Below are 72,089 nucleotides of genomic sequence, written 5' to 3' on the forward strand. Positions count from 1 at the left end.
GACATTTGAGGCAGCTAGAACACGTGCCCTGATAAGGTGGGAGGATGACCCAACATCATCCTATTTCTTCACTGCCCTACACCTGCATGGATGGGTGTGTGTGTCATCATTTATTCATGAGAGGGCTTCTCACCAGGTTTCAATAAAAATCGCTTTGACTGCAAAGACTGCTGATGGCTAATCAGAGCACACACCTTACTTTGTGCTGCCTTGTCTATTCCAGCTCCCCAAATACTGCTGTTACTGGTGCAGCTCATTCAGAGAGCACCCTGGGACCCAAAGTGCTGAACAAGGGTCTTGTTATTAGCAGGGCAAACCACAGGCTCATTCCCACAAGCTTGTGCTGATTCTTGCCTTAATCCACCAAAACCTGTAAGCATGTCCTTATTTTGAAGAGCATAAAGTACTCTGGAGTTTCTGTCAGACTACTCACATGGTTCCTGTTTAACTTGGCTTTAAATGTTTTGCTGAATCAGGGTCAGAAGACACTTGTAGGGACACTGAACCCTTAATGGCCAATGTTTTTCCATTCCTGGTAAGCTGTTCCAGATCAAATCAAATCAAAATTTGATTTGACAAAATTGACAAAATCAAATATTACACATTTAAACAAGAGCAGCCTCATTGTTCAATAGTTCAAGGTGACCTGCAGGTGGATCACCCATGTGAGAAGTGTGTCAGTTTATACTGGACAGATAATAGTGATACCTTCTAAGAATGAGACTTTTCATCTTCAGATTACAGCCAAATTACCAGAGGAGCAAAAATAAAGGTTGAGCCACCATCCTTATCATCCTTGTCCAGCTGAAAAGATTTCTTCATCCTCTAAAGGTCTCATGCAAGAGACTTTTATGATGGGCTAATTTAAATTTCTTATGCTTTAGCTAAGACTAGTTCATCTAGTGACATTTAAATTTCATTTGCTTGCAGTAATCTTTTTTTTTTGTGCAGAATGTCGCAGATAATAGAAATAGCAGATTATGTAAATAGCATTTTATAAACAGCAGCTTTTTTCAAGCCATTGTTCTGAACATCCTACACAAATTGCCTTTGTACATGTCCCTCATTTTAAATACGCGTGTCTGTGACCAGACACTTTGCTTCAACAAACTTTTATAAGTTTCACTCGTTCTTAATGTACAAAGAGCACATTAGTTAAATTAAAATTTCTGTTGAAAGCCAGTTATTTCGTCGAACAATAGCAAAAAACATTTCTGTGCAAAGGGCAAAAGGCATAACCCAACCATCTGCTACAGTCAGCAGCAACAACACTGCCAAGTTTAAGGTCTCACAGTACTTGAAGTGAGATTGCCAAACAATTCACAGAAAACCATACACCTGCCTTTATTTTTCATCATGATACTTGGAAGCCTTTTCTAATAATAGAAATGAGGGCTTCAGCCGTACATTTAAGCTGAATATTCATACAAATCCTAGTGCCTAAACTCTGCATCTTTTCACGTGTCTCTGATTCACGCAAGGACAGTGCTGTCACCAGTAAGCAGTGCTGCTCAGCAGGGACTTTGTTGGGGTGGCATAAGCACTTGCTGCTGCCAAGCACGGGGCTTTGCAGGTCCTCCTTGAAAGAGGAGCCCAAGGAGGAATTGCTAAGTATGGTTTCTGTCTAAATACTGAGATTTGAAGCGTGAAGCTTAAAAAAAAAAAATTTAAAAAATTAAAAAAAAAAAAAAAAAAAAAAAAGAGAGAGAGAAAGCAAAGGAGAGAATGGATTTGCTGAAAAAAAGATGGTACAAGATGAAGGCCAAACATAAATCCTAGTGCTAAACATCAGAGGGAAAATATGAAGAGAAGCAGCATTTCCAGTTGTATTACTGAGGATAGATAAGGGACTGAATGAAGCCTGCTTCTCCAGTGGTGGTGAGGGTGTCTCAGGCTGATGTGTCCTGTGTGAATGCCTGATGTCACCTCCCAGCAGCACAGGTCACCCCAGCCCTGCCAGGCAGGAGCACTGCCTTAGCCAGGAGCTGCACCCACAGCTTGTGCCAGTGGCTGGGGCTTCTGCAAAACTCTCCCTTCTCTGAAGTGCACCTCTCTGTATTCCCCTTCTGGATTTGTGAGTGGTTTTCAGAAATACCAAGATTCGAACAGGACCCAGTAGAAAAGAATTTTTATGTGAGTGGGATTCTGCTGGCCTTTTTTGGGGTCACTTAATTATGTTCAGCTTGACTTATTTTTCTGGATTAGGTTTTTCAGTGTCTCACCCAGAGGGAATCAAATGAAAAATAGTTGAAAAGTGCAGAGAAGTGGATGAAAAGTGTTGTGGAAACTTGTCATAAATGATACAAAGTATCATATACATTTATGTGTTGTATGATGCAACAAATTATGCAATACATGATTTATATTTATCATATAAATTGTGTATTGGATAAATAAATGGTAAGAAAAAGACAAAGTTGCATGAAGGGTGGACATGCAATTAACAGTGAAGTCACTTAAACCCACTGATCACTGATGAATATACAAGAATATGCAGAAACAACCAAAACTTTTAATTGTGTAATGATTATCAGTAACGATTATTGAGGCATCTCTAAGGCATTTATTATCATCAGACTGTTTAATTTATTAATTACTACTATCTTAAAAATTGCTATAATTTAAGTACATGTTTATCCCTTTTTTCAAGATATTATCTGTTATGTGCTTTCATTACAGCTAAAATATAAACGAATGATTTCCAGGACATGTACTAAACAGTGCATAACTGCTCAAATAAATTAGTTTATATTTATGTGTGAGGTAACAATCACATAACCCCTTAATGGCAGATGCAAGACAATTAATTTAACTACGTCCAAAACCATAAAGCTGTGTAATATACAGCTAGAAGACTGACCAATTAAGGGGTCATTGGATATTTTGGGAGGAGGGCAGGGAAAAAAAAAAAAAAAAAACAACCCTGTTGTAATCTATAAACTGTGACTCTCCACTTTAAATGGATCTGACAAGCGTGACCAAAGAAGAAAGTGTGAACACGGAGAGAGAGGGATGGAAAGCATTAGTTTGAGAGGCATTTAATTTTCTCTGAGTTCCATCGAGATAAGGATGTGGGTAGAGTGCACTCCATAGAAGAGAGCAGCTCAACAGCAGCACTAGAAGCTGCCTCCATTACCGCATTTAGCACAAAAACTGGCTTTCTACCATCGTGCCTGCGAGCCTGCAGAAAGTTCTGGTCAAGTCGTGGGGCAGCCAAAGCTCTCAGCACAAATCTCATGAGCTATTTGGAGGCTGCAGTTATTGCAGCAGAAGCGCAGAGGACGCTGCCAGTCCCACAGTCTGCCCCTCGCGCGTGGGATGAACACACAGAGGGGAATTTGCTCTACACAGAAGTTGGTTTTGGCTTCTGTCTCTCCAGGCAGGGAGAACAGATTGTCTTCTTGCCTCAGGGGGTTTAAGTGGGCTGATAGAGGCTGGAGTAGAGGTATTTTTTGATGGCACATCTGGTCAAAGAGGGTCAGAAAGGACTCGCAAAAAGGCGCTGCCTGATAGAGAGGGTTGTCTTCTCTCTCTCTCATCCATCAGCAGAAGACACAAGGATGTTTTATTTACTGTCTAGCTCTCAGCTGGACAAATGTGTCTTGAGGGACTGAAAAGAGTGAAGAATTCTGAGATGAAGGAGCTTGCAGGGATGATAGCCGGTGGCAAAGGAAAAAAAAAAAAAACAATTTTTACGAAATTGGAGGATGTAATAGCAAGGCTCATATGGTGCAATTTGTGCTTTTGTGCTGCTCACTGTGTGGACCTCCCCCAGATCACTGACAGGATCGATCACTGACAGGACAATTGATCATTGTCCATCCTGTTTTAGAGAAGAACCTGGAAACAGGTGCTTGTGTATTGCTTTGGGCATTTTAGGATGACTGTGTTGAAGCCACCAACTAATGTCCATTACAGCCAAAAGACGGCTTTGACTTTGAGGTACTTTCAAAAATTAGATATTTTTGTAATATCTGGCTCCTAGTTCAGGTCTCATAGGTCCCTACTTTCCTAACATCAGTCCAAGAAGATATTGATCATACAGTTTCAGAAAAAAGTGTTCAGAGGTCATTATGAAGTCTTTATAATAATTATTATAATTATTATAAAGAATTACATAATTATTATTATAAAGAATTCTTTATTATTATTATTTATTCTTTATTTATTTATAATATCTTTATTATTATCATTATAAATAATTCTTTATTATTATTAAATATTCAGTTAGTTAAACCATTTAAATATTTTAATAATAAAGTTATAATAATAAAAAATAAATAATAGTATATAATAATCAAATTATAATAATGAAATAAACCATTTCCACTATCATGCTGTTTCTTATTGCCATTTTCAGAAAAATACGAAACAAAGTTCACAATCTTTTTAAAAGTAAGCAGAAATACTTATTCATAATTTATTTTAAAAACTTTTCAAAACCTGGGTAGGCTGAGATGAGCTATTTTATGTAAATTGCATGATATTTTCTCTCTTTTGATAGAATTTGGAAGAAAAGGGCTGAAGATGAAAGCTGTATTCAATACCAGAAGCATTTTGTGGTACTGAATAATGATATTCTATATTCAGTGTTAACTTTGGAGAGGCTATCTGCATTCCACACACATTCCTGAGATTTTGTTAGATAAATAATTGCATATATATATATATATATATGCACGCCTTTTAAAGGTCTTTTGCAGCCAAATCCTCTATAGCTCCATTCAAACACATCTTCAAAATTTGCTTTTTTCCTTCTTTGAGGTTAAGTACAAAACTGGACCCTGCTTGTCAGAAAAACTGCAGAAAATCTCTTTCCTAGCTTACCTCAAAACTTCTTTAATCTTCCTCTCCCCAGTTTTTTCTCAATTCTCTTTCATAGGGTATTTTTTTTCATCTTCTCATCATGATAGGAATACAAAAGTCAGTTTGGGGATCTAAATTAGAATTTGGTAGTCTAGGTGTCTCACCAAGAGAAAAAGCAGAGAACTCCAGAGAATAATTCAGTTCTCTAAATAGGGCTGTAAATCAGTTGGTTAACCTAATTAGTCAGCCCTAATCTAACCTGGTTCTGTAAGTGTTCTACCCTGGTGACTCCCTGGCTTCTGGAGGAATTAAAAATTTGATGGATACTTATGGAACAAACTTTCAACTACAGTATCCCTTTTGATGCTCCTGATTTAAAGTTTGCAGGCAGGTTTTTATTCACGTCCTGTGCACAACAGGGAAAAATATGTTATAAATATATGAAAAATTATATAAATATATGAAAAATATGTTAAAAATATATGAAAAATAACTGGGAGCATTATGAAATGTAGGACTCAAAACCTGTGGATCAGAACTAAAATGAGTAAAATCTTTAAATATTATCATTAGTTAATTTTCTGTTGTCTGCCTTATTTTATTCATTTTTGTCTTCACCAAAATAAATTGTTTTCTATTTCCTAAGTTCCTGTATTATTATTAAAAGGAAAACTGAGATCTGAACTGGAGTATCAGAGTAGTTTCAAAGTAGAATTGATTATTAGTGAAATAATTGTCTTGATAACTTGCAACCATTCTGTCTGTAGTCTATGTATATTGCTAGCATCATTAAGCTTGGTTGACAATTTATAGATTTTCAATTTATAGAGAGATGTGGTGATGAAGTAATTTAACTGCTTGACTTACTAGAACATATAAAAATTTTAAAATTTCAGCAAGCAATTTCGGCACTTAATCAGTTATTTTTTCTTTAAGCTACAGTGTCTCTTTTTGAATGACAATTCTAGAGTAAAGGTATCAAATAATGGAAAATCCACTACAACACCTGCATTGGCCTCATCACTGCTTCTTTCTTATCACAGCGATTTTCTGAAGTGGAATGTGTCTTGTCCCTCTGAAACTATAATTTAATGATTACTGGGAAAACCTACGTTGGCTTTCAAGTGATTTTATATGCTTTATTTCCAAAATTTACTTAAATGACCACACTTATGTAGTGTATAATTCCAACCAATTCCCAACCACTGCTGTTCTAGTTAATTCTAATCCTATTTAAGTGAACCTGTCATTCCTACACTGTATTATTGTAAGAGATCACCAGCATAAGTCTGGTGGCAGTCCTGTCAGTTCCCAAGGCAGAGTGGTGTCACAAGTTTCAATAAACGAAGATTAAAGAAAGAATTTGCTTGATAGTTTGGGGACGACATTAATGAGCTTATCAAACCTATAACAAATCTTTGAAAATTAAGAATTCTTTCAGAGTAGTAGATATTGAGTGCAGCTGCATGAGCTTGGAGCCTGCTGTCCTGTTTGCACTGTGGAGCATCCCACACTTCACCTGGGATGAGGGACACTGCCCCTGGGATGAGGGACAGTGCTCCTGGGATGAGGGACAGTGCCCCTGGGATGAGGGACACTGCCCTGGGATGAGGGACACAGCCCCTGGGATGAGGGACAGTGCCCCTGGGATGAGGGACACTGCCCTGGGATGAGGGACACTGCCCCTGGGATGAGGGACAGTGCCCCTGGGATGAGGGACACTGCCCTGGGATGAGGGACAGTGCCCCTGGGATGAGGGACAGTGCCCCTGGGATGAGGGACACTGCCCTGGGATGAGGGACACTGCCCCTGGGATGAGGGACAGTGCCCCTGGGATGAGGGACAGTGCCCCTGGGATGAGGGACACTTCACCTGGGATGAGGGACACTGCCCCTGGGATGAGGGACACTACACCTGGGATGAGGGACAGTGCCCCTGGGATGAGGGACACTGCACCTGGGATGAGGGACAGTGCCCCTGGGATGAGGGACAGTGCCCCTGGGATGAGGGACACAGCACCTAGGATGAGGGACACTGCACCTGGGATGAGGGACACTACACCTAGGATGAGGGACACTGCCCTGGGATGAGGGACACTGCCCCTGGGATGAGGGACACTACACCTGGGATGAGGGACACTGCCCTGGGATGAGGGACACTGCCCCTGGGATGAGGGACAGTGCCCCTGGGATGAGGGACACTGCCCCTGGGATGAGGGACACAGCACCTGGGATGAGGGACACTGCCCCTGGGATGAGGGACACTGCCCCTGGGATGAGGGACACAGCACCTAGGATGAGGGACACTGCCCCTGGGATGAGGGACACTGTCCCTGGGATGAGGGACACAGCCCCTGGGATGAGGGACACTGTCCCTGGGATGAGGGACACTGCCCCTGGGATGAGGGACACTGCCCCTGGGATGAGGGACACAGCACCTAGGATGAGGGACACTGCCCCTGGGATGAGGGACACAGCCCCTGGGATGAGGGACAGTGCTCCTGGGATGAGGGACACTGCACCTGGGATGAGGGACAGTGCCCCTGGGATGAGGGACACTGCCCCTGGGATGAGGGACAGTGCCCCTGGGATGAGGGACAGTGCTCCTGGGATGAGGGACACTGCCCCTGGGATGAGGGACACTGCACCTGGGATGAGGGACAGTGCCCCTGGGATGAGGGACAGTGTCCCCCTGCCCTGATGGGCTGAGGTTTTTCCGCAGGATATAAAAGCACAGTGTAAGTGCCAGCTACAGCTGACACCCCTGTGGCTCCCAGAGCCATGTCCCATGTGGCCCAGGAGCAGCCCAGGGGTGCAGATGTCACCTCCACAAAGCCATTAGCTGCAGTGAGTGCTGAAGGCACCACAGTGTGCCAAGTATGCAAAAGCAGCTGTCAGCCTTGAAGGCTATAAGGTATAATTGCCAAGTTTGCTCATTCTTTTTATTCTAGGAGTGCTAAACTCTCTATTCTTTCAAATAACCACTGGAGCAGTGACACAGGGGCACTGTCTTGTGAACCAAAACAGCACTTTCTATGTGCAGTACATCCTAGTTCTGGATCTCAAGGTCTATTGTTTCCACTTTACGTTTCACTAAAAATACATTTACTGCTAGTTGTAAATGCACAAGGCAAAGTGAACTGCTATCTCTACTGTTTTATCTCTATGGTTTGTCATGCTGTCTATAAAAGCTGTTTGCTTGTATGGTCCCTGTCACACAATGTTGTCAGCAGAAAAATATTGAGGACAGAATTTTTTTTACTATCGGCAACTATGACACAGTATAATTCAGGAGTCACAATAAAACTTCACGGCTGTTCTCTGAAATGTGGTTTATTGCTGTCTAAAGAATGTCAGCTTTCTTCTGTCCCCTGAGCAAGCAGTGGGGGCTCTGAGTACTGCAAGAAATGGAGTATTTAAATTTAAAGACTATAGTGAGTAAGAGGGTATTACAGCACAGCTTGATAGAGCTCCATGCTAAAGGGAAGGGAGTATGTGGTTGTCCTGTGTGTATTCCTCACCAACACCCTTAGGCAGTGCCAACAGGGAGGAAAATGGGCACAGCTCTCTTCTGCTCACCCCTTTCAGAATAAGAAATGCAAAGGCAGTCCAGCAGGACCATGACAAAACCTCAGTGGTGGTTACAGAGTTCAGGACAGAAATCCTGTCTCCAGGCTTGTGCAATCTAACCTCATGGTGTCTGCTGGTGTGAATGTTTTATTACAGCTGGTAAAACTGCAATGGCTTCTTTTCCCCTCAGCCTCATTATTGTTTGGGAGATGTTGTGGGAGGAAATGTGAACAGAAGAATTCTGGTTTTCATGCTTCTCACTCGACACGAGTGCTGTTGCACCAGGTCTGGCTGGTGGAAAGATTGGCATTGCCTTTAAATGGATCTTTCTCTCTCTCATTCTCTGTCATCAGTGATTTCTGAATTGATTTGCCACAGAAGGTGGCAATCTAGGAAGCCTCCCTACTTTCTGATATCCTCTTCAGGATCATTCCTGAAGATTAGAGGATTCCTCTATTTGTCTTTTGTTATGATAATCTGCATATTAGATCAGATAGCTGCGTTTGCTGTGGTTTGATGACAGAAGGGAAGAGCAGCATCTGTTTTCTGCTGGGGATGTGCTGTGGAGTCTCCTGACATGCGGATCCCACCAGCAGCTCCACAGGGCTGTCCAGCAAATCCTCTCCAGCTCAACTGAGGAGCCTGGAGAACTCCCAAGAGGGAAGCCTGAGCCTGTTTTTCAGGGAATAGCATCTAGGGTTTCACTCTGCCGCAGAGCTGGGAGCTGGGGTGTGCCAGGAGCTCCTGGGCTCTCTGCTCTGGGTATAGCCAAGGAGCCTGTGATCAGATGAGTGATTGTCACTTCAAAGTCAAGGAGTTTTAGTGCTTTTGAGTGCTTATTTCTTTATCCATTTTTTTTTCTTTTAAACTTTGTTTTTAGATGATTAATTTATATTGCATAACATGACACATTCTCCTTTTTAGTGCAATGTTAGTCCATCTGATTATCAAGCTTACTGCTATGTGGGACTCCAGATCCCTGAGGGTCTTCATCTGCCAATAATCTTAATTGCAATTCAATGTAATTGACATCTTATCTATTTTCTCTACTTCTTTCCGCTTAAAAAAATTCAAAATGCTGGCAAGTTAACTCTAGTATTTGGTGAATGTGATAAGTAAGGAGGAATTGGCAGCCACTTGATTGTCAAACTTTTTTTTTTTAAATTAAAACTGCAGTTAAGCTTTTCATGAGGCACAAAAATAAAACATAACCATAACCAGACCTAGATTGGAACTTTTGGTTTTAGTAATTGAGCTGAATCAGCAGCTTTTGAGAGACGAGCCATGACAGGAATTCCTGTCCAAGGAACAGGATCAACCTCGTATCCTGTTCCTGGCATATGTCACCCTGGTAAACCTTCTTTCACAGTCCAATATTTCTCCTATTTCCAAACTCTGTAGTCTAGAAAGAAAAAATAATAATAATAATAATAATAATAAAAAGAATATAACTTTATTTTCCTGTGAATTTTAGTTGCTCTATCACTCAAATTAATGACATCTTGGTTGTGGCTAAGCCTCTGCTTGGTTGAACTTTTGTGCCAGTCATTTGGAGCAGCACGTTGGCTATGATTTAATACTCCTCTTTTCCTCACTGTGAATTCACACACAGTGACACTGAACACAGAGTCCCAAACCCATACACTCAGAAATTGTGTGATAGAGATGTGTACAAGGTCAAATAAAAGTACAGAGTGCTTCATGCCATACCTAATTAGACCAGAACTCCTTGCTCTGGAATACTGTGAATGTTTGACAAGGGTTCAGGATGAGCATGTGCTGGTCCATGGTAGAAAAGGACAGCAAGAGTTACTAGACATAGGGAAGTTGCCTTTAATGGACTAAAATTTCCATTCCCTAATGAAGTTTGGCAGGATATTCTGTTATATACTTTTTCCTAGTTTTTTTCTTTCAGGCATTCTTGCATGTTCCTCAAGCCCTGGTCATTCCCTGTGGAGTTAGGAAGAGTCCAGAAAAAAATAAGGGAGAAGGCTGGGAATGATCAGGGAAACAGTATTCTGTTAAACAGGGGTTTTTTATAAGAAGTCTTGGTAGATCACTGCACCAAATTAATTTTGAAGTTTTATTGGTAATTTTCACTGATATTACAGCACAACAGATAAAATCCCACTCATGAGTGAAGGAGAGGAATTCAAATGAGATCGGGACAGGGAAATAAAGAGGAAGCTGACTCAGAATCAGCCATATTCTGATGTTATCCTGAGAAGAGATGGGCTTTGCTCCTTTTCTGAGAGGAGAGAGCTGTTTTTCTTCATAAGGGCATCGAGAAGAGAAAAAAATAATTAATATTTTAGGAGGATGTTAAGGGAATTGTAGGGAACTGTAAATTTATGCCTAGGGGATGCTTAAGTTTAATCTATAAGGATGTTATTACTGCAGAAAGGTTGGGGTAAGAAAGGGATACTGCCTCGTGGTAGTTTGTGCAGTGGAGAGGAGTGTGTGTGTGCATTTACACATATTGCTTATTTACTGTGACAGCATATGCATATATATATATATATTTACATATATGCTTGTGTCTGCATTGTATTGCAGTTGATATAGAACATCAAATGCCATGAGGAAATATCCAAGGTGGGCTGGAGCTGAGGTGAAGGCAGCAGGCTTGAGATAGAGGCCAAGGCACGAGGAGGATCATGTCCCTTCCATCACACCGAGGCCTCTCTGATCTGTGGAAAAACAGAGACAGGACAAGCCTTCAGGGAGAAAAATTTAACATCCCTTCTTATAGTTCTAATTTTTAGTGATGACATTGCTTGGTATTATTGCAGGTAATGCCTGCTTTATATTTAAAAGATTTGTCCTGCAGTCTGATGGGGAGATGCTTTCAGTGCAGGGCTTGACAAGGCTGGCAAAATGAGAATAACCTGTCCTTGATAAGGGAGGGTCAGAGAGATAGGGCACAAGTCTTATAAAATGGAAAATTTTTGCTAGTTTCTACAGATGAAAAACACTGGCTCTGTAACCATAGAAACATGATGGGCCAAGGATGATGTTGAACTTCTGATGAATTTCTTTTCTTTAGAACAAAATGCTGTTTGGAGGAAGAGATATAGTGTAGATAAGGTGAAGTAATAACAGTATTTTGCTTTCTGTACTTCCTTCCCTCTTAGCTTTTGGAATGCTTTATATAGTTCCTATTATTCCACTTTACAGGCCAAGAAAGACATAGCCAGGAAAGCAAAGATCAGTTCCCTGAAGCCTCAGTGCAGAAATAGGGATAAATCCCATCTCCTCTCCGGTTAATCAGGGAGGAATTAATAGAAATAACAAAAAATGCTTGCAAACGGCTTTTTGAGGTAAAATTTACTTGAGATGTGACATGATCTCCTGCCAGAAAGACTCAGCCTTGTTATTTGGCTACAATTGGAGGTGTGCTATACAGCCCTGAACTGCCTGCTCTAATACAGCCAAACTCTGGGCAACTGCTCTGATTTCCTGCCTAAAGGCTTCACTTTCTACTTCTGTGACTTTTCTGCTTGTGGTATCCCACTTATCTGGATATATTTGGGCTAGTTTGATGTCTCCACCCTGCTTCAGTCACACCAATAATAACACAGAGATACAGCTTGAATCTTTCACTCTCTCCATGACAAAAAAAAAAAGGCATGCTATGAAATTCAAACATGCAATTTTCCCACACTCACTGAAGATATAATATAATATTTTGAAATTTTTGAATATGAAAAAGTTTTCAGTAGAAGTGACAACAGGAACACACTGAGTCTGAGCCAGATGGGGAAATTTGTAGAAAGCTGGACAGTCTTGCTAATTGTCACTTGTCCTGCACGTTGATGTGAAGCAAAAGTCTCACCAACATGAAAAAATAGATGTCAGCCTTGGTGAGCACTGGAGATCATATACTGCAATTGCTGAAAATTAATGGAACATAAATGTATTACTTGGAATTATTCACCAGGAATTTGGTTTATATCCAATTTCTAAAAATACCTGCAGTGCAAAGGCATTTTCTTTCTAAACCCACAGTAACTGCACCTAATCTGTGTAACAAATTTGTTCTGTGAAAGAAAATGTTGTTCAATGTCAACAACCCTCCTTCCAAAATGAAGGAATATATGTATATGCATAAATATATGGATCTTCTCCAAGCATCCACAGATATGACATAGGATGTGATAGCAATTAATGATATGGCAATTACAGAAGTAAACAAGAAGCTTAAACCCCACAGTAAGCAGCCTTTCAGCCAGTGAAGGAACTCATTTTTCATGCATTCAGGTTAAAAGGGAGACCTTTTCCTGTTGGAGTCATGCCTACTGGAATGAGCAACAGTGGCTAGTAATTTGTGCTCCTGACAAGTTGAAGAGTCCCTCAGCTCAGAGAGTTGCCCAAAACAAGCCCACCATGAGACAAGGGTCAGGTGCCAAAGGCAAGGCAACTTTCAGAGCCAAAACAGAAGCATATATATGAATTTTAGGTTCAGTAGCAGCTCACTTTGGATTATTTGATCTTAAGTACTGGATTGCACCTTATGGCCACTTCAAATACTGTCCTGAAGAGATGTGAGGTTTTGATCTCACACTTAACCCCTGTGGTTTTGTTACTGCTCTTGAGGTGTAATAGTTCTGAAATGATTAATAGCTAAAGAATCAAATAGAATTTCAAACACTTTTTTTCATATCCAGTCTTTCAGCAGAGATCAGTGGTGTCAGGCCTTTTGGATTATAAGTGGTACATTCTGGGTGTTTTTGGTCCTAGTTTCAAACAGCTGGATTCTACATCTGGGAAGAAACAGATTTATTATTTTTTTAAACTACGTATTCCTGTCACACTGTCTTTGAATGGCTAATGACAATAGGACTGAGAATTCATTTTCTGTTCTGATAGGTAAGTTATTAAATCAGCCTGGTTACTCCTCTTCATCCTCTGTTTGAGTGTCCAGTGGCCATGATGTTTGGCAATGAAATATGATTTTGGAGGACACATCTGATCTTGGAGTTTTCCTTTGTACAGTCATACATGTCAATCTTCACATAGCAAAGAGAATTGGTTCAAAGTACTGCATGTAGCAAAGAGGCTGATTCATTCTTCTGTGATAAAAGAGTTAAACATCTGTAAATAAAATGTTGTTTATTTTCTCTCAGGCACGAAAGTATCACTGTCTCTTCTTTATCAGGTCTGTGTGAACATTTATTTCCCAGTGCACATCAGATGTCCACTCTGACCCAGAATCTTGGCTCACAGGTGATATTGTTTGCTCCAGATAGTGAACCTTTTAAACTGCTTTCTAAGAGACTTTCCTTGATTTGTGTAATGCTTAGGGTTTTGGCACCAGTTCTTGAAAAAACAAGTTCCTTTTTTTTCTTTTTTTAACGAGGAATGCAGGTAGTTGTTGCCAAATTTCAAACAGAATATTGAAAAATAAACTGTCCATAAGAATATGAATGAGTTTTACCTAGAGCATCACATAAGACAATTTAAATTCTGAGCTTAACTGCAGAACTGGGCTTTGAATTTGCCAGAGGAAGGAATTCCCTTTCCTGTGAAGCCACTGGAAAGTTAAAAAAAGGAGCTGCTTTGGAAAAATAAGTGTCTTTCAATAATAAGAGTAACTGCCCCTTGAAAATGTAAATTAATGTCAGATAGCTGCTATGAGTTCAGAAATGATCAGAAACGAGATGTGTGTATGTCAGTGTGTATGTGTAGGAGGCAGGCAGAAAGGGGGAAATGAGGTGCAATTCACACTCAGAAATGTAGGTCTGGAGGGGGACAATTACACTAATGAGTCTGACTCTCCACCATATTTTTTCTTCATCTTACTGAGTGCAAGCACACACACACAAAAAATCTTAAACTCTATAACAAATGTATAGAGTATGCTTCTAGTATAAAAGGTAATAAAATATCAAAAATGTGCCAAGGAAAGAGTGCAGGGAAACTCAAGCAGGATTCCAGTGTCATGCTTTTCATCATCTCTGTTCACATTGTATATATACATCTGTTGGAAATATAAGTTTAAATATAGGGGGCTTTAAAAAAAGATCTGTGTTAAACTATAGATCAGTAAACACTTCTATACAATTTGTGCAGGTTGACATCCTGAAGATCAATATCTACAAAAAGCCATCCTTTGTTTAGAAGTTTATAGGATTATTCTCAGCCATGGCACTGATAATTTTCCACAGAAAATTTCTGCAGAAAGTCTTTTGGCCTGCTGACTTATTTTGTACGAATTTTCAGATGCCTGAAATCTCTGTTGGGTTGTGTCTCCTCATAGTTTGCAAACATACCAAGTATTATGTCTGGATTATTCAGTATCTGATGCATCATGCTTCCTCCAGTCCATCAGTGCTTTAATTTTCCAGTGCATTGGCTAGTTTCACATAATGTTTCCCAGTAATGGGAAAACCCATTAAATTTTTTTTTGTTTGTTTTTAGCAGACTCTTTTACCTGATTTCATCAGCCTTATTAATCCTGCCTACCTTATTAACCCAATCAGGATGTGGCCATTTTTTCCCTCCTCTTTTCTCTTTTCTCCTCTTAACTGTAAGTATTATTAAGGAGAGTGTATTATGTTGGTTCAGTTTTGCTCCGAAATTTTTGAGCTCCAGAAAGATTTATATAAAGTTAAAGTGTTATAACTCTCCTCTTGATTTCAGATCTTGGCATTTAGAATCAATTTGATGTTTAATGCTCTTAAAAAGAGCAGGATGGCTTTTCAAAAAGAACAGTATTATGAAGCAAGGCAATGGCTTCAAAGCTATTATGACAGCATCCATAATCCAAGGGCAATTTCAGTTTGCTTATATTGGAAGAGTTTTAGTACATTGGAAGTTGTAATAAGATTCTTTCATTTGTGAATAACCATATCCAGAGCTCCATGAAGATCTAATAATTTCTGCAGAGATGAGTAAGTAATAAACACAGCTGTGTTTAACCAGCTCCATGGGTTAAGCAAATGCATGAGAGGGATACTTTGATCCATCATAACAACTGGAGAAAGATACTGTCATCTTGGCCATATCTGTTCTCAAAATTAAACAAACTTCTGGCTTTGAGTGACTAAACAGTAGACTTTTAAGCTGGATATCCCACACTGCCCTAATATTCTACATGACAAAGATGCGACCAGGGCATTCAGCCTATTCTGAGATGAATCTCTAGTAAAAGCTTGATAAATCATCAACAGGACACGTGGCTTTTAATCCCTTCATTAGAAGCAGAGCACAACATTGGTAAAGGCCTAGGCATGTCACAAATAAATGAAATAAACTTTACCCCAATGAACAGATTTATGCTTCTAACTCTCTGATATGTGGTACACCTCCAAATCTAGATCTTCTGAAGATCAGTGAGGGAATTCATCTTTAGTGTCTTAGTCTATGGGTGCTTTAAATAACCATCTACCAGAGTATAAGCTTTTAAATTTAGAACCAATGAAGTCTTAAATTGTAAAGGCATTAGTGCTTTGTCTGGCATTCCTATTCCTACTCTGTTTGTCCTTTGTCTTGTTTTTGAGAAAAAGTACTGCCAGGATTTTCTTGCAAATTTTCTGGGATGTAAGCCTTTTCATCCCAAGAATGTCTTATGCAATTAAAATAATTTCTTTTCCAAGCTTAGGAAAACTTTTTTGTGTGTTTTTGAACATTTTTGGCTCAATAATGATCATATTTGTGTTTGTTAGTTTGTCTGCATCAATCAAGATATACTGTTCCAATTGAATTTGAATGATTTTACACACTAGTCAGCTTTTAAAACCTGTCCCATTCTCTTAAATTATGAAGCTAAATATAATTTCAAACTGGTAAACTGGATTTTCTGTTTTCATGTAAGAAATGGGATCAAAAAGGGTCAACACTCCTCTTCTGTGCTTAAATTCCAATAAATTGTTATTTTTTGGAGAATAAAGCGCATCATTCCCAAAATACCCAACCAGTTTCCCTGAATATCTTGTTTTCCGGTACACAGGTGTGTGACATCCATTTCTGAGCCAGGAATAATGAGAAAGCTCTGTCCTGCTCTCCTGTCTTTGACATTCCAAACAAAGGGAATGTTTGATGGGGACAGGCACCAGCTCTTTTTGTGACATAATGTACCCCGTGAGGGTGTACTGCCTGCTAATGAAGGGCAGAAAGGAAAAGGAGGCAAGAGAACAACAACAGTAAACGTTTTCGCTGGATTCAGAAGTGAAATCCCACAGCAGAAACGTGCAGAGATCAAGGATCTTACAATCATACAGACAGAAAATCTTGCTTTTGTAACTTTGGGTTGTTGCCTCTCCCATAATCAAACAGGCAGATGTGTAAAAGAGCCCTGGAGGAGTCTTACATAAAGGATAAATCTAAACCAATCTAGCAAGGCTTAATTATGAAAACAAGGAGAGAAATGATCTGAAAGTCTCGGTTTTCCCAAGAATTTATAGACAAAAGCTGGTTGGGTGGTCACTTGCACTCACAGCACTGGCAGCCATGGACTAACTTGTGGTCTCATGGAGATCCAGAATGCATTTCCATGCCTGACTCTTGTACCTCACAGTACAACCTTCAGTTATCTAACAGTTATCTCCCTTAAAGAGAAATCAATTTGATCCCCTATATACTACTTTCGGGTAAATTTGCAAGAAATATAGCAAAACATAGTGATAAAGGCCTTATAAATGGATTTAGAGATATGTAGATGAGATGGATTGGATTTAACTTCAGCTGATGCAATGAAAGATTTTCAAGGACTGAAATAATATTTGTTAAGCGATATCTGTGATCACCCATGCTGAGAGAAAAAGGATCAAGACATGACAGGGGAAATATTCAGTGAAGACTCTTACCATAATTGACTCTGACCAGTCAGTGAAGGTCATGCCCCATGTCTTTGCAGTGATGAGTAGGTGACATAAATCTTGGGAAACCAGACACCTTCCCAAAATGTAGCTTGGTACATTCAGGCTCAGATCTCATTTCAGGGTGAATATCATTTGGGAAAAAAAATCTTCTGAGCACAAACATCTCTTGCTAGCATTTCACAGGGGAACAAAGCCTTCCTTAGCTCAGTAATTTGGTAATTTCCTCCCTCTTATCTCCTTGCAAATTTTAGAAGAGCAAAAACTGTAAAAAAACCTGTAAAACTCCCCAAATGAAACTCCTTTGCTACTTGTTCCCTGGCTTGTGCAAATTTTGTGGTTTGCTAATCATTAGCAAAGGTTAAGTATGCTTTTGTTACTTAGCAACCATGATTGTTTTTGAAAAGTTTTCTTTCAAAATTTCTCATGTATTTATCCTTGTCTTTGCCTGCTCCTTTTCTCCTCCCTGTAATTCAAACTCAAGAAGATTCGAATGCAGCAAAACATCTGGACTCATGATCTTTGCTCCCACCTGCCTGCAATAAACACAAAAAATGAGAACTAAAAGGCAAACCAGCCATTTCTCTCCAATCTACACGGGGATCTTAGCTGGTTTTCAATTTGCACTGCGAGGGCTTTTAAAATTTATTTTCCTTTTCAGTGTTTTGGTTGTGGCGGAGCTTTGCGCTTTATAAGTTTCAACCTAAAAATGGAAGCCTAAATTTAGTTCTGAAAAGTGTGAATAATTTGGGTAGCAGTTAAAATATAAGCCCGGCTGTATTTAGATTATATTCACGTACGTTTTAACTTCAAATGAGTATTTAATCCAGCGCAGTATGAATATAAACTTGTAAGCCCAAAGGTTTACCTGATTTTCTCCAAGTATGTCAATTGTAGCACTAAAAGATGTTCTTTGTCTCTAAAACCTTTGCTTTGCTTCCACATTTTGTCATATTGACATCTTAGCTTAGCTAGAATCAAAGGGAACTTTCCTATTTGGTTTCCTGGGGTCAAAATTTCCCTCTGTAAGTGAAAAAAACAAAAACAATTGTAAAAAAAAGTAAGAGTCCTAGCCTGAAGATATGAAATGTTAAAGCAGGCAGCTATCACAGCTCTTGTTTCTCCCTGGGAGCAGAGCATTCATGTGAACTGAAACTGCTGAGCCCTTTGGCTGCTCAGGAGCTCCGGTCTTGGGAGCTGGTAGGGCACAAGTTACCTGGAATCCAGCAGAAAGGTGGATTCCACTCAGCAGGCAACAAAACCCTCCTCTTTCAGCTCTCTGCACATCCGTGGAAAGCTTTGGAGTTTGTATTGACAGGATGAGGAATGTCCAGAAGGTACAACTGGAAGGACAGGAGGAATTTTTGCCAAACTCCATTTCCCCATTTCTGGGAGAAGGTTTCTGTACATCATCTAGGAGCAAAACCAGAAACTGCCTGAGGCTGATGTCATGGGAAGCAATGGTGAAAATCAACAAAAGTTGGTGTGGGCCCTAATAATTCTGACTTCAACATTCCAGCCCTAGAGCCTTGAGCTCTCTGCTCTGACTTGGCTGAGAGCAAAGGTGTGTGATTGCTCTTCAGAGGGAATGGCTCCAGACAAAGCTCAGGGTACAAGCACAAAGAGGAAGCAACTCCAGCCTCTTCTAGAGGAGTGGATGGATGTGGGAGCCTCTTCACTTCATGGATGGTGTGGGAGCCTCTTCACTTCATGGATGAGATGTGCATCACCACCTGTGTGCTCTTGAAGGCCACTTGCTGTCCCACATCTCTTCTCCAAGCCTCAGGAGCTTCAGGCCGGTGTCCAGACTTCTCATTCCTCCATGAGTAGGACTTAACCTCCAGGAGAACAGATAAATGGCTGAGGAAAGTTTTTGCTTGTTTCCAGGAGCGTTCTGGAGGTGTGTCCCCAGATGGGAACAAACCTGCAGCATAAGGCACTCTGATTTGTCCATCAGTGTATTTATACCAGTATTAATTACATGGGTTTTGGGTTATTCAGCCTTATCAAACTGACTTCATCCATCTAGTGTGCTTGTGTTTTTCTCCTACACAAAAAATAACAACATTTTCTAGATTTGAACGCCAGATTAAGTGCATTTTCAAGACTTCCCCAATTTACTTTCAGAAACAGAAACTGACATTTCCTTAAAAAAAAAAATAATCTGGGGGGAAGAGAAAGAAAACCATCCCTGAGCTGACAGAATGCAGCAGTAGGAGGCAAGCATTCAGCTGGCAGTTACTTACTTCCTGGCATGCAATTTTAATTAAGGAGTCAGCATGTCTGCTACACAAGCCCACAGGAGGCAGTAACTAAAAATGACTGGGAAAACGTTCGTGGATAAAAAGGTAGGAGAATTAAATAACGACACTGTATTATAGAAAGCTAATTGAATATATTCATCCTTCCTTTTTTCTAGATAAGACCCATTACTGAAGGAAAAGCAAGCACAAATTGCTGGATCACACTATGCACAGTAATACCTATTTTGCAGTGTTTAGTCAGAGATTCACTATTGATCTAAGATAAATCAAAGACAAAATCTTTTTTTTTTTTTTTTTTCTGTTCAGAAGTTGTGTTCTGAGATACTAATTCGTATTTTTAAACTGGGCCAGAAATCTTTCTTCCCCTAGACCATATCTCCTATGATTACCTAGCTAAGTAAAACAGCAAGTAGATTGCTTTAAAACACTTTATAAATACTTTTTTTTCCCTGATATGATGATCTTTTCTTTTTCTCACAGAGCCAATCATTAGGACATAGAGGCTGATTCATATCCTGTACTCTCAACAGCCATTATTAATCATCTTTCCAAAGGAATGCTGTGAAATCCTGCATTGAAATTTCATTGTTGGCTCTTACCTTCGCTGCTAGTAAATATTCAAATGGAATGCTAAGGAATAATAAGGAGGAAGCTCATGCATCTGCCATGTTTTGTATCTGCACAGATCAAGCTGAAGGAGCTGGGTTTAAAAATAAATTGTGAAGGGAAAACAAATCAGTATGCTATGACTTAAAATTAGAGTTATGTGTTCTGCAGAGAAAAGAACTGGTCAGCTAATCTCAGCCTTTCTATCTTTTTGTCACTTGCACTTATTAAGGACTCTTCAGTGAGCAAGTTTAGAGTTTATGCTTCTGGCTAAATAAATTGTTGGAAGAGTATTACAGAATACAATGAAATCAGATGATAGAATCAAAAAAATATTTCAAACATTTATTTGTAAATTTTATAAATGTCCTTTGATGCGTTCATTACCATAGAATCACAGAATGGTTTGAATTGCAAGGAAATTAAAGGCCATGTAGTTTCAATCCCCCTGCTGTGGGCAGGGATGCCACCCACTAGATCAGGTTGCCCTGGTCTCCATCCAAACTGGTTTTGAATGTTTCCAGGGATGGGACATGCACAACTTCTCCTGGCAGCCTGGTGCAGTGTCTCATCACCCTTACAGTGAAAAATTCCTTCCTTATGTTCAATCTAAATCTACTTCCTTCAGGATAAAGCTGTTGCCCCTCGTCCTGTCTACAGGATCTACTACAGATCTTGGTAAAAAAAAGTTTCTCTCCATCTTTCACATAAGCCTATATAGAAATGCCACAACTTCTAAAATATAATGGATAGCAGGTTAGCCACCTTCTCAGCCTGTTCCTTCAGAACTCATGGATGCACCTCATGGTCCTGCATGCCTTCAGATTCCTTAGATGTTTTCAGATCTGATCTTATACAGTGAGATATATCTTCTTCATTCTCCTAGTCCCTGCTTTCACCTTCTGTGACTTGGGCAGCATTTGCCAGTGAAGGTTGAAGTAAAACTTTGAGTACTTCAGCCTTTTCTATACCCCAGGTAACCCAGTTTCCCATTTCCCCCTGGACAGGACCTGTATTTCCCCTAGCCTTCACTCAATCACCAAAGTGCCTGTAGAAGCTTTTCTCCTTGCCCTTGTCATCCATGATCTGTTTTAGTTCTGTCAGAGCTTTCACTTAATCTGGTCCCTAGCTGCTTGGACTGCCTCTATTCCTCACAGGCCCCCTGACCTTGCTTCAACCCTCCACAGGCTTCCTTTTGGGGTTTGGGTTTGAGCAGGAGATCATTGTTTGTCTGTGTAGGCTGCTGGAACTTCCTCTTTGATGGGATGCATCATTCCTCAATTTGCAGGAGGTGATCCTTGAATATCAGCCTGTTTTCTTGGACCCTTCCCCCCTCCAGGGTTTTATCCCATGGTACTCTACCAAGGAGATCCCTTAAGAGGCAAAAATCTGCTCTCCTTAAGCCCAGGGTAAGGAGTTTGCTGTGCAAACCCCCTGCTCTCCTGAGTACCCTGGGTTGGACCTCTGCTATTGGAGACCCTGATCTTCAGGCTGCCCTTGATCTTCACATCCTCCAGCAGCCTCTCCCTCCCTGCTGGTGAGAGAAAGGTCCAGGACAGCATCTCTCCTTGTAGGCTCCTCTACACTTGGAAAGGGATTGGGTAACCCCACTGTGTTGTCCCTTCAACAAACATCATTAAAGTGCCCCCATTAAATGTGAGGACCAGAGCTGTGAATATGGGGCCACTCCTGCCTGTCCATAGGAGCCCTCATCCACTCATTCCTGGCTGGGCAGCCTGCAGACATTACCTACACTGTCACCTGCCCCTGCTGTCCCTTTAATCCTCACCCACAAGCTCTCAAGCATCTCTTCCATTCCCAGGTGGATCTCAAGGCCCTCCAGCTGCTCACTGGACACCACCCACTCCTTACCCCCATCTGTCCTTCCTGAAGAGCTGGATCTTTCCATTCCAGCACTCCAGGCATAGGAGTCACCCCAGCATGTCTTCGTGGTGCCAGCAGTATTATACAGCCCTGCTATGGGTTAAAAACTCATTTCTCAGGGAATGTAACTTGAGATGAGACACTGACCAACCAGAAATGGCTTCAGGACTCCTGTTGGACTGCCTTTGTGGATCAGGATTGATGGAACAGTGTTCACAGCGAGCTGAGACCTTGATGTGAGGTGTATGGGGCCAAACACATCTCTGTCTGTTTCTCCACAGCCCTGCAGACCATATCTAAAAGATTATAGCATCATTAATTATGACTTTGATGTTAATATGATTCCTCATATGAAAAAAAAATATTAGAAAGTTGGTGGGATTTTATTCCTTTTCTTTTTTGCCTTAACCAAACCTACAGGAATAATTTTTCCTTTTCTTTTGCTGAGCAGAGGAGAAAATAGCCTTGATTTTTTTCCCCCTCATAACCTGAGAAATCCAGATGCTGACAGAATAGCCTGAAGATTTCTGTAATTTACACCAACTGACAATGATCACTTCAGGAGTCATACACTCCCTGAAAATTGCCATAGTTTACTGACTGCCAATTGCATCTTCTACCCATCTTAAGGCACAAAATGCACTAAAGGAATTGCCAAAAGGGATTAATAAAGACCCAGTAACAAGCTCTGTATCACTGTGGCATTCCTAGGAGAGTATTTAGAGAAAAAAAACGAGGAGAAGACAATAACCAGTAGGTCTAGAGCTACTATTTTGCTCCCAGACCACAGCAATATCCGATAGTATTGAGGGATCAGTGTCTGCAGAGCACAGCCATCCTCTGCACCTCCCAGCAGCTGTGGGGAGCCCTGACATCTGCCAGGTTTAATCAGCTGATGTTTCTTGCATGGTTTTTGATAAATATCCTGAGGCAGCGGTTGGGAGCAGGCTGTTTTACTGTTAAACTAAAACTTTTAGCTGTTTTACTGTTAAACATCTCGTCTGAAGCATCCTCTAGTGGGTGTCTCTCCCTTCCCTCTAGAAGCAGTCATTTCAGAGGGCAGAAGCTGTGCTTTGTAGGACAGATGCTAAGGCAAATGAATCTTCTTCTCAGGAGATTCTCCCATCTTCTTCTCTCTCCTCCCATCACAACTAGAAAGGAGCTCCAGGAAAAAAGGATTAATTGAAAGACCTCTACTGTAGGTGGAGGGCAAAGAATTTGATGCAGAGGAAAGTATCTCTCTATTTCAATACCAGGATTTTAAATTTCTCAGGTCCTACTTAAGCCTGTACTTTAACTTGGCAAACCTCAGGTTTTAATTTTGTTTGAGCAGCAACTTTGGATTTAAATTGGAATGATTTACTTTGTGCACATAAAGAAGGAGGCAATCTCCAAAGGATGCTACAAATATGCTTTAAATAAACTCAGTTAAAACCAATAACATGCATATAGCCTCTCTCTATCATTTTATATGAAGATATGAAAAAAGTTATTTAAATGAAATAAAGCTGCCTTTAGGCAGTTTTAATTTTCAACAGGGCTGATTTGACTGATCACTGTATTGCAGACAGCATGGTTCCTGGCTGCACGGCAGGGATAACATTTTTTTATGGATAAGCTGTTCTTGATTAATTTACTTGTGATAGAAAGCTCAGGTGGACTCCTGTGACATCAGAGTGGTTACACTGCAATGGTCTAAACGTATCTGTTCATTTATTATCTTTAATTGGTAGCAGCTCCTGGAGAATGTTTCCTCCTGCCCATGCCAAAGCTGAGTGGTCTCTCCAAGGCCACATTGGGAGTCCAGGGAAGGCTGGGAGCAGGAAGGCTCCCATCAAATGCACCACTGCTGGAGGACATTCAGGAGGACTTGGAGATGACTTCCCAATTGCCTGTGTACATTATTGCTCTTCTTTAAGGCCTATGGTAAGTGTAAATGAAATTGTAAGGAAAATACTCCTTGGCAAACATTAGCGGTCTTTTGGACTTTTCTGATGGAAAAGCAATACTGGCATTTAAATTTATAAAATTTAAATTGAATGTGCAAAAGCTATTTGTTTCTATTGCAATTCTGGTATCATTCTACCTCCAGTTTGACTCTGCCACAGCATCCTTTTCAAGGATATTCCATGATATTCCATAGACTTACTTCCCTGTTTATTTAAAATTTATCTCTCAAGCTCCCTACCATGAAATGTATTGATTTGGGGGTTATGTAGCAGAAATTCATATGTGCCTCTTGAGCTAGGTCATTAAATATTTAAATATCAGTTCAGGCTAATTTCAGTTTAGTGAATTGTTTATATGAAGCAGCTCAGAGGTTGGCCAAGCCAAAGCAAAACATCTAAAGACACATGAGGGATAGGAGTCAACAGAAAGAGAAAACAGGAAAACAATTGCCTCTGGCATCATTTTACAGTCTTTAGATAAGTTTTGTAAAAGTATTACCTCATTTTTCCTCTCATTTATGTAACTGCACTCTCTATGATAATGAAGTAAAACAGTAAACAACCCTAAAACCTCCTAAGTTAGATGGTCTTGGAGAATAAAAATATCGTCACTACTACTGAAAGAGAGTAATTTTTTACAGATATTTAGGCTTGTGATTTTTAAAGAACTGATCCTGTCAGGCAGCTGCATCCCCTACAGGACAGGTGGAATTTAAATAAATAAATATCATGGCCTTCAGAGTAAATCTATTCAGAACAGAGAGAAAGAAAATATGATGAAGAAATTAAGATACTCTTGGGTATATCCAGCAGATGTTATCTGTAAATTTTATCTATACAAATGCAGTACTAAAAGCTCAATGGACTTTATCTTGCTGGTATCATTGGCCACTACCCAGCAAAGCACTTACACACTGATGATTTTAAGGACAGGGTGTCCTGATTTCAAGTCAGAATACCCAGCAGCATAGTGGAACAAGGTAGTGATAAGCAGTTTGACAAACCTTGCAACAAATTCTATCCTGCTGCTCCTCAAAGACACTTGTATGCAACATATTATTTTACCAAATGTATTGAAGATACTCATAGATTATACTTTTTTCCCCCATTTTTTTTTCAGTGCTAAACAAACAGCAAAATTGTTGTGCTCTCTACGTTCTAACAGCTGGATAAATAATAATTCACTTTTGAATATGCATTTGATGAAAAGAACAGAATGAAAGGGCGTGCTCCTGTGCATTCCTGTAATGGCATTTTTTCACTGCCGTAATTTGACAGAATAGGATTCCTGGAGATGCTCTCTGTGAATATATCTTTAGTTTTTCCATCTTGTTATGAACGCATTATTAGATTTTCACATCTGTCATTTGCTTACTATAAATGCCAGCAGCTACAATTTTTTTCCCTTACCTTTTATGAAGTGAAAAGAAAATTTTTCTCATCCAGCTTCCACCCAAATGACTAGGATAACAACAAGGATGCACCCTACCACAACATTTTACTTAATTCCCAGCAAAACTCATGTTTTGGAGTATCTTTCCTCATGTGAACAGAGGCCAATGAAAGAGCCATGATCTTTCCAACCAGCATCCAGCCCATGGATGGTAAGAGTAATTGGTGAATCTTATAAAGGGCAGATTCATATGCCTAGACTCTTTGAGGGCAGACAAGACAAATTGTTGGATCAGATTGCTGAAGTCATCATTAGGCTTTAAGTTCTATAAGTCACATTAATAGTACTTTATTTATATTAATGCCATTAATATTTAATGGCTAACAAATAGCACAATCTTAAATTCCCAGGGAGCACTAATTCTTCTTTTGGTAAAAAGACACTGATTTGTCAAAAAAAAAGGGACTATTAAATTAAATTATGTTCATGAATAATCTGTATTTACTCACAAACATCTTAGTTTGCCCTGTGTGAGACCCTTTTAGATGTTTATTTTTACAATGGCCAGGTTCTCTCTGTGCTATGCCTTCAAGGGATGTTTCAAGAAGAGAATGTTTTAAATAAATCATAACTCTTTCTTTTGATCTCTGTGTGCTAGCACTCTTGTCTGTGTGGGGATTTACCCAGATGCCAGCTGGTAAAGGAAAAGCAATGTTGGCCAAACAGTTATTAGGGCTGCTGGAAATTTGGGATTTATTCTCCACATGGCGTTTTGGTACAATAGAATATTCCTATTGTTTTATGGACATCTGTCAGATCAGCCAAAACCTAACCCAGTCTCCTGAGGGCTCTCCAGACAATTGCCACCTCTTTGTGCACGTGCTCCAACATTTCTTTCTGGATAAAAAGAGAGTGACAAAACAGGAGAAGATTGTTTTTACAAAAAGTAGCTGGGAACTAAATGAGCTAGGGAAGAAAGCTACCCATTAGGGAAGCTGACAAAATTCCTTGCTTTAGATGCTAAAAAGGATTTGATGTTTTCTGTAACTGAGGTTTTCCCTAACTTATTTAGCTATAAACCACGAGGTCTAGGGATCATGTTTATTTTCACTGGGCTCTATTGTCTCAGGAAGAGGCTCTTCAATCTAGAGCTTTCTCAGCCTGGGAAACAATTAACTTTACTTGACTTTGCTGTTGGTACACTGGGAAATATGTGGTATTGTGACATCACCTTCAGCTTGAGTATGCACAGTTTTAACAGAAGAAAATTTCAGCACATTTTCTCTGGTTTTTAATAAAAATATTAATTATATCTTGCATAATATCTTGGATAATATTGAGCAAGTCCTTTTGAATGTCAGCAGTCTCTTAGAAGAATGTGAGGGCGTTTTTATTCCATACTGTTCAATAGCATTGGTTAAAAAGGCACATGAAAGTTGAGCTGCTGGTTAGAACCAAGTAGCAGAAAAATAGTGAAGAGAAGCCTGTGGCCCCTATTTCATGGTCCTCTCTTAGACATTACACTGAAATTCTATACACAAACTCTTTCCTAATGAGACCTGAGTGGTGCTACATCACTATTATGTTGGTGCATGAACATCAGTTATTATTTTTTCATAGATCCATGGAAAGCCTCTGATGCAAATATATTTATGGCTGAATATGTAATGTTGCATATTAGCTCCACTTAACTGTAATTAGCTGAGGCAATGCCAATTAAAACTGAAACTACAGAAAGTCTGTGTATGATTATTTAGTAATATCTAGGTTGTGTTTTTCTAACTGCTACCTGTAGTTTAGTTTGTGGCATAGGCCATTAATAAATTCAAGGCCAAATTATATTACCTTTCTTAAAATTAATAAGGAAATCAGTTGGAAGAATGGGAAATATCAGCAAGGCAAAGCTCAAGGACCCTAATAGTTTTACTGACCTTTATTCTTGAGATAGGTTAGTATTCATGATGGTGCTGTGATTGTTTTTAAATAATTTAGATGCCATTGTTTGCTTCTTGGAGGCACTTCAGCAAGGTTCTGTGAAGTCAGCAAAGCCTGGATCCAGACAGATGCTTCTCTGAAATGAAAGACTAAATTGCTACTCCATTACATCCTACAGAGATGCCTGTAAATTTATGCTCAGATGTTTAAAGAACTTCCAATGAGCTCCTGAATATTTAGTTCAATAATGTTGTACATCCCGAAAATCATGAAGTGCCTAAAAGCCCATTTACGTGTCTCTTCACTGAGAAGGTTTCTTCTATTTTTGTTTTAACAAGATTTCTTTATCATGGGTGGCCCAATAAAAAAGAAATAAGACAAAGAAAAGCCACACCTTATACCGTGTGGCTGCCATATTTGAAGTAAAAATAAAAGCATCGAACTTAATGTAAAATATTGAACATTTGGTAATCTGGAAAACAATTTCCTTTTTCTCAGCTGAATTGACTGTAAGTACTTTCTGTCTGTCTTTAAAAATTAGTGGCAAATCACATCCATTCCACTTTTTATTCACCTTTGTGGAACAGGCTCATAAAGGGTACAGCATCCGAGCTCCCAGGACTTTTGCAATTAGAGTGTGCCACTGTTGAGTTCTCTGATAATTCCCACACTTGTGCTGCCTGACACACACAAGGACACCAAAGTGGGCAGGAGCCATGAACTAGGACTGCTTACTGTAGCTACTTACTGGTTCTTGTCTTTCCAGAGCTCTCCACAACCAGTACTCAAAATGCATTTCAAGCAGCAAAGAGCATAGAAGATACAACAGAATATTGTTTAACAAATTTCAAGGAATATTAAGTCTAGGCCATAGTTTGCAGGATAAAATACGTTATGTCACCAAGAAGACAAAACTTTCTGACCATTTACTTCTGTTTCAATTTTCATACAAAAGGTGAGTTGAAATGAAGTGCTCAATAAATGGGAATTGTAAAGGGTATGGGAAGAAATCCAGGATAGAAAAAGAACAAGTGAAGGACATTTGGACAAGTATGAGGTACTCAGGCCAGGGAGAATTGACTGAATTTTCCCTGTTGAATACTTCAGGAATTTACATGAAACAATTTCTGAATAATCACCACTTCTCTGTGAGAAGATAGCACAGAGCAAGGTCTGATATGAGTAAAGAATGAATAGCCAAATTTTCGACCTCACTTGGATACACAAAATGCTATTTTAGCAATCAAATGACCAATTTTAAGTATTTAGAGCATAATAACTTAGTAAGAAACAGCCAACAGTAGTTTTTCAAAGGCCAATCATGCCAGAAAAAACAATACCTTCCCTGACCACTCAGAAAGACTGGTCTAGTAGATGAGGAAGCAATAAAAGTAATGTATCTTAGGTTTTGTAAGGCTTTTGTTTCGCTGCATTCTCCTAAGTAATTTAGAGTGATATGACCTACAAGAAAATTATATAGTGTGGATATAACACATATATAGTGTGTTCAAAATCTGTGCTTAAAAAACAAGGGTCATTTACCAAAAACAGTGGAGTAGGTTATCTAGTAGGTTATCTTGGAGAAAATTTTTGTTCTGGGTTCCTGTAGCATTAGTTTGATCGTGATTTAGATAACATGTAAGGGAATGATATAATAAAACATACAGGTAACAGAAATGTTTTGTGAGTTGTGGGCCCTTTGGAGACAGATTTAGAATTCAAAACTGAATTGCTAAATTGGGTAAATATTCTGAAATATGATCAAGGCCACAAACAACCTGGTCTTGAACATTTCCAGGGATGAGACATCCACAGCTTCTCTGGGCAACTGGTTCCACCCTGTTCATAAAGACTTTCTTCCTTAAATCCAATTTAAATCTCCTGTCCTTTAGTTGAAATCATTGCACTTTTCCAGCAAGGTTGCTCTAAACTCATTCATCCCCCAGTTTGTATTGATAGTGGGGTTTTCTCCAATCCAGGTGTAGCACCTTGTTCTTGGCCCTGTTGAACTCAGTGAGGATAAAGATTTCATGAATGTTCCTCATGAAGCATTCCAGTGAAATTACCTTCATGAAGTTAAGGACTTCTTACCTGGATAGCAATAGGATTGAAAAAGTCCAGGGTCTGTAGTGGTTTATCAGCAGAGAATGACACTTCTCCAAAAGGAATTAAAAAATTACATAACCTGCGTTTTGGGATGTAGAAAAGGAGTGTGGGTTACTGAGCTGGTGGGACTCTATCTAGATTTATCAGGACAATCCAGAAGAGCACAAACAAGTGAACAAAAGTTTTTAAAATAATAATTATAAAATAGTCAAGTGATTTAGAAATTGAAAACTGTCTAATGATGAAGAACCCTCCAGGCAGACATCCCATTGAAAACTTTCCTCTGTCTGATAAATACACTTTGCTTAAAACATACATGACTTTTTCCATATCTAATCCTGTGAATATTTCTGGGCATCTGGGAACTCAGGATACTGAACTGCACAAAGGAAATGCTGCTTCTATATGCAGATAATTACATGAGCAGTACAACTAATCAGACTCATATAGTGGATAAAGTATAAGTTGTCTCTGTGCTGATTTATCCATGACTGGCCATTGGCATCATGCTCAGGAATTTAAACATCTTAGTTGTTTCAGTCTAGAGGGCTGAAGTCTGAGTAAGAGAAAGAGTGGTAGCTCAAATTGTTAAACACAAGCACAAAATGCACCTTTACAGGGAGCATTGATCAGCTGGGTCACCATGTCCTCTGGTTCCACCTGAAACATGGCCAATTTATGTGAGAAAAATTTAAATTGTGTGTCACAGGTTGGAATCCACATTGCAATACTTCCTGTGCCACCAGAGACTTCTATCTTGAAACTGAAGTAGATGAACTTGGCAGTCATCTGAATGGAGTTCTGTATTCTCACTAGTTTTTTTTTTTGTTGTTGTTGTTTTTTGTTTTTTTTTTGTTTGTTTGTTTGTTTTGGGTTTTTTTGGTTTTTTTTTTTTTTTTTTGGTGGTGGTGGTGGTGGTGGTTATTTTTTTTTTCTTTTTTTTTTCCTCAGCTGGAGTAGTACCTCCTGAAGTTAATAGCAACATTATCACCTGCAAATGCTAATATGTTAACCAAATCCAAAGTCTTTAATTATTTTGCCATGCTTTTTGCATTTACAAGTATTGTTAATAAGAGTTCCTTACTGTCTTGGCTATAATCAAAATTACAAAGACTTATCGCAGCAATAAGTACCTACAAAAGCATTTTGCTATTGCTGTGCTTTGAGGTATTAGTAGACACAGGAAAATATGGAAAAATGCCCAAACCAGTTCCACATTCCAAGTGATATTTAGTTACTTTCACAATTAAGATAGAAGCTAACATAATGCTGGCAATTTGTTGCTTGGTCCTGCTGAGAGTCATCATTTTATCCTAGGGGAGCACATATCTTGGGAAACAGTACTATTTAATTTGCAACCATAATCAAGTGATGTGATATTATTTATGTATGAATTTTATTTACAAATGGATTTCAGCAGGATGTGGCTCACAACCCTGGGCAATCACACTGCAAGGGCTTACAGCTATTCTCAAAAGTAAAATGTGTGGGATTTTCCATAGCTCTGATCCACTGCTAAATAGCTCAAACCTTTCATTAATGTTGTCTGTCACCAGTCTCTGAAATTTTTATTTTTTTTTCATTTGTTTTGCTAACCTAAAAGAACACTCACAATTTTGCTAGGGCCCTACAAATACAGTAGTTAGCAGTAATTAGTACTATTCTTTTCTCTTAGTTTTGTTTGCTTTTCTGTTATTTACTTTTTACTTAAATACTTAACACTATTTACTTTTCAAGAAAACAGCTCAATGGCTTCAAGTCAGAGATAGCTTGACATTTCCAGATGTGGACATGGAAGAAGACCCAAGTTTTGGCTGAGGGGATATGCATTCTACGGGTGGTTTTATAAACTGAACCCAGTTGAGGATTCCTCCTTCGACTGTAAACTTCTTGTATGGGTATCTACTGTCAGGAGCCATGCTCCCAGGTGACAGTGCAAGGTAAAATCCATAGGAAGAGGTTGGATCAGGGTCCAATTATCATTTAGCTGCCTTTGGTTGTGACACAGTTTGAGGGGGTGTTATAGACGTGAGACCTGTTTGGCTGGACCAAGTTCATCTGTCTACTACTGAAATTTTCCACCTTTAAAGGGGAATCAGAGCAGATGGAAGTTTCCAGCTTGGATTAGCTGGGAGGAGATTTAGATTTCCTGTGCTTTAGTTCAATCACAGCTGTGTAGCAGAAGCAGAAAACTCCTGGCAGCTTCAGATAATACCCTTCATTGACCTTGTCAACACCATGTAAAACACAACCTGTTTTCCCTTGGTGGTGTGTAAAGTTCAATACAACTTGAGAGTAAGGAGGTAAGTGGCTGCAAGAGGGCACTGGAAGTTCAGCTTTAGTTAAAGGCTTTAGTCATGCTTCCCTATTACATTAAGAGGACTCCACACCTAAGAATTTCAACAATGGTGTTGAAAAATGTCACCCACGAGATACTGTCTAAGCCATGTACTCAATAATTACTACACTGAAAGTATGCAGTGTAACAAGGAAAGGGTTAAGGGCTTATTGAAATTGAAGGATTGTTCTTAATGGGTGCAAAACTCCATCTGCTGTCACAGTGAGAACAGGAAAAATTATAGTACCATCTATGCCATCTATTTCCTTCTCCTCTGAAGCATTATAATAACATCTAAAGAAAGAACTAGCCACCACATGGTTCTCTGTATTATGCAAACTGAACTTTTCAAATCCATGAAGCATGTCAGGAGAAGTTGTCAGCCTCGTACATGGATCATTACAAGCTTTGAAACGTGAGACTCAACTGCAGACTATAGATTAGCTCTTCTCTCTCCCTCTCTCTTCCTTCCTCTTCTTCCTTGTTCCCTTGCTCTTCTCATTTATTTTCTTTTCTTCCTTTTATTTCTAAGCGATAAGAGACAGAGCTTTTCAAGATAACTTAAGGGGGAAAGTGTTCAGAGAAATCATCTAGGAGAGCAGAAAATGCTTTCCCCATTTGTTATGTATTCAAGCAAATACAAAATACAAAAGACTTTAACATTGTTTACTTCTGCTGAGCCAAGAAATAAAAACTATCCAATGCTTATGGCTTAGTTATTCCAGATAACTTAATTAGCTTTGGATGCTAATGTTTTTAAGCTTTAGTATGCTTGCTTTGTTATTTATGCTCATGATAAGCACAGGTGAAGATGGGCATCATACAGCATAAATTACAACGTTCAGGATGAAGGAAAACCTTACCTCAGTGATGCTCTGTGTGCCATAAATGTCTTGCCTCTTAGCCTGTTGAATTATATTGTTTTAAATCTCAGTTATAATAAAAAGACTTTCATTTTTTAAGTAAACACTTGGCCTGTAAAACCAGCTGTCTTTATTTTAGCTTAGGCTTTGAAATTATCTTTTTCATGATTACCTACCTAAAGGGATATAGTCAAAGAAAAATCTGTGCATCTGCCTACCTGCTTAGTCCTGGAAATATTAAATTAGGCGTGTCTGTGGTCCCAGAGCTGCCCCTCACAGCTCATTGCCTGGGCTATTTACTTAAAGCTCTGTTTCTTGGCCTCAGGAATTTTTCCCTGTTGGCTCTAAGGTCTGCCAGGAGAAGGCTCATCCTGGTAACACTGGTCTCTTGAGAGATGTAAGAGCTGTGGGTTCAATTTAGTCAGCATTTGAGGAAGGCTCATAAAAAGTTTTCCTGTTTCCTGTGTTGTTAGAGGATGTTGGAGGATGAAAATGGAAATCTCTATGGGAAGGAAGCAAGATGCACAAAAATGCCCTGCAGCATTCTTGGGTTGATGCCTGAGGATAAGAATTTCAGGACCATGTTTTTAACTAGAATTTTAGATGGGGTGGTTTTGGGTGTTTCAGCTTGCTGATTCTTTCAACCTCTCCTGGTACCTTTTATCCTAAGTCTTGTACAGATATTCCACAAACTTAGGTCAGCAATCTGAAATTTTCACCCGAGTTTCCACATTTGCCACAAGTGAAGATGGCAGAATCTGATGCCCTCCACTGAAAGCTGACCAAATGAAATGCTTGGAAGTGGCTCTCCCAGCTATCCTTTTGGGTCTGCTCCTGCATCCTGACCTAAAATAGTTATTCCTGAATCAGAAACCAGGTTCTAAAGAGGTATTTTGCATAGGTATATGCCTTGCTGTCTCATCTTCTAATTTCTGATTCATCCTGAAACAGTTTGAGACTGTGATATATTTATTCCATGTTTGTAGAGGAACATGGCAGAGAGCAGATTTTTTTTACTACAACTGCTTTTCAAAGCTAAAAGTTCTTTCTCCTTTTTAAGTTATTTTAAAAGTGGACTTTTTCAATATCCAGCAAATTTAAATTATTCTCAGGAGGTATTTTTCTCTGCCATGTATATCAAGTGTTGAGATATAACAACAGAAAAGGTTTAAGAAGTCTCAGGCACTTTTATTGACAAATAACTTTTCTTTGCAGATCACAACTTTAGCTCTTTTCAGTTTATCACTAATACATGTTGGACTGTACAGCATTCAGAAAATGTTTATTTTAAAAAATAGTAGTTTTGTATTGTAAAGGAAAGTTGTGCAGAAATTGAACAATGTGCAGGTAAAGTAACATACATAAGCTTCCAAACACAAAAGGCAAAAGTGTTAGGGAATAACACTGACAAGCGTTCAGCTCAAGTGATAAACGATAAACCATCACATGAAGTTGGCAGAGACAAAGAACTGAGCTGATAACTGAAGTTATCCTTTCTGACTAATAGCTGAGAGTGATCTGATGTGTGTGCAGACCTGGCCACGGGGGGATGCTCTGGGTGCTCTGGGGAATCAGGGTGTCACCACCAGAGAAAGTGGTGTCCTGCTCCAAGGGCAGGGCAGGAGAAGGGCAGGATTGGACTTCTGGACATCTAAAGGGTTTAGAAGCCTCCCAGTCCTGACAGCAGCAACACATGACATGTGACAGTGTGGGAACTGACAGTGGTCACAACATGGATTTTAGGCTCCAAGAGGTGACTTGAAGCTGTGGGAACTTACTGTTCTCTCGGTCTGGCCCAGGAAATCATAAGGAGGAACCTAAAACAATCTTTGTAGACATCCTCCTCCTGACACCTGCTGTTTTTCTAACTTGTTATTAACTTGTAATAAAATGGTCAAGAGGTGTTGCTCCAAATGACCAATCATATTGATTGTACTGATACACTGCATAAAAAATTCTGTCTTTCAATAAATCTTTGCTATAAGCCCTCTGAAGAACTGGAGTTTTATGTGTTGTTAATTAAGCCATCCCAAATCATAATGATAAAAAAGTATTTTTGTTGTTGTTATTCACATGTGAGGTGGTTTGGTATCTACACCTAATCAAAGAGTTGGTTTTAAGGTCCAGGATTTTCTTTTGCTGCAGTCTTTCTGAGCTGCTGTGCTGCACTGTTCCTCAGTGAGCCCTTGAGCCTTGGGCTGGTTGATTTTAAACAGATCCTGGCAGCAAACAAACACAGTCATTTAATTTTAGAAGTACATCAAGGGATTTATTCTGCAAGACTGATCTGATTGCCTGGTTGTAAAATAGAAAAGTCAAGAAGGTTTTTCCAGGGTACACACGGTTTGTGATTTCTCGCAATCTAAGTGCACATTTTCCAAAATAAAGTAAAAATACATGAAATACAGCATAGCCATAGAAAAAGAGAACAAAGACCTGGCACATACACCCAATGAAGTACATGGCAAAAGCTCCTTTTAATTAATCAGCAATGGGATCATAAATAAATAGTATGTCACAAATGTTACTTATGTACTATTACTGTAAACTAATTAGACTCATCTGATTCAAAGAAAAAAAATCCACCTTTTATATGGAAATTATGAACAAAGGCAATTTACAAATAGTTAATGTCATCATGTATTAATCTACTCTTAAAATAATTATAGGTGCATTTCCATCATTTGCCCTAATACAAATTCTGGTCAAAGCAAGGAATGTAATAGCAACGTAAGAAGAATGTGTTTCTACTGGTGATGACCACAGTGACCTGTGCCTGCAGTCCAAGCCAAATCCACTCCTTGGGTACCCAGATTGCCACACTCTGAAATTCTTTTCCCCCACTTCAATGCTCTCAGGTGAGGAACACATCAATATTAATCCCTGCACTGCAGGGTTGTTAATTTTGACTTAAAACATTCCTAAAAGCTTTAAAAATAAGTTAGCAATAATAACAAATAATCTCAAACTTTGCATCTGACCCATTCCTTAAACTTCTGGAGAAACAAGTTAAAATCCTTCTGAGACTCTTCTTTCCCAGCACTGCCAACTTCATTGTTCATAACTGGCTTACTTGAGGGTATTTAGTCTCCAAAACACATCATGCTTAATAATTTACTTTTGTCACTAATTTAGTGCATTATGACACAATTAGGATGCTGGTTGCTGAAAGTCAGTTGATATGTAATTCTGTATTTAATTTCAACAAATTATAAAAACATGAGGTCCTAGAGGTGACCAACTTTAAAAATCTCTCCCCTGTTTGTGCATCATCCACTGCATACACCAATTTTAGTGAAAATAGTTTTTAAAAATTCATCCTTCATTAAACAATTTTACTCTTTTTTCTTTTTTACTAAGATACTTAACCACCATTTCTGCCCTGAAAAAATTAGTTGAGGGAAATTTTGTGGTATGAATTACGCGAGGGTTCAAACATGACAGGCCTTTGATTCTATGAATAAGCCAGAAAGTAAAGAAAATGAAGAGCTGAAAATCAGCCAGCACAAACAGCTTCAGCTTTACTGAAAACTGTATCACTTGATATGGTTGACATCTTCTCAAGACTTCTCTTAACTGGTGCAAAATGGTTATTATCTTCCATGAAGATATGCAGCTTAAAGACAGAATACTGATGTCAAAGCCTGATTTAATGGACCCCAGTAGACTGTCATATTCAAGGCTAAGGTTACACCAGCCAATTCTTTTTTGGGAAAAATAATAAAAGTTGAGGGCAGCTCAGAAGCACTTTTTCCTTTGGCTAAACAACAGTTGCCACATGATTGTAAGGCTTTGCAGAGCAGACCTGTGGAGATTAAAAATATCCCATCCAGTGGGAGTGGTGAACATAAGGCCACAGAGAGGATTGTCTTCTTTTTTTCATGGTTCATGGAAAAGTAAAAAAAACAGTTTTACAAAAAGAAAGAATAAAAAGGAGAATAATGGGTCTGTTAACCTAAAATTATTATGTTTGCTGATTTGTTTAAAGATAAAATCTTTCACCACAGGGGCAGTAAAGCACTGGAGAACATTAGTCAAGGAAATTGTGCATGTTGGGTTTCTTCTTGGAGAGTTTCAAGAAGACAAGACAAATCCCTGAGCAACCTGGTCTGACCAGAATAATCTTGCTTTGAGCAAGACTGGATGCTTCTGAGATCCCTTCCACTAGAAATACTGTGGCTCACCACAGTACACCAATACTTCAAAACTCACACAAAGCCATTCATTAAGAAAAAAGTGCTTCTTTAATAATTCACGGCAGCTGAACGTGCAACTAATTGCTAAAGGGAACAAACTACGACATTATACACTGCATTCTGGCATCACAGAAGTCAGGACTGACATCTCTAAATATGCACTACCAAAAATACGTGTAAACCATTAATCAAAAGCCAAAAGCATTTTTTGGTTGTTGTTGTCATTAAGAAAAATGGACACTGTCTTTAAATGATGGATTGATGTTTAGTACTGTCATATGGATGTCTCAATCTAAATACATGAAGCTTTCATTCAGACTATTAATTACATGCTCTTTTCAAATTATCATCTCCACAACAGGTAAGGCTATAGTCTTTATGGTGAAAAACGTGTCACAACCAAATAGAACATCATTATTTGAAGATATCTTTGAACTCCAACTTACATTCTGACCACACTGCACTGTTTTGTGTTTAGAACCTTACAATATTAACACAATCTAGTAACCTTAAACTGCCACCTGTCCTGCAGATATCATGAGCTTCCTGGTGAAGATGCACTTGACTGACAGATGGACTGTTAAATCTTCAGCTCTGTCTCACGGTTCCATCCCTCAAGGGGCTATATCTACTTTTGGCAGAGAGGTGTGATGATAATTTAGTCTCTGTTTGTAGAGATCAACTGACATCTATCAACATATGTCTATCCAGGGAAAAAAAAAAAAATATATATATATTTTTATTTTTTTTTTACAAAGCAACAACATATTTTAATGAGGTCCTGGGAGGACTTAGGCTAAACATATGCTTAAGTATGCATTTTCCTTCCAGGTTACAAGGTGCTTAATAGATAAAGTGCTGTATAAATGGTCATGCCGCTCTTCTCCATTTTTTGTGCATTTTTGACTGGTCTGTAAACTATGAGTTCAAGACAGTCCCCTCCCTGGTCTTTTCCTTGTGATCAACACTGTTTCAAACAGAGTTTGAATCTAAAAAACAGAAAACCAACATGCGCTCTGACAACCCCCAAATAATAATAAGTATTTGTATTTGAAATAATAAAATCTAAATTTCATTATTCTGCTACCCTGAGAATGGCAGCAAATTGCCAATGATAATGGCTATGCACATGTTTTTTTTTCTCCTTCATAACATGAAGATATAAAAATTCAGACTAGCTGAACTAGATTAGAAACCTGATCTAACTGTGATCTTTAGAAAGTCTAGCACTCTTCCTGATTAGACTCTCAGACTGGATCATCCGTCTCTGGGACTGTGAAATACAGCATTTATAGTAATGTCGATCCTTATCATTGTGGTGTCTGAAAGCATTTTAAGTGACTCACCACACGTGAGAAAAAAAAAGAAACTTTTTGTTTTGTTTTGCTTTGTTTTTACAGCCCAGTGCCATTCGTAGATGGGATGTTGGGTACCCAACTTGGGTAAGTATAGAGATCAAATATAGGCACTATCCACGTCATAATTCCAAGCATAACTACAGCAACTCCGATGATGTTAATGCCCAAGCCAGCTTTCACCTAAAGAAGAGGAAAAAGAAAGCAGAAACATGCATCAAGACACCGAATAAAAAATTTTAAGTGCCAAAAAATCCCCTTTACAACTTTTTTGCTTAAAACTCACCATGTCCATAATAGTTAAATGACCATAGGAAAACACGATGGCATTGGCTGGGTTTGCCACAGGAAGCAGGAATGCAAAGGAAGTACACAAGGTTGCAGGTATCAAAATGAAAAGTGGGTTCACATGAATGGCTTCAGCCTACCAAGAAATGAATAAGAGTACAGCTGTCAAGGGATTTGTCAAATTAAATACAGAAATACAAACTTCCTCTGTAAACTCAAGTGAAATGTGAATGGAGCTGCCACATGAAACAATGAGAAATCACCTCTTTTAGTAAATCATTTTTGAAGAACATCACACAGGAACAAAACCCAAAAACACTACAAGAAAGAGGATATAGCTGAATTTGTATATAATATATTATTGATGACCCAGATGAAGGGGTCTCATGTACCCCCAGCAGAGTTGTGAATAACACTACGTTGGCTGTGAGTGTTGTATGGGAGTACCCAGCAGGAGAGTAGGAAGGCTCTGCAGAGGGATCTGGACAGGCTGGGAGGAAAAGCTTCAACAAGACCAAGTGCTGGGTCCTGCCCTAGGGTCACAACAAAGGCGGGAAGCACCACGGGCTGGGGGCAGAGTGGCTGCAAAGATGCTGGGAGGAGAAGGACCTGGGGGTGCTGGTAACAGCAGCTGAACACGACCCTGGCTGTGCCCAGGTGGCCAAGAAAGCCAAAGCCACCCTGGCCTGTGTCAGCAGTAGTGTGGCCAGCAGGAGCAGGGCAGTGACGGTCCCCCTGTACTCAGCACTGTTGTGGTCACACTTTGAGTGTTTTGTCCAGTTCTGGACCTCTCAGTCCTAGAAGGATATTGAGATGCTGGAGTGTGTCCAGAGGAGGGCAATGGAGCACAGGTCCTTATGAAGAGCAGCTGAAGGGGCTGGGGGTGGTCAGTCTGGGGAAAGGCATTGAAGGGGATCACCACTTTCTACAACTCCCTGGAAGGAGGGTGGTGGGGATCAGTCTCTTCTCCCAAACAACTAGTGATTGGACAAGAGGAAACGGCCTCAAGCTGCACCAAGGGAAGTTCAGGTGGGACATCAGGAAAAAATTCTTTAGTGAAAAGGTTGTTAAGCATTGGAATGGACTCTCCACAGAGGTAGTGGAGTCATCTCCTCTGGAAGTGTCCAAAAAACAATTGGACAGGGCACTTAGTGTCATGGTTGTTTGGCAAAACAGTTATCAGCCAAAGGTTGGACAAGATGATCTCACAAATCTTTTCCAACCTAAATGATTCTTTAATTCTGTGAAGAGAGGAGTAACATTTCTTTGAAAGAAAGAGAAAACACATTAGCATACATCAAGGCTGGCCAAGAGGAGAAGTTACAGACTAGAAGACAATCAGGAAGTTTTGAAGAATTAGATGTTTTGATAAAGATGGGAAGAAAGAACAGAAGTGATCTAAGCACAGAAGAAATGTGAGTTACATACAAAGCACATCTATCAGCTCTCTTTTTGTGACAATCTGCAGTGTTAACATTTTTTCTGAAGATGCAGTCCTGAACAAGCCCTAGGAGAATTGTCCTTTAAAAAGCTTCAAATGTTCACAAATGGTAACGACAGCATCAATTTTCACACATTGAACTGTACTGGAGTTTTCTGATGTAATTTTCCTCAGTGGCTTGCATGTTTTGGGGTTGTGCTGAGCACAGTGTTGACAATTTAGGGATGTTTTTCTTCAGGCTGAGCAGCACTTACACAGAGCAAAGGCCTTTTTAATTTTCTCACTGCCACACTGATGGAGGCTGGGGTGGAATTGGTAGGAGAGTCAGGACAGCTGACCCCAACTGACCAGGGGATATTCCAGATGGCATCATGCTCAGTATATAAAGCAGGGGGACTTTGGAGTGGTGGCATTTCTTACCTCGAGTAACTGTTCTGTGTGATGGGACCCTGCTCTCCTGGAGATGGCTGAACAGCAGCCTGCCCAGGGGAAGCAGTGGATTTATTATTTGTGTTGCTTTGCTTACACACGGGGATTTTAATTTCTCTGTTAAATTGTCTTCATCTGAACCCATGAGTTCTCCAGCTTTTCCCCTTCTAATTCTGTCCTGGATCCACTGTAGCAGGAGTGAGTGAGTGGCTACCTGTGGCTTCATTTCTGTCTGGGTTTAAATCATGAAACGAAATTTTATCCAATTTTACTAATTTTTCAGCATCTCTTGTTAGAAACACCTAAAGCAACCAAGTATCCAATGCACAATACAGAACAGCAAAAAACCCGCATGAAGTATTTTACTGATATTTTTAAAACTGCTTCTTTGAGCAGCTGCATTATTACATGGATGAGAGATTCTGATTAAAAATAGTCTTGTTATACTCACCAAAGGAGATAATATGGGCAGAAAGATTGTAATGGTAGCTGGATTGCTGGCTACTTCTGTTACTGAAGTGACAATAAGGCAGGATATCAGGATAATCAGCCACAAGGGTAATGATCCAAGAGGGGTCAATTTATTTGCTACCCACTCAGAAAGTTTTGAAACCTGCATAAGGAATGCGAGAACATGATTGTGTTTAGCAAGTCATGGAAAGGAAAGTTTAAAAAATGATATAAGACAGGACTTTACTCATCTGCTAATTTGAACATTTAGGTAAAAGAGAGAATCTGAAATATTTTCCATAATTCTACCACATGTTTTTATGACCATTTTTCTAATTTGATGGTGCCCATGCAAACTATATTCCATTTATTTATGTTTACATCTCTGAGATGGTTACAAGAGTCTTAATCACACCATGGTAATATGAGAATATCAGGCTTCATAACCAGTGTCTAGATCCAAAGCTGCTTGAAGTCCTGGAGTAGCCATGGGGCTCCACATGGGAATTGTCTCAGTGCCATTAACTCTAAGGTTTTGGAAACAGTGTGTCTTCACAACTCCTGCCCCATCGGATTTAAATTAAATAAGAAACAGAAGTCATCACTGACTGTCTTCCTAGTCTTGGAAGACACAGCAAACTCCTTTTTCTCTAAGCCTGCCTTCTGAACATCTTGCATATTTGTCACATTTATCCTCTTCAATGTCGCTACAGAATAACTTGCTAAAGCAAGAGAATAACTGTGAGTTCCCTGCATGTCTGAATTGCTACCGATGCACGTTTTTTGTTCAGTGTTTTCTATAAATTGTGTTACCTCGCAGCCGTCTGCCAGTGCAAACCCTCCTCCAACAAGAATAGCTATTTCCCAGGGCATGCATGACTGAAATTCCTTCCAAGTGATCAGTGGACTGTAACCAAAAACAGCTAGAGAAGAAAATAAAATAAAATAAAATAAAATAAAATAAAATAAAATAAAATAAAATAAAATAAAATAAAATAAAACAAATATAGCCCCCCAACCAACATTTAAAAACATATTGATGAGCTCTTGAAATAAGCTCCCTGAGGAAGTACTTGGGACTAATTCAAGACAAAATTTCATTGTTATAGCAGGAACTAAGTCTCTGACAGAAACAACCTGCACTTCCTGGGACTGATCTTTATCAGGGGAAAATTGTCACAGCTTGGAGACATCAGAGCTGGGATGGTTTCCACCAGTGGAGCACTGGCCCCTTTCCCCTCCTTCCCTGTTTGGAAGGCAGCTGTAGGATATCAATGAGTTTAATTGACTCAGTAAAACTGTGCTAGTCAGACAGATTGCTGAGCAAATGCTGTTTCATTTAGACTCATTTTGGTTCTGACCTTGCATCCTCTGTGAACCCCTAGATCCCGTTGTTTTCAATAACACAAATGAATGCAGACAAGCCAGAGGTGTCATTTAAAGAAAAATTCCATTTTGAAGAGAAAAAATTGTATGATAATGAATTAACGTACAGTTTTGGGTTTTATAGGGTACCCTGATCAAGCAGTAACATGTTCAATACACAATCCTAGCCCTGCCCCATGCAGCCCCATTTCAAAGCCCATTGCAGTCAGGGGAAAGCTGGTTTCATTGGTGCCCATGGGCTGCAGTTTCCTGCACAGCACTAGCTCCTGCTGCTCACACAGTGTAATTGTGGACACTGACTTCCAGGCCAGGGATGGTTTACACCCCAGGGCTTTATTTTCCTCTATTAAGACTTCAGCATTGGTATTTCCCAACATTTCTCTAACCAAGTAACATTCACAGTAGCATCTTAGATACCTTATTGTAGCAAAATCGACATCAAAATATACTCAACTGTTTTCTCCATTCGATGTCTTAGTCAATGTTTTTGCTGGAATAATAAAGAACAGGATGCCTATCACTAAGGCAGCTGTTGAATCTGTAATATAGCTTTTATACCTAAGGAAAAGTTAACAAGAAAAAACATGTAAATATATATAGCCAGGAGAAGGAGGGGAGGAGAGAGGAAGAGGATAGAGTATCAGAAAAGTCCACAGTCTGCTGTGGACTGGACTAAACCCTCTATTCCTCATCCCTTGCACCACTAGGTGTGATGGAAAGATGTAGAGGAGTAAGGAATGAAGGTTGAGTCCAGAAAAAAAGAGGATGGGGAGAAAGTGTTTTAGTTTTTGCTTTTGTTTCTCAACTTCCAACTCTATTTTTAATTTGCAGTTAAATTATTTTTTCCCATGCCAAGGCTGCCCATAATGGTCACTGATAAGCAATCAGTTATCCCTGTATTTATCCTGACCCACAAAGTTTTTGACCTTATTTTCTCCCCTGTCCTGTTGAGAGGCAGTGAAAAAATGGCAGAGTGGCACTTGGGAGACAATCAAGGTCATCTCCTCACATCTATACAAATTTATGGTGCAGGCCCTACAAATTCATAAATAAACATCTTGAGTAAGTATATGTTATTTTTCCACACAGAAATAAGCTGGGAGAGGGGAATATTCATGAGCAGCTGATGCTTAAATAACTAGTTTTCACAGTTTAATGATAAAATAAATAATTTTAATATGCTCTGCAATAGCATCAGTTTAAGAGGCTTAAAGAGCACAGTGCATACCCAAAGGGCAATGCTCTTGTAGCTGAGGAAAGGCAGCAGAGCTTTATCATCCTCCTCCTCTGGCTGTTATCACCAGGGTCACAGTCACAAGGGTCATGTTTGCTTTGGTCATTTCCAGTGCCTATCAACTGTTTGCACTACTGTTTCTTAAACTGCTTCAATATCCTCCTAACTTGTAAAGAGTAGCCCCAAGATCAGGCAAGGTGCAAAGCTGAGCTTTGAACACATCCAAGCCTGCTGTGCAATGTTAGCTGGTGACATATCCCAGTGTGTCTTATGTCAGTCTAGATGGTCATTAAAATGAATAGAAATTTTACTGAAGAAAGCCAAGCAAACATTTTCTTAACCTTGTTATTTTTCTTTTCTATTTTCTCTAAGTTTTTCTGTAAGATTTTCTGTGCCGATACACCAATATATTTGTTCTCTCAGCCTCAGACCATATGCTTTCTAAATATTCAGCTACAGTAGGTCCAATAATAACTTCTTATCCAATCTTCCCAGCAGCTTAATGTTTTGTACTGAACCAAAGCTTTTCACTGACAGGAAAAGAAAATTCTCTCGGTTATATGCTACAAATATCTATTCTGATGTATCCCTTTGCTTTGTTAGGTGAAATAGAAACAAAAACCTTAATATGCATAGCTGATTTACATCAAAACCAGCATAATGTTAGATAACACTAACTTGTCACAAAGAAGATGCCACAGAAGTTGAAGTAATTCTCCAACTTCCTAGTGTCTGCCTGCATAGCAAATACATTTTGAAAAGAAAAATTACTATATTTGTATGGTTTCTAAAGGCAGGAGGTTCTGCCTGTACATCATCTTTAGCCTAGGACCAGATGCACCAGATCTGGAGAGCCAAAATCTCTTCCTCTTGGATCCTATCCAACATTCTTTTAAGACTTGCTGGAAGTTTTGAAGGAAAATGAGATCTAGACACAGAAACAGTCCATGCTGTCACTTTCCTCTAGGCAGCTCAATTTTCATATAATGGTTGGGTTTGAAAGGGGCCTCAGGATGTTGTCTGGTCCAAGCCCCTCCTCTCAGGCAGAGTCACTCAGAGCCAGCAGCTCAGGACTATGTTCAGACAGTTCTTTAATATCTCCAAGGATAGAAAATCCAAAGTCTCTCTGGGTCATCCTCTCAAGGAAATAAAAAATTCCTAATGTTCAGGAGGGATCCTGTAAGGTTCATTTTTTGCCCATTGTCTCTCATCCTGTCACTGAGCCAAACTCTTTCCTCTTTGCTCCCTCCCACATAGTTTTAAACTTTGTCAAAGTTTTAAACTTTGTCAAGGTGTCCCTGCAGCCCCTTTCCTGCAGGGATTGTTCCTCCCCAGGTGCAGGACTTTGCACTAACTCTAGCTGAACTCAGGAGTGTAACTTTTTTACTCACAGACTTAATATTCCTGATGCAAAATACTATTCTCAAAAAAACCTGCTTGGAACACACAGAACATCCCACCATCAGTCAAACTATTATGAAGGCACACACGTGATGCCATTCCAAACAGAAGCTTTTCAATCACTGTCAAATTTTGAGATAAATGTTGTTTAAAGCCTATTAATCCAAGTTGTAATACAGCTGCACGTACAACATCTACCTGCTTATAAGACTGCAAATCTGATTGGGCTATAAGGAAGCAAAAATGTTGATTCAGGAGATCTCACAATGACTCCAACTGAGATCACTGTAGAGAACATGGCTGTGGACAAAAATACATAGTGGTCTTGTATTAGAAGAAAGCAATAAATCATAAAGAAAATACACAGTGCATTCTGGCAATAATCTGAGGAGGAGTGAGGGAAGCCTACATCAGCTGTAACCAGCTGCAGCTCAGTGTTGAACTTTCTGTTTCTTCCGAGGCTCATAAACACAAAGGCCAAAGGCCAACCTGGAATTCCTCTAATTGAAGCTAATATCCTACAGCCTGGAATCAGACCAGACACAGAAGGAAACTGCTGTAGCAGAAATCGTGTGTGACCCTGTGCTGTCAACAGATGGGGAGGAAACAGGCATTTTTACCCTGTGCTGCTCCCTGTAGGGTTACACCATATTTATTAAAACATCCTGGTAGAGGTAATGTGTTTTTGAAAGGCATCTGATAAAGCTGGAAATAATGGGCTCCGCTCAATACTGCCACAGCAAAAAGGTGGATTAAAAATTTGCTAACAGTACAAAAAGTAACTCTTAAAAAGAATGAAGGTAACATTATTAAATAGTGGTATTTCTGCTAGGATATCAAAAATATCTGCATATCAAAGGGATATTCAGTAATGTGAGGATGCACATATTCTGAGAATATGAACATGGGTGATGAGAGTTATGGGAAATTTTGTTTGAAACAAAGATTTAAGAGTTTCGTTTAGTTTGTCAAGCAATAGGTTATAGGGTGGTATAATCACAAGATACATATATTTTTAAAGCATAGAAGAGTTTTTTAATCCAACTGAGAAAGAAAAAATAGATAGCTGGGAGCTATATTCAGACAGAAAGCAATGCTAGTTTGTCTTTTTTAGTTTGACAACAGATATGACTATCAAGGAAATTAGCAAACTCCAGAATCTGAGGAACCTGGGCTTTACCACCCTAACATCAGGCCTGGTTTCTTTTATTCAGGTTCTGATAAAATAAACTCCTACTGGGTTTAGCACATAGAGCCATGTAACTGTCTTGATTCCAGCATGTTAGAATAAAGGATCAGACAGCTGGTTTAAGACCCTGAGGGTGGTGCAATTCCCACCCAACAGGACCCACTCACTAGTCTAGGTGTGACACTGTGGCTTTTCATAAAAAGCTCTTTACAGGTGGCAGAATTTCCCTAACATCTCCTTGAGACTGTGGGATAAAACCCTGTGGAAAGCAAGTACTATCAGATTCCTTTAAGGGTGGAGAATATTTCCTTCTAATTGTTTCCTGTACCATAAAACTTCAAGAAGTTTTGCACATCCTTATCTCTGTACTTAAATGCAAAACACTGAGCGATTTTATCTGCAAGGGCTTTAGGGAAGGAGTGTGTAAGAGATGTGACCTGCAGTTCAGTGCACTGCTACAAGCCTCTTGGACATCACAGTGACAGAAATGCAGCTGTTGACATCTGAGGGGGTTCTCCCATTTCTTTGTTGTTGCTCTTGTTTGGTTTGGGTTTTATTTCTAAATATATGCCTTGCTCCCAGCTGAACCTGTGCTGACCCCATGCCCCACTCGTGTATTTTAACTGAGAAGATTTTGTTGCTTAGAAAGTATTAACCTAATTTACTGGTTTTATGCCCGTAAATATAATTGATAGATAAATTAAAGCTTGCTATAAATAGTCAGGGAATGAATAGTAAGAGATGCTTTTTTTTTTCCTCTTAAAGTGCTTAAGGAAGGCTTTGTTTCCCTTCAAGTTGGCTCACCCAAATTACAGCAGAATTTGGCCTAATGTGATGTGACACATGCTTGCAGTTCCTTCCAAGGACATTGGAGACCACCCACAAAGTAACATCCCTGTGCAGAACCTGCTCATTTTCGAGAATGTTCTGGTTTTTTTCTACCAATGAACAAAATCCTCAGACAATGATAACCAGCTTCAAATAGGAATACGTTCCTCTCTGGATGGAAAAAAGTCATTTGAACCATAAGTCCCATATTTGAAAGGTTGTTTGCAGTGCCTGTTTTTCAGTTTAATGTGTAGCTCTTTAAACAATTCTGGGTGAGGACTGGGTGTTAGGAGGAAGCAGGAAGAGAAGCCAACCCAGCCTGATTGCTTAGCTAGCTGATTGTTTAATTAGGTCACCACTCCAAAACCCTTTCAGTGTTCCATATGAGACAGTGACAATCAGCTCTGCTGTTGTCATAAGGGAAAAACAAACGTTCTTTTTCAATTTCTTCTGATGATTGAAAGTAAATAATAATTTAAAAACTATTTTAATTCGCTTTTTAATGGTATTTTTTGCACAAAAGAATTTTGTGTTACACTTGAAATCTTTGAAGTGCTACTATTATTCCTTGTGACATCCCCTCCCAGACTTTCTGGGAGAGCACTTGGAAGTATATTGAAAGTATGATGGAAATATATTTAAAGACAGAAGAAAAAGAGATATTTATAATTATAATTTATATATTATAAATTATATATACAATTCATAATATATATACAATATAATCTATATTGTATATAATATATTGTATATAATTTATAATTATATTTTATAATATCTATAATATGTAAATAAATATAATTAAACAGAGAGAAAGCATGATGTATGTGTGTTCACATGTCATTCATCACAAGCACACAGGAAAACAAAATGGGAATTTACCTAGTCTAGAACTGGCCTTTGGGATAGCTGGGGATAAATGTTAAATCCATAAGGACCTAAAGAATCCTGCAACCACTTCCCAACACTCCAGAGCAAAACTTGAAACTTTGCCACAGAAAAGAACTGAAATTACAGTAATTACAGCAAGAGAAAAGAAGATATCACAGTCATAAAAGATCCTGTAAACTGACTGATTGCTTAGGGAAAGAAATCCAGGTGATCCTGGAGAAGTTGCAGCAGGAAGCAAAAAGAAAATACAATATTTCTCGACTCTTTGGCATTTAGTTGAACTATGACTTTAAGGAAATAATGTATGAATGGACAGTAATTTCTATCAATAATTGCAGTCAAAGCAGGGGATGTTGGCCTGAATGCATATAAATGTGCTGTCACTAAGGGCAGCAGATCAAAAAATTCTAACCATATTTATCCTTTAAATTTCACATTTGATGAGGAAGTGGGCTACTGTGGAATCAATTATTATCCGTTTTCTCTCACCACACTAGTAATAATCCCTCTTAGGAGGCACTTTATTTTATCCTAGAACAGATATAACACATTTCAGCTATTGCTCACATAAATACATGAAGTTGCTGGAGTTTATCTTCTGTATACACTACAAAGGTTTGCAACAAAAAAAAGTTTGGCCTTGCGTATTTCTGAAATACGGAAAGTATTTTAATTTTTTTTTTTAATTGGTAAGAAAAGAAGGTGTGTAGTTAAGGCACAGTACAGTTCTTGTTGGTTTATCAAAAGAGATCACTTACTTTGGGAAAAGTGAAGACCATCCTGGGATGAAGCCAGGATCTCTGGTGAACCACAGGAGGGTCATTAGAATGAACAGGACAAGTGTAACAGTTTCTGGGTAGCTATAGCAGAAGTAGAATGAATTATAAATTTTCCCGAATTGACACTTGGATTTACCTGCTCTTGTTTGCAGATTTATAGTTTGAAATACCTAATTGGTCCAAGTTTCTTGTACTCCTCCCGAATCACCTGTGATGAAGCCTCTTCTCTGGCTGTTTTCTTCTTGCCACACTTGAACATGTTTTTAAAACTGGAATGTAAAGTCGCAATATTGAATGATGAGTTAGTAGTATATACAGAAAGAAGTGTCCAGCCATCCCAGTTTCCAATAGCACTTGACAAATGTGAAATTGTCACTTTACAATGCAGTATCTCCCATTTAGTTATCACACACCAAACTGAGCAAATTGGAATTCACAATGTCCAGTGGGAGATTGACAGAGGCAGCAACAAAATGTGTCCTGTTATTGACCAGCTCATTTGGCCAGGAGGAATGAAACTTTAATCATGTAAACTAATTGAAAAACCCAAATATATAACTCTCTTTAATGAGATTCTCTTTAAATCTCTGGTTTTGTGTCACTTTCTTTTTGAATGAAATTCTTTTATCACGTGTGTGGCTTATATATTGATCAGCAGAGTGTTTGCTACAAGCCGAGTTTTCATTCTTGGAAAGACTCTTACACAATGTCCAAAAGAACATTATCAAAACAAGAAAATTAAACTATAAATGTTCACATTTCTAGAGTAATGAGCATGGGATGAGTCTGTCTGCTTAAAACTAGTCTCACTTTTCATGTCATGCACTGTAAGTGGCCATGTAATTTTGGGAGATTGGTGTCCCACCTATCTCTCCAGATGTTAATGAACTCATGGAGAAAAAGGCTTTGAAGAATCATCCCAAAGGAAGTATTGTCCTCTCCAAAACCATAAAAGCCCAAGCTCTGTGGAGAAAGAGAAACCCACCACACCACCACCAAATATAAATTTAGGAAAAGCAGAAGTTTCTTCCCTCACTTTTACAAATACAGTCATCCAGTTTGTAACAGACATTGCTCAAGTATTCAAACCAATGCCTCGCTCCAATAAAGGTGTATTCCTATGACTCTTTCAGTTGACAAATTGTATATGATTTCGGTATTCTTCTGTCCTGCACACATGCGCTGATTTATGATGGTGTGTGTAAATTATAAAGGAGTGAGTACACCCATTTGTCAAATGGACTTTTCACGCTGGGCTGAATTGTCCAGGATCCTTATTTTAGAAAATAAAATCTCTCCCATTGAGAGATTAAGCCATACTAATCCAGGTCACAAAATCACTGTTGCTGCATTTTCCTCCTATTGAGCCTATTAAACTAAAATGCAATATTTATTCTTGGTACAAATTATCTTTTATATCAATAACCTTTAGTTTTACTGATTATACCATTCACTTACTCAAAGTTTTACTGATTATACCATTCACTTACTCAAACCCAAGGAAAAGCCACTGGAGCCAGACCCAGGAGAGCACCAGAATAACAACTGCAATGGGGATGGAAAGGATAAACCAGGATCCAAAATTGATGCACTGGCAACCTGGGTAACGTCTGCATGAAAGGAAAAAAAAATTAAAAAAATTAGTTCACCTTTGCAAAGGAATGAAGTCTTGTGAGAATTGCCAGAAAGCACAGCTGAAGGACAGTGGCTGGCAGCAGACATCAGCATGAAGTGGCCTTTGGTATCCTCTTGCCTCACCCTCCCATCCCATTTCTGGTCATCTTGACCACTCCAGGAACCAGCTGTGCCAGTTGTTTGAGCCATGGATAAGCAGCAGGTCTGACACTGACTGAGATGTGTCTAAAGTGAGTTCAGTAAGCAAGGGAGGGCCATGCACAGCCTAAGGGCTGTTAGGACTACAAAAACCAGAAAGAAAGGAGTGTTTAGAGACTTTAGCACAAGAAATTATGCTCAAATGAAAAAGCTCCAATGAATGTAGAAGACAACAGTAGAAGCGACATTGAAACTTGGATTGTTTAGACTTCCATAAGTGAGTAAAAACTGATTAAAATCAAAATTATTGGTAGTAATTTCCATAAATTTTCATTGGCCAGGTGGATGGTGTCTCCAATCACCTTGTCTCTTTGAGGCTCTCTCAATCTACCCTTTGTAAATGTGGGTCGTTCGAGCAGAGATCTCCCTTCCATGTGCATTTAAGAAGGGCTTTGCAATTGATTAATGCAATTGCAATTGATTAATGAATTTGATTGATGCCAGATAGGCAAAAAGGCAGAGCAAAACCAGCCTGTTTTCCAATTTACTTTGTGAACAGAAGTTACTCTTTCTCTGAGCTCCTCCATCTCTACTGAGAGAGCTTTTAATGCTAGAAGTGAGAAAATTCAAGTCTCCTTGAGCAGCATTCCTTCTTGACACAAAAATCAGATGGAAGGGAAAAAAATGACCAGACAGAGGGCATCCTAATGACTATTTCCAATTATTAGCCAAGTCTTTTTTACTTCACATCTTGATAGAAGGAAAATAATTTTGATGATTTGGGTTTTGGAGTTGTAAGCGTGTATTATAAATGCTTTCTCAAGTATTGTGTAAATTTTAGACTTGATCTACATTTACTATGATTCTGATATATACTGCAAATAAAGAGCTAGCAGGGACCAAACCTAAATACCTGCTCTTTTTTTTTTTTGAGGTGCTGCTCTAGGTAGCAACTGTATGTAATGATGTGACAATGAAACTCTCAATCTAATAATACAGAAAATATAAAGCATTGAGCTGTTATGTAATTTATAGATTACATGGTCATGCAGCTTTTATTACATGGTTAGCCACATCAATTTTTGAATGTAAAAATTCCAAAGATAAGAAAGAACTGACATCAGCATAGTAATGATCTAACATTTCATCATTTGCTAAAGTGTTCATGATCTTTCTTGAAATATGTGCAATAATTTCTTATTGAGCAACAAAAAAAAAAACTCTTAAAAGCTTTATACTAAAGAGTTGATGCCATTACAAAATGTTAGTTTATTGTGGTCAGGTTTTACAATAAATTTGTACAGGGATTAATATTTGTGTAAGTATTTCTAATTATCTGAATATTGAAGTTAGGTATTCTTTATCTCCAGAGCAAATATTCCTCAGGTAGAATCAATAATAAATTTAAATGTTTTTTTTTAAAAGCAATCTATTACATAGATCTGCTATTGTTGGATTACCTACTACAGGTCTTGCCTGAAGCAAGGATGGACAGGGCACACTGATTTATTTTCTAGACCTATTTCTTCTGGAAAATAAACAAGTGTGATTGGTTTTAATAATCCTCTTTCTACAATGATTTAGTGTCAATATCAATAAACTCTTTGCAGGCAAAAACTACAAGTGCTATCAATAACTGGTCTTCAACAATTTTTTAGTGTGCAATACAAAACAGTGGATGGGGCAAAAAAAGAATTTTTCTTTATTTCGTTTTATTTTAAAATTGGAATAGGAGTATTTCTGACAAGGGCAATTTTCAGAAGAAAAAAATGATCAGGAAAAACCATTGAATTTCAAGGGGTTTGGAATGAAATTTGCCAGTTTTCTTTTCAAAGCAGCTCTACATGGATAAGAAAATGAATATTAAAAAATTATTTGGAAAACCTGAACACACTGAGTGCAAAGTTTCAGACTGCCTTGAAATTACTTGCTTTTTTGTTGTTTAATGGACCCAGATTTCTCATTTCGACAGTGCTTGTCCTCTTGAAAGTTTCCTGTTGCTCTTTGCTAAGCAGACTGAACTTATTTCCTGCTGTACTTAGAAATTAAACATATCTTTAGATAGTGCATGTGCTATTCATGCTAAGTATTGCTTTCCTTCTCAGAAAAATCTACCCAAGTAATAAAGAACTAATTAATCAAACAAAGGTCATCTTGTTGCATGTGTTGGCAGATCGCTTCTAGACCTTTCCCATGTAAGGCAAATAGAAACATGTAATTTCTTTTTTATCTCCTAATAATTAAGAAAAGCAATGGAATCAAATAATATCAAATCAAAGGGCAAAGTTTCTATTCTAACGTGTCTTTAGGGGAGCCGTATGAGAGCTCAAGAATCAAAATTAAAATTCTGGGCTAAGAGGAATACAAACAATATATTATATATAGTCTCTTACGAATTGAAGTGCTCAGCAAAAATCAGATTAGTCGAAGTTCCTGTGATTGTGGTCAGTCCTCCAATGGTTGCAGAATAAGCCACACATAAGCACATCACTTTGAAAACCCCACTGTTTTTGTCCTTTCTGCTTTTTCTCTCTGCTTCAGCAGGTGGTAGGTTCTGCTTAGAAAGTACATACACCAATTAATGTAGAAGAAGGGCTCATCATCAGGCACAGAAATAGAACTTGAGGGTATCTCAGAAAAGCCAGACAATTTACTGGCAATATGATTGTCTGCAGTGTGATTTGCTTCACATTTACACTGGTAATGCAATTATTCATGTAAAGGAAAAGGAGATAAATTAAATCCTGAAGTCCTTTCCCTGATCTTAGTCTTTACAGAACTGCCTCTGTATGGATTGATACATATGCACACACCTGATATACAGAGTTTTACTCAGGTTGCTTGAACTTGAATGGGAGGACAAAACCAGCAATGAAATAGCTACACAAGAAAAGTGTGTACACGTGTGTGACTACAGGTATATTTCTTATTCACGTGTAGCCAGCTTCATTGCAGCCTGTGCCATTTTAGGTGCAGCATAGAAGTGAGATTTAGGTTAAAAATAAATTTCACTGCGAAATAAAAAAGATACTTTAAGTACCTGTTCATTTCCTTTTTCATTTTCCTTTTCAACTGTGCATACAGTACTACCCACATTGTTGTTGTATCTGGAAAAACAAAGGCATGTATTATAACAAAGAGAGAGTCTATTTAGATGAATTTTTAGAACAGAATTTACTAAATTAATAATAATTACCCATTAACTGGTTTTTCTTTCTCTTTCCAATCTGGGTTTTCATATTCTCCTATATTTTCTGTGAGACAGTGATGCAAAAGACAGAAAAGCATTTAAGAGAGTTAAACTGGAAAGGTTCCATCAGCATGTCTCATCCCATGCACTCACTTCACATCATCCCATCAGTACATTTGAAACAGAAATGTTTCAAATCTCAGAAATGTTTCAAAATCTCAGAAACAGTTGATTTATGCCCTACTCCTTCATGACTCCTGTTCCTTGCAATCTGAATCTTCTAACGAGGAGAAATATTTCTAATTTACAATCCAACTGTGTAGGAAATCAGCTCAGATTCAGTTGTTCTTCCAACATTATCCTACAGCTGAAAAAGCTCCTTTCTTGTGCTAACATTTAAGCCTTAGTGTATCTGCAGCCTGGAGTCATATTTTTTTTCCAGCCATCTTATAAGGCTGATAAGAGAAGCTGATAAGCTTCCCTTCTCCTTTCCTCTCATCCCTTCCCTTCTCCCCTCCTCTCATCCCTTCCCTTCTCCTTTCCTCTCATCCCTTCCTTTCTCCCCTTCTCTCATCCCTTCCCTTCTCCTTTCCTCTCCTCCCTTCCCTTCTCCCCTCCTCCCATCCAACTACCACCTTCTCCACCTGCTCTGTTCTAATTCATCCTTGTGATCATGAGAGAGCTCGCACAGTGAACAATCACAGCACTCCAAGGGAACTGTCCCAGTGGAGCAGGGGATGATGCCAGCCCCTCTCTGGCCATTTGACTGTGCCCATTTCTACCCAGGGAGGGTGGCCAGGGCAGAGCTGCAGTGTGTTCCTACCGTCCAGCTCCAGGGCAGGGTTGATGGAGCCATTGGAGCAGGACATCTCCAGCTCATCAGCTTCTGCCTGTGCTCTGGTGATCTGCTGAGCTACAGCTTCTACAATTGGCATCACCATGGCAGCAGCAGAGGTGTTGCTGAGCCACATCGACAAGAAGGCACAGCTAACCATGAAACCCAGCATAAGCCTGGAATAGGAGAGAAAAGTCTACAGTAACACCTCCTATCATCACTCTGTTTAATATAAATAGAGAACTTCATCAACAGGAACGTTGAAACGCTGAAAATTTAAAACTTGTAATTCTGAAGACATTTTTGAATTAAAATTGCCTTGATCTAAGACACTGAAATGATCATATTTTAGAGGCTCAAATATGTTATAAAGTGAAGAAGAAGCAATAATATTTATTTACACAATTATACTGCATTCAAACCGTGTTTGAAGAAAGAGCATCATGCATGTCACAAATTCAAATGGAAGTTAAAATGCCTATACTGCATTATAAATACTGCAGTAGCTAAATGCATACTGTTATTAATATTGTGCAGCCTAGGTCAAAACCATGGAGTTATCACTTAGGCTGTTTAGTCCTCTAGATATACCAGTTAAGTTGTTTTAGGAAGAAATATTAAAAATTCACTAAGTGGTACAAAACTTAGTTCTTATTAAGAGCACCAAGACAACTGTAGGCGTTATCTGGGCTTCAATAATTGTCATTTTCAATATTAATGGGAAAGGGAAGGTCATTAGAATTCGTTAATCTGTTCTTGGCTCAGCGTTTTCTAAGTTCACTACAAATAGTAATGCCATAAAATTGCATTAATGACTGAAAAATCAAACATTCCGTGTCATATGTGGTGGAGTCGGGTTGTAAATTTAGAACACAGGTCACAATGTTGTTTTTAATGCATTTCTTGGAGTTGTAAATGTGAACAGTCCTCCTGACTGCCTGTTCCAAGGTGCTGTCAGTGACATTACCTTAACACCTGCCATACATCACCACAGCAAGAGAACTTAGTGGAGAGATGGTGGTGCTTCTCTCAGAAGACATCTCTGCAATTTAAAAAGTTCTTTGCCCAGACTTCATCAAGAAGCTTCACAAAAAAAATGTCAGTTTTGCTTAGTACATGAAGAAAATATAGAAATTGTATAAAAATCATGTAAACTATTATTTAATGATGTAAAAATACCACCAAAATATCTCTCATGGCCTTTCATTTCAGGTAATAACAAAAATGTTTCAAGCTGGATTTTTTCTCAGTAGGGGAACCTTGTCTTTCCCTGTGCACTTTTAATTGTATAGTGGTCAAATGATCTATAGACCAGAAAATCACAGACCTGGCCCAACAAAAATTGTCATCCTTAGTGTAAAACCCATTATTTTAGGCAGTTTTTGGTTAGGTCCTCAGACAGGAGTTGAAGAAGAATTGTTTCTTATGCAGAAAATATGGGTCAGAATAAATACACTGAATATGAATTTTCCCACTGTAGAAAAGATGCCGTTTTTTTTATAACTTGCAAGGGAATTTAAAGATAAAAACAAATGTAGACATTCCCTAATGAATTTCAAAATTATTAATCATAAACTTCCAGCATTTGGTGGATTGATGGTCAGGTATAATGGATGGTCAGATGACCATTTGGCACAACGTGGTGGGGCTCTCCTGAGGGACTCTAAAAGTGATTGCAAAATAATAAAATGTATCCTATCCTGTTTATCCCCAGTTTTCTGAATTATTTTCCCCGTGGCATTGTTAAAAAAAATATTACTCATGGAATCTTATGCAAATCTTAATATTACACATTATATCCAGCTATAAGGTCACTCTTTACTTTGTAGTGCAAATAAAATTTGTATTTTATTACTCTTTCTAGTCCTTGCAGGTTGCATACACATATTCACCTTTCTCTGCTGATCATCAGACTTTACTGCATAGCTCAAATGACAGAAAGCCTTTACAGGATCCTAGAATAATCTGGGCTGTGAAAAATCCCTAACATCATCAATCCAACCACAAACGTAACACTGTCAAGTCCACCACTAAACTATGTCCTTAGGTGCCACATCTTCAAATACCTCTGGGGCTGATGACTCAATATCCATTTCCAATGCCTGATCAACCATTCACTGAGGAAGTTTTTCCTGTTATCCAATTGAATCCTCCTCTGGCCAGACTTGAAGCCATCCTTGTCCTTTCACTTTTCACCTGGGAGAAGAGGCTACAGCCTCTTTCAGGGAGTTATGGAGAGTGATAAGGTCACCTCAGAGATGCGTTTTCTCCAGATTAAGCAACCCCGGCATCCTCATAAGACTCATGCTTCAGACCCTTCATGAGCTTCATTGTCCTTCTCTGGACTTGCACCAGCCTCTCAATGTCTATACTGAAGTGAACACAAGATTTGAGGTACAGCCCCACCAGTGTTGAGTACTGGGAGCCTACCCCTATCCTGATCCTGCTGGCCACGTATTTCTGATACACATCAGTTTCTCTGGGAGAATATCCAGTGCAGAATCCAGAAGTCTCTTGCTATTTTACCTTTGCTGCTGCACCCTTTACGACCTCTAAAGCAGGGTGCAGTGGTATCTGTGCCCTGGGCTGGCTGAGGCTGCCCAGGGTCTGTGCCAGGGAGCAGCTGAGGAGGCAGCAGTGCCCTGCCTGCCCTGGGCACAGCTGGCAGCAGCAGATGCTGAGAGGAGGGCACACCCTCTCCTTCACAAATCCTTTTGTCATTTGATCATCTATTTGTCATCATCAGGACTTGTGATGGATATAAATGATGCTTCCTCAGGGTTACAACTTCCTGGAGCTGTTTTAGGTATCCCCAGGGGCTGGCTTCAGGTTTGGCTGGTCACAGCAAGTTCCCCAGCAATGTTAGCACAGCACACCATCCCCTCGTGTCCTCCCTTTCAACATTTCAGCTAAAAGATGAGTTTAGGAGTGCTCAAAAGAGAAGTTGAAATAACTAAACCTGCATAGCACAAGAGTAGAGCTTTAAGATAACGGGAGGCAATAGAACAAGAATCAGAGGAAGATTTTTTTCCAAAGAGAAAGAAACCAGCTGTCAAAAGAGGCTGAACTAAATCAAAATACACGTGATATTTAAAATAAGATCAGTCAAATTGCTGAGGAATAGAAATAATCCAACAATCCTATGAAATGTTATTAGTTAAATCACTTAAGATGCACCTTATCTTATTTTTTGGACTCGGGTTTCTGGTTTTCTGAGCATTTGCTTCCTTTCTGCATCCTGGCAAGGAGTCATGAGCATGATGTGTTCTGGGAAGCTAAACCTGCTCCACAGATCTTCCTGCTACACTGACAGATACCTCTGCCAGCCTAAACCTTTTCTACAAGTTTGTAAAGCAAGAAGAAAGATTTTTCACTCCCTAAGATGTTGATAGTGAGTAAGCAGAGAGTGTGATTTCTTTTCCATTGTCACCTCATCCAGCTGAGGAAGTGTCTACCTCTGATTTTTTTTTTTTCCTATGTAGACAAAGGAAAACAGCCCAAGTGAAGACATTATGTTCATGTGCTTTTCCTTCCCCACCACCTGCTTAGTTTTATGATGTTTTTCCCCCTCACTGTGTATTTGAACTCCTTTTGTATTTTTAGGAATGTCCAGAATTTTGAAAACAATATTGAAATAAATAAAAAACCTTCAGCATAGAACAGATTTTATGTTGTAGGCATGGGGTGGGAACGTTCCAAAGACCATCAAGAAATAAGATCCCTATATTATTTGCAAGCTAATCACACTTTTTGTTCAGAAAGATCCTTATTATGAACCGAAGAACTGCAGAGAACTTTCAATTAGGATTTCAGTAAAATATTAAAGTGTCACCTACAAACCTCTCCTATCAATTTAAATATCTACTTTGCTTGAGTAGAAAGGAAAGGCTGGATTTCTACTGTGGAAAAAAAAGCAGTAGGCAATTAATTATTTCTGAAATACATAGCTTTCCGTAAGTATTATTGTCCTTCAAGACATGGTTTAGCACATACCATGCAGGGTTGACACCCACCAGCATCACCATTTTTAAAGCCACTCTTTTGTGCAGATTCCATTTTTCTATTGACGTTGCCAAACAAATGACTCCAATCAGCAGCAGGTGAAAGTCTTTAAAATAAGCAGATGCTACCTGAAACAAAATTAAAAAGCAAAAAAAAAACAAAGAGGAAAACAAATAATTTTTTAAAAAAATCAAATGGTGAATTTCTTTTAGCATTTGGTAATATCACTTTAATGAAAAAAAATCAGTCAGAATATATTATGAAATAAATAAAGATACTTTTTTTTTTTTTTGCTTAAAATTAAACGTTAAGTTCATTGGAACTGTTAAATTCCTTTAACTAAATGATTCAAGAATAAATGCATTGAAGTGCATATGGTTAAAACAAAATAAAAATAACGCTTAGGACAGAACAACCTAAAATCATCAGTCACATTTTCATACATACTAAATCAGCAATTAAATGTTGGTTTTGTTACTTTTTATCTATCCAACAGGTAAAATAACAACTTTAAGGATGATTATGTCTTAGATTATGATTATCTGTGATTCCATCTCTTTGACACAAAGGTGTATACTCAGCAGTTTGCACATGAGGTCATTATTGTGACATTTTGCCTCTGTGATATTAAGGATATTTTATAACTATCTAGCATTTTCCCATCAGCTGGCATCTAAGCACTGAGTGGCTATCTAGAAGAAAACATTAAAGCAATTCAAATGATTAAAGAAATGTGAACAAGTCCTGAAGACAAAAGCATGTAAGCAAGTCTTGAGGCAGAACTATTGTGATTGACACTCAGCAAATACATGGATATGCCTGACAAATTTATAAAATGATGTCTTTCATTGTTTGGAGTTTTGATTCCTGATATGCACTGTATAAAAAAAGAGAAAAAGCAAGGTTACCTCCTTGGATGCCATTATACCAAACAATGGGAACATAAAGGCAGGGAGCAAAGCTGAAACAGCCAGTGGCAAAGCTTCTGTGAGCCAAAAGATGGCAATTACAAACAATGTGTATGCACATTCTGCTTCCTGGAATATAAAAGGCATCAGTAAAAACATGATCATCCAGGGGGAAAAAAAAATCAAAATTCAAAAGTACAGAGATTCCCCACATGTGGAAAAAGTATGAGTCAAAGGACCAACTTAGGGTATTTATTGTGTACTGTTGACAATCCTGCTGAGAAGTGAAACACAGTCAGTAAAATAAGTGTAGAGAGGGTTTTTTTTCTTCTAGGAAATAGTCAGACTATTTAAATTCTATCACTCAGGAAAGTTGGGAAAAAAAGTCAGTTGCCTATTCCTTCAAGGACAATTAATCATCTAGGTCATTCCAGAGCATTCCCAGGCTCTGAGTTCCTACAAATCAAAAGCATTCTGCCTCTGTAAGCAAACCTTTAAGGCTCCAGGAATACCCACAGTCAATAATTGGTCAAATTTTTTCTCCCCTGAACTTTTGTCATCAGTAGCAATAAGGCAAGGATAACATCTAAACAAAAAGGTAGCATGCAAGACTGACAAGAAATCAGCCGTTGTTTTTAAGGCTTGTGATTTTAGTGAGTATCTTTTGTTTCAGCTCCTTAAAACCAAGAGATTTTTTTCTTTTTTTCCTTTTTTTTTAATTTTTTTTTCTTCCAGGAGAATAATTTACAATGCTGCCTATACCCCAGACAAATATAATGAGGTGAAGTAAACCTAGTTTCTTCCAGAGTATTAGAAATCCCTTTTGTGTAGTTTTTAATTTGTATTTCTGCTTTGAAGGAAAATGGTTTGGAACATTTAGTGCCCCTGGTTAGGGCATGAAATCACTCAACAGCCGCAGAGATGATTTGTGCTGGGAAAGGAACAGCTTAATGATGTGGCTCATGGAACCTTTGACTGGAAAACAACAATATTAAACTCAAGTCCATGCCTAAACCTAGCTTAAACCCTGCCTAGCATTTATTTTGGAGAAGAAATTTTTGTTATGAATGAAAGAATTTGAAAATACTTGTTCACCTAGCAAAAGTTAATCTCACATAAGTCCTACCACAATAAGAATTTTCCATGAGTTTCCTCTCAGAAAGGAAACTGAAATAATGGAGCAGTGATGTGAGAGTGTGAAGTACATCAAACTATGATGTAAAGGCTTCAGAACCAAATTTTCCTGTATTGTCAGACCAAATATGTCCAATGCACACACGATAAATATCACATCACAGAATTCCATTTCATTCTGCTGGTGTCAGAGCTGTACCAAATAGAGTCACTAATGACATTGTTAAGTAGCTCTTTGATCAGCTTGGAGTTGTCACTAGACTTAGTGAATGCCAGAATGTATTTCAAGTAAAATAAAACTATGATGTCTTGTCACAGATTTTTCTCTGTTTAGGAACCAGAAGGAATTTGTCAGATGATTTCAGTCATTTCCTATCAGACAACACAAAATATGATGAACATTAAATCCTTCATTAAACAAAAAGTAATTGCAGCTTTTTCCTGACAATTCATCTCCATTGTCAATCATACAGAGCTGTTTAAAAGAGTGCAAAAAACAATAAAGAGAACAATATTTTCAGTGCAGTACAGATGTTGTTAGAAAACAAATATGTGATTCAGAGCTTCATGCATCCACTACAGAATTTTACATTGAAGCTGTCTTCACTACATTATCTGTGAAAATACACCGAGTTGACAAAAAAAAATACTCACAATTTGTTGACAAAAATAATTTCATCGTTTATCACTTTAGGTCCCTTCCAACTCAAACTATCTGTGATCCTGTTAATTTGAAAAGGTCTGTGAATCTCTGTCTTTACAGTCAGGTGCACAATAATCCTCTGTCCAAGCAGGTCACTTACTTTGGTTTTGATGATGAGTGGAAGTGGAAGTAAAAGCAGTGGGGTGAGGACAATGAGCAGGAACCTTCGGTAAGCCAGGAGGTAGCTGAGAATCTTCATGGCTGTTAGCTGTCAGATGAACTTCCCTGAAGAATCTGCCAAAAAACATGTCTGACTTTAAATAGCTGACTCTGATTAATATTTTCCCAAGCTATCACCTTTAGCCATTGCTAAAGCAGGCCAGTAAAGCGAGTTAAAATTAAATCTGGCTCTTTATTGTTTTAACGAGTTTATTAACAGTAGGTTGATAAGATAAGTGCTCGCCTTAAACCAAGGCTAGATGTCAGCCCTCTCAGGACTTTCTCTCCCTGCCCTTCCTCATAACAAGTTTATGTAATTATAACAGCTTTTAGACAGCTAGAACAATAAAAAACTTCAGGTGCTCTCCCAGTCACTGTTGACTCCCATGGGAAGCCAAACACGTAACATACATACAATTTATGTTCAAAACCAGTTGGTTTTGTGAACCATTCATGTGAGATCATAAGCCAGGCAATTTTATTGAGCACAATTAAAAATTCTTCATCGTCTTCCCCATCTGTGGAGATAGTCAAAACGTCATAGGACAAGATCCTGAGCAACCTGACCTGAACTTTGGTCTGCTTTCAGTAAAAGGTTGGACTAGATGACTTGCAGAAGTCCTTTCCAGCCTCAACCTTCCTGTTGTTTTTATCTGTCTAGAATTCAAAGTATATAAGAAAAACAGAGACTTTTTTCTGTCTTCCCAGGCAGGGAACAACTCATTTTTCTCTTCTCATGCAGAAAAAGGATAAGTTATTTTTTATGTACATCATATAAAGTTTTGAGGAAGTCTATGAGTAGGAGACTTTTCGAGACAAAAGTCAAAATAAATAAATCCTTTCGCCTGAATTTTCCTCTTTTTCAATAAAAAAAAGAAAACTTGGGACTCTCTTTGTAATACAACAAAACTGGCATCAAACAAAGAACAGGAAAAGATATGAAAGAAGCTTGTACACCATCTGTGGGTGAAGATGAAAAGGGGAAAGAACACATTGTGTTGTGCTCGGGATCTCACATGAAGCAGAAAATCGGAAGAGGAGGCAGAAGGAGGAGTGTTTGAGCTGCCATCAGAACCATCCAAAGGACAGGTAATAAAGGCAGAATTTTTCATCCATATAACCTTTTGATTGTGAGAATCCTGTGTGCCAGGCAAAGCCAGTGATCAGACTGGCAGTGTGGAGCACACAGGTCTGGCTGCAGGAAGGTAGGACTTCGGCTATGGGAGAACAGCATCTGTTAGTTTCTGAAAGTATATTAAATGTCAGAAAGCGATTGTCTGAAAACCCAAAGGTGAGAAATAAACTGGAGAAAGTATAATGAAATAGCAGTCTTGCTACTGGGGGATTGGGAAAACAGCTTTGACACAAGCTAGGGAGATGAGACTGAGACTTGCTGGGAAGATAATGTAAGGAATTAAAGATGTTCAAGTGGACTGGTAACTTTTGAAAGGGGCTGTTCTAAATAAATAAAGACAAACTTGTTTAAAAAATTCAGAGACAGAATTAGGAAATCTTTGAATATCCAAAAATCTACAGAGAATTGTGTGAGCTCTGGAAAAAAATCTGTGCTATAAAGGAATAACAAACATTTAGACGGATAAATTCAGAAGGATTGTGGTATGAAATATATTTCAGTTTGGAGAAGTCGTAGAAAATTTCTAATAAAGTATCAGAACTAAAAAGAAAAGAGAGGAGAGTGATTTGGTAAATAAAAAGGGGGACAAACTACAGACAGTGCTGGAGCATTCAACACTTTGAGGCTCCACAAAGGTAAATGGAAGTCAAATTAATTTTAATATGAAAAATAGAACACGCTATGGGCACAGTGATGGTGGGAGTAGTGAATACTTAGATTTAAGATATATACTCTAGTCAACAGTTCCAGATGAATTTCATGCATAATTCGTGGGTGATAATTACTATATTAATCTGAGAACTATTTTAGAATATACTTGAATATTTCAAAAACTTTGGAGTGTTACAAGTTTTTAGAAGATTGATCAGACATAAATGGAAATTAAATCTGTCACATTAAGTCAATTTAGTTTTCTCTTTTTGTGGAGCAACTCACTTAGTGACCAAAGATGTAAATTATATGCATTTCATTTTACTTCAATGAACTTTTTAAATAAACTAAGAGCAAGTCAGAGGTAGGCATAGAAGAAATGTTCTAGAAGAAATAATGTCTGTGTATACAAATTGTTTTTAAAAATTGTTCTTCAAGAGCAGTTGCAATTGTTCTACATACATACTTTGAAGATATTTCAAATGGGATCCTTAAGAGGTCTATTCTTCTTCGTTTTATAGCCCATATCTTTGTTAATGTTTTTGAATCATAGACTAGTAATCAGCAGAAAAAAGATAATACCTTCTAGCTGATACCAGACCATAAAATCTGCTTTTTCAGCATTCTTAGACAATCACTGCTATAGCAAAATGCTGTGTGGAGATGGAAGGCCAGAAAAAAAGGAGAAAAGAGACTTCCAATACTGATTCAAATAAAATATTGCTGATGAATGCATAATTAACATTGAAATTCTCAAACCTGTCTGCAGGCAGCTGCCAGAGATGGTCAGGGCAGAACAAGGAGTTACACTGAGGAGGTTTCCTTCCAAAATTACGCTGAGATGTTTCTGGACAGTGAAATTTCTCCAGGTCCCCTGAGAATGGATCAACAGATGGATGCTCTAGGAAAAAATGAGCTTGCAGAGGACCAGGTTTAATGGTGGAAGGCTTCCTGAAAGAATGGAATTTGGGACAAAACTTTCCTTACAGGTAGGAAGAAGGAACCAGAGAGGCTATGCAATCCTGCTTACAAGACCTTTAAAACATAGGGCTCTGCATGTGCAGACAAGAGTGGTTCTAATGTGATCTGAGGTGTTACTGAATGATTATGGAAAGAGTTATAAATTCAATTTGAAAAATAAATAAGGACGTGTTTTCAACCCTGGAAAAAATTTAAAAGAGGCACAATTTCCAAGGAGGAGGAATATTGCTAGTTATGCTACCCAGTGTTAGCTTATCTGAGTCAGTATTGATCCCTTAATTCCAAGCCTTCTTGGAAAGCTTAATTTTTTTTTTGTTGTTGTTGTTGTTGTTATGTCTTGAGTTAACTGTGGATATCCCTTATGTATTTTCTCAGTAGCTGAATTTTCTGATTCAGTTTTTCAGACCTCAGAAAACTTGTAGGCATGTAGCCTGCAGCCTTTTATCCTGAAGTTTTGTGTAGATAGCTGTGTTTGCATCCTGACTGAGGACTATTTCTCTTTAATACTTGAAGAAGGCCTCCAAAACATATTTGTGTGGGACAACAAAGCAGAAATGTTTGAGAAAGAGGAAAGAAAAATTCACGTTGCTCCAAAAGCTGATTTTTCCATCAAACAAGGGAAGATGTTGTATGAGAGATCCAGTTGTGGGGAATGAGATGGCAAGAGAGGCATCATCACACTCCAAGAGACACAATGAGACAGAAGTCCTATCCCCACTGGTTAGAAGACAAAGAGAAATAAACTTTCCCAGACACTATGAGATGCTGTAGAATGCATGTTCCAGGACTCACAGTCCACTTGTGAGCTCTCTCTTGAGTGATCCAAGAGAACTGTTTTGTCTGAAGCCCTGAGCAACAAAGGACAAGCAGCAAGAGTTGATGCAGCCCCCAAGGGCCACTCCAGACAGGACCAGGGAGGAGAAATGTTCTCTGTGCTGCTGCCAGGAAGCACAACTCCCCTGGAGTCTCTGCCAGAAGGCACCTGCAGACACACAAGGTCAGCACTGCCCTGAGACAGGGCTGGGGGGCAATTTGCCCAAATACATGGATATAACTCATGGGTAATGTGGGGGAATGGGGATATCTGTTGTATGTCCCAAGGACATTAAACCCTGAGGGAAAATAAAATGTGATTTGATTGCATATTATAGGGAGTACTATGTCAAGAATCACCTGAGCCAAGGAGAGAGGCAAGCACTGCAATGACCCAACGTGAGCCAACAATTCAGCACAGAATCTCCTGTCCTGAGCAACCACCACAACACATGAAGGCCAAGCCTTCCATCAGACATCTCAGTGGACATTTTATGAATGTTTTAGAGGGGTGATCCATAGATTATGAGAATCCTATCTGTATGTGTATGGATCACATGACAGGAAAGAGCTTGGTCAGGTTGTATTGGATAGTGTAAGGCTTGAGCATGGCACACATTGTATGGACTAAAGGATAGAGATTGAGCTGGGATGGATGTTCTTTGTTCATGGCAGCCTGTCATGGTGCTGCTTTGGACCATGTAACGTTTTGAAAATGTGAATAAAAATGTAAATAACACCCCTGTGTTTTGGCTCTTGCTGAGAAGCCCTTCCATGGCATCAAGATATTCCCAGTGTGTAGGCTGGGGGTGTGCAAGAAGTTAGGAGGGGACTCAACAACATTAACTGACACAAACTGATTAAACAGGATGTTTTCTGCCATATAAAACCAGGTTTAGCAATAAAAACTGGGGTGGGGGGAAGTATTTTGGGATGAGAGACATTGCTCAGACCTATTTGCGGGAGGTGGTCAGTGTTTACTTTGGTACTCGTTTTTTATTCCATTTTATTATTCTTGTTTATTTTTGCTTATTAACTATTTTTTAACCCACAGGTTTTCTCACCTTTGCTCTTCCTATGGTCTCTCCTGTCCCACTGGAGTCAGAAGAGCTGAGTGGCTGTGCAGTGCTTAGCTGGTGAACCCAGTCAACCCACCACACCTTATCAATGGCCTTGGGAGTTACAGTACCACTCTCTATCTTAGCATGCACTCAAAAACCTTTTCATCATCACAGACAGTGTGGTGGTAGTATTATCAACCAAAGAAGAACAGTTCAGCTAAGCAATATTCCAGAAAATCTCAAAGCATGCAGAATTTAGTGCAACGTGCAGCAAGGCAGGATGCAGAGAAATGTGAAGGGGGAAAAGGATAATCAATATTTCCTTGTCAAAGGTTGATGGTTAGCAGGAGAGATTTATGGAATGAGATAAGCACTTTTTTAGATCAGCACTCAAATCTAGAAGGAAAGGGGTTTTTTGCACCAATATATGACTAGTTATAGCAACAGAAATGCCATATATCACTACAAGAACTGTAAGATGAGTAAGATATTACTCAATGGGAAGAAATCTGTGGAAAAACAGCCAGGGCAAAGGAATGTAATAAAAGAAGCTTCTCAAAGGTGTTTGAAGGATTTATGTTTCTACAAAATTATATTAATGATTTTCAAAATTATAATAATTATTGGTAACAAAAAAGGGAGGCATTGCCAAAATTGTTTTTTATATAGAAAAACTTGAATTCTGAAGTTGCTATGTTCCACTGCATAGGGGAAAGAGAGGAAAGCTCCAGAAGTGGCCTAGGTAAGCACTGTGGTGGGATTTACTTCTGATTTTACACATGCATGTCTAAATTGGTCAGTATGACCTTTGTTTCACAATCTGAGGTGCTTTAACCAGGCTGAGGTGAATTACAGCATGTTTCTCTTCACTGAGTACAAAGCTTTATTCGTGGCATCTGACTTTTAGATGTCTGTGGTAGGACAGACATGCTTTATCCTCTGCTTGTTTGGAAAAAAAAAAACCTTAAGAAGCTCTCTGAAGTCAAGAATAGCTGCAAAAGACCTGGAACACTGAGCAAAGAAACAATCTTCTTTCCTTTGGTCTTAGGGCTTAAAGAAATGCATGTAGCATGTACCCATCATTAAATAAGATTTCATCAGTATTTTAAACTTCATTATTATTGTTGAAAAATTAGCTTTCACTCCTTATCATTGAAAAAAAAAAAAAAAAAACAACCTGGAAACCATCTCTAATTTTATTTGTGTATTAACTTGCCAGTGGCTGGGATCAAAAGGGTTTATTATTTCCAGAGAAAAATTAAATACCTTTAGTACCCAATACTGATCTCCACCTTTAGAAGGACGCCGTTGAGAATAAATTTTCACTAAATAGAAAGCATGAAAATTAAGTCAAAAGAGCACTAATTCTCCAAGAACTTGCATGTTCTGCAAGGCTTTTAACAAGCACAGGAAATTTTGCCTGGCTGTTTCCCATTGTTGCTGCTCATTATTTTTCTGCAAAAACAGAGAGGCTTTTGGAACTGAAAATTCTATTAACATCCCCACACAACATAGAGAGAGAATTAAATGCTCCTTCTCTTTCCCTTTTCCTCACTGCAGGAGTGAAAGCACAAACCTTCACTGAGTGCAGTTCCACAGAGGTGCAATTGGATGTGTGGTCACATGAACTGAAGTTTTCCAGTTTCTAAGTTCATATCCAAGATGATAACAGACAACTGCTCCAACAACTCTAAATGCCCTAAAAAACTAGGTTAGTAAATCTTTATGGAAGTTTAATTTTATTTTAAACTGCATTTTTTCTTTCTTCCATTGGTTTTCTTTTTTAAAAGTACCTCATAAGGAACAGACTCTTCCATGCTCAGCAGAATGCTATCAGGGACAACGAGATTTTTATGGAAAAGGAGGTAAAAAATAAAATAACCCCCAGATTTTGGGATTTTCAATAGCATGAAATTCTGAATATGTGATATTTGTCTGCAGATTGAAGATGGAGACTTTAGAGACTTCTGAAATATTTTAGGTGTTGTATTCCTATATTCTTGGCCTGACATACTAAAGAGCAATAGTAAAAAACCACTAAAACCCATTTATTTTCATACTATTCCTTGAATTTCTATTTCTACACTACAGAACAACTGAGAAAGTTCTCTTTGAAGGAGATCATTGACACCTTTTGGAGAAGAAGTTCACAAAAACCAGATTAAAATAATTTTCATCATGTGATGAGACAAAAAACACATTTTATACCTACATTCAATCTGTATTTCTGAGTGGAAAGAATCTGATATGTTGAATCCTTACAGCATAAAAGCAAACAAACTGAAAAGAAACAAAATCCAATTACTTGACATTGAAAATTTTAATGAGTGAGAAGTTCACTATTCATTTAAACGTGTTCCTTTTCACTTTGAATAGAAATCCACTGAACCTGAATGACCTTTGTGCCATGATTTTTCGAGATGACCTGTACTTAGAGCCATTTTCTTTGAGTCAGTTCAAGTGCTTCAGTTCGAGTGCTTCAGAAATCACTATATATTCTTCCAAGTTTCTGAAGCAAAATACTCTCTTCCAACGATGCTAGACAGCACAGAGGTTCTCCAATATACTCATTTATCCTGGGTGCTCCATCCCTTTGATACTTCCCACTGGAATCACTGCCCAGTGACACAAAGGACAATTTCCAAGACATAAACTTCCTGTTCATGTGGAAATGCAGAAGACAAAGAAATGATGGGATTTTAAAACAGTAAAGAGCCTATATATGGGTCTCCTATACTTGAAGCACACCGTGAGAGCTTAAGAAGGCCCTGGGTCTATGGGCCCAGATGGGATCCACCCCAGGGTGAGGAGGGAGCTGGCAGAGGAGCTTGTGAAGCTGCTCTCCATCATTTACCAACAGTCCTGGATCACTGGTGAGGTTCCAGGTGACTGGAAACTGGCCAATGTGACACCCATGGACAAAAAGGGTGGGAAGGAGGATCCTGGTAATTACAGACCAGTCAGTCTGACCTCAGTAGCTGGTAATGTGATGGAGCAGTTTATGCTGAGTGTCATCACACAGCACACAGAATGGCCAGGGGCTCAGAGGCACCATGAACTGGGTCTGAGCCTTCAGCACGGGTTTGGGAGGGGCAGGTCATGTGTGACCAACCTGAGATCTCCTTTTCTGGCCAGGTGACCCTCCTGGTGGCTGCAGGGAGGGCTGTGGGTGTTGTCTGCTTGGACTGCAGCAAGGCTTTGGACGCTGTCTCCCAGAGCACCTCCTGGAAAAGCTGGCAGGATTTGGACAGGAGCACTCTGTGCTGGTCAGGAACTGGCTGGATGGCCCAGGGAGTGGTGGGGAATGTCCCCTGCATCCAGCTGGGGACAGGCACCAGTGTGTCCCCAGGGCTCTGTGCTGGGGCCAGCTCTGTTCAGTATTTTATTGGTGACAGGGATGAGGGGATTGAGTCTGTCATTAGTCAATTTGCGGATGACACTGAGCTGGGAGTGTGTGTCCATCTGTTGGAAGGTAGGAGGGCTCTGCAGGGAGACCTGGAATGGTTGGGTGGATGGGCAGAGTCCAGTAGGATGGACACTGAGTGCTGTGTCCAGTTTAGGATGGACACCGAGTGCTGTGTCCTGCTCTGATCTCAGTTTAGGAAGGACACTGAGTGCTGTGTCCAGCTCTGATCTCAGTTTAGGAAGGACACTGAGTGCTGTGTCCAGTTTGGGATCTCAGTTTAGGATGGACACTGAGTGCTGTGTCCAGCTCTGATCTCAGTTTAGGATGGACACTGAGGCTGGTGAGGGGCTGGGAACACAAACCCTGTGAGGAATGACTGAGGGAGCTGGGAGTGTTTATCCTGGAGAAAAGGAGACTCAGAGGTGACCTGATCACTCCACAACCCCCTGACAGGTGGCTGTGCTCAGGTGGGGTTGGGCTCTTTCTCCAGGCAGCACTGACAGAATGAGAGGACACAGTCTCAGCCTGCACTACGGGAAATAAAATACAGGTTGGATATTAGGAAAAAGTTTTTCACAAAAAGAGTGATAAAGTACTGGAATGGTCTGCCCAGGGAGTGGTGCAGTCACCATCCCTGGGTGTGTCTAAAGCAGACTGGAGATGGCACTGGGTGCCAGGGTGTAGTTGAGGTGTTAGGGGATGGGTTGGACTCGATGATCTTGGAGGTCTCTTCCAACCCTGTGATTCTGTGACACCTGAGATTCATTATACTAACTGTTTCTACATCAATGTGCTTCTCTCAAACAGCTCCTTGATAATGCTTCTCTTCACCTCTGAAGCAGCTGCAAGCACTTTAACTTCAGAGCTGAAAGCAATTTAACTCCATCAATGAGATATTGTGCCTACAGCAAATAAGTTCTGCTGGGAGCGTTTCCTGGATGGAGCATGACATGAACCAGGTTAATTGTCAGTCAAATTGTACATGTTCAGAAGCCATCCTGAACACTTGTCAGGCAAGCCTGCAAGTCAGATTCCACAGGGTGTTATCTACTTGGCCAGGTCCTATCTGTGAGTACATTCTTGATGAAGGAGCTGCCATGTTTCCAGTTTGCCCAATGATTTTCACCACCCTTGTTCCAGAGGCTTCATTGAGTGCTTAGACTCCTGTACATGGTGTCCAATGTGCTTCTTTTAAGGACAATGGACAGGTGCCTTTTGCCAACTGACATCTGTCATATTCTGGCAAACTTCCCTTGCCAATAACCAGCATGGGCTGGAAAAACCCTGAAGCCTTCATAAGCTTTTCATCTTTCTGCATATTCTGCTCATTGACTGAACAGAAAATAATATCGTTGTGTAAGAGATGTCCTCTGGACTGCTGTCATGTGCCCCTGGTACAAAATCAGAATGCAAACATTGAAGCACTCATAGGCCCAATTTATAATTTAATGAATTTTTACCTCCTTAAAACATGGCTCCATGTTTATTCCTGTGGAATGACATGTAGTTGGTGCTGTGTGAATCCAAGGCTACCAAAAGCTTTAACCTGCAGTGGATCTGCAAGGACAAGCCTTCTTCCCAGAGGAGACACTCTCACAGCCTGGGAGAGTCCCTGTGCACATTGGAGCAGCTATAAAGGCAGAATTGTTGGTCTAATTCTCTAATAGCACAGAGTTTTCAGACCTCTTCCTACTGAAATGTGCACATTTCTCATGAAGTTCTGGTAGAGTTACCACAGATTTGTAAGGCTTCTTTTCACCAAGTGCTAATAATATTCCTCAAACTTACAAAACAATTACACTTGGTAATGAATTTCAAAATGTATGCCTGAAAATAGTCCACAATTGTCAGCAAATAATCTGAGCTGCAAAAAGACTAGGTGTCCTCTGATAAAACACCACATTATACTTTTGATTTTTTATCATTTGGAGGAGGAATTTTGTTTTAAAATTAGTTGCATGATGTAACACCCAAATAAGAGGTTTAAGTTTTGGAAGTCTATGTATTCAAGGCCAGCTTGGATGAGCTTTGAACAACCTGGTCTAGTAAAAGATGTCCCAGCCCACAGCGGGAGATGGATTTGATGTTCTTTGAAGTCCCTTTCCAACCCAAACTCTTCTATGTTTGCTTTTATACAGAATGAAAAAGCAGCAGGAAAAGATTCTGCCTATCATGGTGCTATAAAATGTGTCTTTGTTTCCAGGGAATTTCCCTTCATGGCAGTAAAATTTTTTATGTGGACTTTTATGAAATAAAACGTGAGTCAGTAGTACCATAATGATGTCTGTTGAGACACAATATGAGAAAGAAAAATATTTATATCCTTTCCCAAAACATTTGCTAGTTTTTTTCATTTTTAATTATCAGGTGATGACAGATAATTGGAAGTGGTAGAATTATACTTCCCATAATTGATGTTGTCTGTGTGATGATGACACACTGATGTCATCAACCATGTTGGCTTTTATCTAAGATGTTTGATCAGTTGTGTTGTTGTTGAGGGAAGATGTTAATCAGCCACAACTATTAACTATTATTCTTGAATTAGAGCAAAGTTCAAATTTAGTTCCTTGGATAAACTTATTCTGGTGAAACACAGAATTGAATACAGGTAGTTCGTCAAAATTATGTAGGAACTTATAATTGATAGATGTAACTATATGGAATTTCTCAGTGATGTAATTATTCTGAACCAATCATTCCTAGATTTAATCTTACTTTTTTTCTCTTTTTAAATTACTAATTATTTTAACAGTTTGCTTCCTTTCAGTAAAAGGCATTTATATTTCCATTTTATTAATATACTTTATGAGTCCTCACATTTTTCCCCCAGGTGATACTTTGTTAATCAAGTTTCTGCATAATTTTATTTTACCTTTTGGAGATTTTTAGAACTCTTTATTAGATCTTCTCTCACTTTGACCTGAAACTTCACATTA

General features: G+C 38.9%; 1 protein-coding gene across 1 annotated transcript; it reads right to left on the minus strand.

The window, feature by feature from the left end:
• Positions 1-37,470: 37,470 nt before the first annotated feature.
• On the minus strand, positions 37,471-59,277 carry SLC13A1 (solute carrier family 13 member 1). Its single transcript, XM_066318571.1, has 14 exons — positions 59,108-59,277; positions 58,191-58,327; positions 54,186-54,373; positions 53,369-53,426; positions 53,213-53,279; positions 52,566-52,726; positions 49,890-50,009; positions 48,570-48,668; positions 48,379-48,480; positions 42,532-42,635; positions 41,505-41,614; positions 40,693-40,854; positions 38,370-38,507; positions 37,471-38,266 (listed from the first exon to the last, which is right to left on the minus strand). The coding sequence occupies exons 1-14, from the start codon at positions 59,270-59,272 to the stop codon at positions 38,123-38,125; spliced, it is 1,755 nt and encodes a 584-aa protein (XP_066174668.1). The 5' UTR covers positions 59,273-59,277; the 3' UTR covers positions 37,471-38,122.
• Positions 59,278-72,089: the final 12,812 nt, after the last annotated feature.

Source organism: Sylvia atricapilla, chromosome 5 (assembly GCF_009819655.1).
Source record: "Sylvia atricapilla isolate bSylAtr1 chromosome 5, bSylAtr1.pri, whole genome shotgun sequence".
NCBI lineage: Eukaryota > Metazoa > Chordata > Aves > Passeriformes > Sylviidae > Sylvia > Sylvia atricapilla.

Coding starts and splice junctions, on each gene's coding strand:
- SLC13A1 (XM_066318571.1), bottom strand. CDS start 59,272: ATGATCATGTTTTTACTGATGCCTTTTATATTCCAGGAAGCAGAATGT. Junction 38,508..40,692: donor TGCCCATATTATCTCCTTTG/GTGAGTATAACA, acceptor ATTTCTTGGTAG/GCTGAAGCCATTCATGTGAA. Junction 38,267..38,369: donor ATTTAACTATTATGGACATG/GTGAGTTTTAAG, acceptor CCTCTTCTTTAG/GTGAAAGCTGGCTTGGGCAT.